General features: G+C 40.8%; 2 protein-coding genes across 3 annotated transcripts in view; one reads left to right on the forward strand and one right to left on the reverse strand.

The window, feature by feature from the left end:
* rbis (ribosomal biogenesis factor) overlaps positions 1-1,296 on the reverse strand; it is a 5,988-nt gene extending 4,692 nt beyond the window's left edge. Inside the window, exon 1 of one of the 2 annotated variants that reach the window (XM_080418128.1) lies at positions 1,233-1,296. The gene's annotated coding sequence lies outside the window, so the exon portion shown is untranslated. Of the gene's footprint in view, positions 1-1,228 lie in introns of both variants that reach the window. The other variant, XM_080418129.1, reaches the window with a different exon arrangement.
* A 5,563-nt stretch (positions 1,297-6,859) lies between these two features.
* On the forward strand, positions 6,860-24,152 carry LOC308077431 (carbonic anhydrase 1-like). Its single transcript, XM_080418118.1, has 7 exons — positions 6,860-7,020; positions 7,801-7,998; positions 13,527-13,645; positions 15,183-15,275; positions 16,329-16,391; positions 16,834-16,989; positions 21,995-24,152. Exons 1-7 carry the CDS (start codon positions 6,987-6,989, stop codon positions 22,112-22,114), a joined length of 783 nt encoding a protein of 260 aa, XP_080274244.1. The 5' UTR covers positions 6,860-6,986; the 3' UTR covers positions 22,115-24,152.
* The last annotated feature ends 47,937 nt before the right edge of the window (positions 24,153-72,089 follow it).

Here is a 72,089-nt window from a genome sequence, read left to right on the forward strand (position 1 = left end):
AAACCTTCTAGTTTGTCTCAAACTACAAGTGTTGTTTGTTATTGTTACATGGCTACAAACACACTAGACCAGGGGTCTTCAACCAGGGGTCTGAGACTCTGTGGTCCCCAGGGTGCCCCCCGGGGGCCGAAGGCACACAGGGCTCCATGACAATAGTAGTTTTGGGTTTCTTAACATGCAATTCTTGTTTCTTAACCAGCTAAATGATTGATAGTTTAGACACCAAATGGACCCGTTAAATTAACGCTAGAGCAGGGGTCTTCAGCAGGGGGTCCGTATATGTGACCCCTAGGGGGTCCTCGGAGTTACTACAGAAGGGGGGGCCATCAAATCTTTGTGTGATAGGATCATGTTTTTTTACATTAACCACTTGAACCCAAGCATCACTATTCTGAGGAGAACATTAGCCCAAAAAAAGCAGATCTACAAGCTTACAAAGTTACAAGGCTGTAGATATGCTATAGGGGGGGGGGGAATAGGAAAAAAGAGCAGCTCAAGTACAGAGTGAAAGGTCTTAGATCAAGTGGTTAAATGTCTGAAAATACATTAACATGAATTGTAGTGGGGGTCCCTGCTTCATCTCTCTCTCAGCTATAGGGGGTCCTCGGCCTCAAACACGTTGAAGACCCTTGAACTAGAGTGTGCATTGGAGGTCTCAGACATTACAGAGATTACAACAGTGGTTCTCAACCAGTGGTCCGGGGACCACCAGTGGTCCTTGAGGGGGTTCCAGGGGGTCCCCAGCAAAATTAATTGTTAAGAACCAAATTGACCCTTATGTGTCTGTAACTCTGAGAGTGTACAAATGGAACCAAATGGACCCTAACGGGGTACACTCTCAGAGTTAAATGAACACTAATGATGATGATACAGTGTAGATTGGGGACCCCCAACTTGGGGCCCCAAGAAATCAAAATGGTTGAGTCCCTGGCATATCTTTTCAGATGGGGGTCCCTGGGCTAATATGTGTCAATTTGGGGGTCCTTGACACAAGAAAAAAGGTTGAAAACCACTGGATTACTACATCAAAAAGTATACATATGTGGTGGTCATAGAAATGTAAAAGTTTGAGAAACACTGGCCTATGTTCAAACTAAATCAATGTACTGTTATTATGTGTATGAGTGTGTAATTGTATACTGACTAAACATTATTAACACACCTCACACATAATAAGCAGAATAAAACCCCTAAAAGGTTCTGTGTTTTAAGTATTAAAATATTAGACAAACCTAGAGAAGCTGTTGTTGATAAATCCTCCTCATGTGCTGAGAGCGTGTCCACTCCGGATGACGCGCATTGTGTGCGACGCAGCGAGGAAGCAACCATGGCAACCAGAGTTGTTGACGTAGGAGATGACACGCCCCGCCCACTCTGATGGAGGGGTGTGTTTGATCATGGTTGTAAGACGTACCGGGAGGGCGGAGTTACACTGTATCAGTGGTGGATAAAGTAGCTACTCCTGGTCAAATAAATACTCAATTACAAGTATTACTCAGTCAAATGTGTCAAACCATGAGTTAAAGGAGGAGTTCACCCATAAAAATACTTATTTTCTATCAATTACACACCCCATGAAGCCTTGATTTCATGGATTTATTTTTGTTTTTGTGGCATTCCTAAGACAATAATTTGATGACCGTGTGTATTTCCGGTAGGAGACACATTTGTGTCTCCTACCGGATATATTAGCCGGTAGGAGACGGGAATCAAATTATTAGCTTAAGAATGCGACAAAAACAAAAAAAAATCCATGGATTCAAGGCTTCATAGGGTGTGCAATTGATAAAAAATAAGTAATTTTTGGGGTGAACTCCTCCTTTAATGGTAGGCTGCTGGAGAAGGATACCTCCTTTTAAAATAGCCAAAATATTCAAAAGTTGACATAATACTCCAAAACTATCTACACATTACAAAGTAGTCTACGTTTTATTTTTAATATCAATGCTGCTGTATTGAATTTCCAAAAATAAATTATTTTCCAGAAATCTACAACCTCACAACTATCATGGCATCGCTGCTTTTTTCCCAGGGACTAACTGAGAATATTTAAATGCAATGTTTAGGTACTTTTACTTTACTTTAGTATTAAACTTTTGTACAGCCTACTTTAAACTTCTTAGCCTACTTCACTACATCTCAGAGGCATATATTGAACTTTTTACTTCACTACAATTATTTGAGAGCTTGACTTACTAGTTAGTTACAGATTTTGATAATGAATCAGAATAGGCCTACAAATGTTTGCCTATAATGTATCAATTGTGATGCATTATTATAGATCAAAATCAACCCCAGCTGCAACATAGTGATGAACACGTGACTGTATAATTACAATACAATAATAATATCTAATCCACCAACTGACTGAAAATCCAATTCAAATCCACCAAGAACTCAGTTGGACTAAACGCGCTGTAGCCATATTTCTTTCATCCAGCAGGTGGCATCCTAACACCACCGTAGACCATATCGGTCTCCCTATTAGACTTTCTTGGGTTTGAGGTGATCAACAAAGTTTACTTCTCTCTTCATAAAGATAGATTTGAGTAGTTAATGTGCAGTTAGTTGACCAATAATAGCAGCAGTGTGTGGTAATCCATGAAACATGGACATTTTAAAGACATCTGGATGATCTGGACATCCCAAGCCAAGAGACCAGAATCAGGCCCCTGTTTCCCAAACTGGATGGGCCTAAGCTCTAATTGATTAATTGAATAGCCTACTTTATTAGCAGTTTGCAAAAAAATTAAAAGCAAGGTCTGCTAGGATTTTAAACCCAAGAAAGCCTATGGCTTGTTTCCATTGGGGTCATTTGTACTCAATTCATAAATATATTCCTCACTGTTCCTGATGTGTGGCTCAGGTAGAGTGAACTGGCCGGGTAGAGTGAACTGGAAACCGCAAGGTTCCCAGTTCGATCCCGGGCTGGGGGGCTTCCCCTGAGTTAGTGTTGAAGTGTCCTTGAGCAAGACACTGAACCCCTAATTGCTCCCAATGAGCAGGTTTGTGCCTTGCATGGTTTCCTCCGCCATCGGTGTATGTATGTGTGTGTGAATGGGTGAATGTAATGCACAATCTATGTAAAGCGCTTTGGATAAAAGCGCTATAAATGCACCATTTAGCATCAGTCGATGTTTTGTTGACTGAAAACTCTGGGAGTGGCAGTACCAGTGACAACCAGGAACAGACTGGGTGACGACGAAGAGTGTGGTGACATCTGGAAAGACAGAGGATGGCCGGAGAGACGTCGACCCGAGGTGAAGAAGGTTGGCAGCTCAAACCTGAATGATGCATTAATAATTACAATCTATGTATAGCCAATATCCACCAAGAACTCAGTTGGACTAAAGGCGATGTAGCCATATTTATTTTATCCAGCAGGTGGCATCCTAACACCACCGTAGAGACTTTAAGGTCTCCCTATATCAGCCTTTCTTGGGTTTGAGTTGATCAACAACATTTACTTCTCTCTTCATTCCGATAGATTGAGTAGTTAATGTGCAGTTAGTTAAGTTGACCAAATAACAGAATGCAGTGTGTGGTAATCCATGAAACATGACCATGTTAAAGACATCCGGATGATCCGGACATACCAAGCCGAGAGACAGTGACTGAACAAAAACTGCAGAATCAGGCCCTCATTTCCCAAATTGGATGGGACTGAGCTCCTAATTGATTGATTGAATACTTTATTAGCAGTTTGGCAAAAAAAAAAAAAAAAAAGCACAGGAAAGTAGGCCTAGAGTTCAATACAAGGTCTGCTAAGAGGATTTTAAACCCAAGAAAGCCTATGGCTTGATTCCATTGGGGTCCTTTGTACTCAATTCATCAAAATATTAGTGACAGAAAAATATACACTACTATGCAAAACGTCATATAAACAGTTTGAAAACAAAAATATGTACAGTAAGCATTTCGAAGGGGGGAGGGGGGGGGGGGCTACCCGGGGGGGGGTTGGGGCCACCCGGTCTAGGCTTTGACTTAGGCTACATACCATACCATAACATACTTTTAAAGAGCTGGTGCAGTGTTTTTGCACTTTTTTTGTTTTTCATGTGTCTATGAGGTTGATAGAACTTCATTAAGCCCCCTGGTGGTGTTTTTATGGTGTTTTATGTCTTCTCTGACTATTTGGAGTTTCTTCCTGGAGGCTGAAACCTTGAGGGTCAAACGTGCCAATAGAGAAACAGCGCTTTAGTGACATCACAAAGCCATTATGATCAGGTTTTAGGGTTGAAAAATATCATGGCACCCCATCTTTAACAACAAAACAAAACAAACAATAAAAGCAAAAAAATAGGGGTGAGGTGGGGGGGGGGGTGCCTCCAGTTCATCAACACCATCACTATAGTTCAATACAATAACAAAAACTAAAAACATAGCCAGTCACATGACACATGCCACCACACTCCATAACCCATCTCTTTAAAAAAAAAAGAAGAAATAATCTAGACTCCTATACTGTCTGTACAAAACATATTAACCTCTTCAGCCCAATATATATATACTTTAGCAATTTCAAAATAGCAGATACAAGCTCACAACATGTTGCACAGCGACGCGTTGGAGCTTGTAGATCTGCTATTTTCAAAAGACATTTATATGTGAAAACTTGTGAAATGGGACATTTCATGCATAATGAGAAGGCCTACTTTCACTTTTGGTAGCCAACTTTACGTATAGCCTACTTTAAGTAGGCTATATTACTCAAGTAAATTTGGAATTCTGGACTTTTACTTGTAACCCTAACCCTATAACCCTATCTCTACATTGTGGCATTGATACTTTTACTTAAGTAAATAATGTGAGTAGGCTACTGGTGACCACATGCATAATGCATGGTCCTCTGTCCATAGACTCTTCTCATGCATGTCTTTAAGTGGATCACACTCAGCAAAACAGCATGATTAATGTTTGATGCTGTCTGATTAAAGGTCATGGGATATGATTAAAGGTCATGGGATATGTCTGTGAAGAAGCTAATTCACATGTAATCCTAATGCTGCCACTCTTGTCCTATATAGCCTCTAACTACCAAGTAATCCAAGTAATGATTACTAATCCAACCAGTAAACTGTGGACCGTGGACAGTGGTGGAAAGTAACTAAGTACATTTACTCAAGTACTGTACTTAAGCACAATTTTGAGGTATTTGTACTTTAATTGAGTATTTCCAATTTCGAATACTTTTTACTTCTACTCCACTACATCTCGGATCCAAATATTGTACTTTTACTCCACTACAATTATTTGAAAACTTTAGTTACTAATACTTTGCAGATATATATTAAGTTATAAAACATACATTAACCACTTTAGTCCTATTTTATACCTAGGCTAAATAGCCGAAATAGCCGATCTACAAGCTCACAACACGTCGCGATGCGACGCGTTGTGAGCTTGTAGATCTGCTATTTTCAAACATTTTAGGACTTTTACTTTTGGTAGCCTACTTTAAGTACATTTTGATACCAATACTTTTGTACTTTTACTCAAGTAAATTTTGAATTCCGGACTTTTACTTGTAACAGAGTAGCCTACACTGCAGTATTGATACTTTTACTTAAGTAAAACAGTTGAGTACTTTTTCCACCACTGACCGTGGACCCCCATTAGAAAACATGTTGTGCTTTAGGGCCCCCAATAATGGAACATATTTGTGTTAAAATATATTTCAAAATTATTCCAAAATGTCCAACATTTTTCAATTTAAAATGTTAAAAATGAGTCCATTTCATTCTATTCTATTTTTTCAAAATAAAATTGCAAATCTACAAGCTCACAACTTGTTGCCGTCACCCATTATGAGCTTGAATCGGTTATTTTTGAATAGCTGTGTGAAGATGTGTGTGAAACCCTACTTATGAGAACCACTACTGGGTAATCCATCGAAGTATTTAATCCCCGACCGTTATTTTTCAATCCATCTGCCAATAGACGAGAAACGCGCAGCTCCGTCTGAAAAGACGCTCCTCTCACCATTCTGATAGAGAGAGAGAGAGAGAGAGAGAGAGAGAGAGAGAGAGAGAGAGAGAGAGAGAGAGAGAGAGAGAGAGAGAGAGGGGGAGAGAGAGAGCGAGGGGGAGGGAGACTAGACTCTAGAGAGGGTGCCTGTGTGTGTGCGAGGGTGCCCGTGCGAGAGAGAGAGAGAGAGAGAGAGAGAGAGAGAGAGAGAGAGAGAGAGAGAGAGAGAGAGAGAGAGAGAGAGAGAGAGAGAGAGAGAGAGAGGGGAGAGAGAGAGAGAGAGAGAGAGAGAGAGAAGAGAGAGAGAGAGAGAGAGAGGGAGGGAGAGAGAGGGAGACTAGACTCTAGAGGGTGCGCAAGCGCGCGCGTGTGTGTGTGTGTGTGTGTGTGTGTGTGTGGGTGCGTGTGCGCGCGAGAGAGAGAGAGAGAGAGAGAGAGAGAGAGAGAGAGAGAGAGAGAGAGAGAGGGGGGAGAAAGAGAGAGGGGGGAGAGAGAGAGAAAGAGAGGGGGGAGAGAGAGAGAGAGAGAAAGAAAGACAGAGAGAGAGAGACAGACAGAGACAGAGAGATAGAGAGAGAGAGGGGGAGAGAGAGAGAGAGAGAGAGAGAGAGAGAGAGAGAGAGAGAGAGAGAGAGAGAGAGAGAGAGAGAGAGAGGGGGGAGAGAGAAAAGAGGGGGGAGAGAGAGAGAGAGAGAGAAAGAAAGAAAGACAGAGAGAGAGAGAGAGACAGACAGAGACAGAGAGAGAGAGAGAGAGAGAGAGAGAGAGAGAGAGAGAGAGAGAGAGAGAGAGAGAGAGAGAGAGAGAGATAGGCAGAAAGAGAGAGAGATCCTCCTCATCGATATCACCGTATTGCGCGCAACACCATAAACTCCTCCTGCTCTGTTGCGTCGTTAGAGCCAGAGGTTCCACCATAGAGCATATATAAGGCTGTCAGCTGTCTGTCAGCACAAGGACACTGTCTGCCTGACCTGGGAAAAGCACGCACTGAGCACAGGATTACACTCACCTACATTACAATGTCTCACGCATGGGGATACGCAGCGAGCAACGGTGAGGACCTGTTAATGTGCATTACATATACCTCTATATGTACAATTACAATGTCTCACTTTACACCATGTCTCTGTAATAACCAGGACCTGTTCATGTACATTTACATACCTCTATGTACAATTACAATGTCTCACTTTACACCATGTCTCTCTATAATAACCTGTTAATGATGCATAAATACCTTTGCACCATGCACCATGGTGCTTATTACTGCTCTATAACCAGGACCTGTTAATCATACATAACGACCTGCACACTGGAACAATGCATTGCACACATAACAGTCCATGCATTTCATTTATGTTAACACTGACTGCACAGTGCATTTTTATTTCAGTCATTCATTCATTCATCATACTCCCTCTTCGCAGATTTTCTTTGCATGTCACCTCATCTCATTTAATCCATGCTGCTTTCATTCATTCTGTATGAAACCGTTTTTTTTCTTTTTCTTTTATTATGGGATTGATTCAAATCCATAATAACACAAAAAGAAAAACGGTTTCATACAGATCATTTGAACAAAGCAACAGTGTCAGTTAGTGTGTATATATAGCCTGTTGTCTTCAAACACATTGTTTTCGATGAATTGAATACACAGACCCCAATGGAAACAAGCCATAGCGCTTTCTTAGGATTTAATCCTTATAGCATCCTTTTGTATTGAACTGTACATTCAGTGCTTTTTTTTGTGTGCAAACTGTTAATAAAATATTCAATCAATCAGAATCAATCAATCAATCATCATCACTTATATATTTTCAATGTCATTTTTAGGACCTGATAAGTGGGTCACTAACTTCCCCATCGCCGATGGGGTCCGCCAGTCTCCCATCGACATCGTCCCCGGTCAGTGCGACTTCGACGGCGGTCTGAAGCCGCTGTGTCTGAAGTATGACCCCTCCACCTCACTGGATATTCTCAACAACGGACATTCCTTCCAAGTGACCTTCCTCGATGACAACGACAAGTCAAGTTAGTTGGGAAATTAATATTAATGTTATTAATATCAATGCATGAGAGAGGTTATGTATGTGCCCCCCCCCCCCCCCCCCCCCCCCAGGCCCAGAATGACCTGCTGACTGGCGTCTCATATAGGGAATGTTTAACAAAAGAAAATAGGCAACTGGTGCAGAGCCCTGTGAGATCTAGTGAACAAAGCCATGCATGTGGACATTTTTAGACTGTGACCCCCCTCCCAAAATAATCACATTTGAACTGCCCCCCCAATAATCCTATTTGAACTGGGGACCCCCAAAATAATCATATTTGAACTAGGGCCCCCCAAAAAAAAAAACATATTTGAACTGGGGACCCCCCCCCCCCTCAAAATAATCATATCTGAACTGGGGACCCCCCAAAAATAATCATATTTGAACTGGGGATCCCTCCACCCTGACAAGCACTTGGACTTGTAGGAGTTGAGGCGTTACCTTTTGTTTGACTGGGCTCCACAGATAAATATCGTGAAAATAGCAGATCTACAAGCTCACACTCACGTTGCGAGGTGTTGTTGTGAGCTTGTAGATATTTGCAAGATTACTTTTGATGCAATTATGTTTGTTTTTTATTTTTATTTTTGAGGTATTTATAGCCCTTAAATTGTCACTTCAACGTCATATCGGGGGACCCCGACCCCCCAAAAATCATTTGTGGGGACCCCCCTGGGGGATCCCGACCCACAGGTTGAGAACCACTGTTATAATAGGGAATATTTAACAAAAGAAAATAGGCAAACTGCATGGTGCAGAGCTTTGGGAATTGGCCATGATGACATGCAGGGAGATCCACTGAAAAAAACTAAACATGTGCCATGTAGACAATAGTGATTGAATTGGTAATGAAACCCTGTGTTGAAGCTGTTCCCACGGACAGGCCTTTTTCATATTCCAAGTGAGGTCAATGAGCACAAACAGAGGGTTCTTACAAACAGGGACCGGTTCTCTAGACTTAGTTAACCATTACGTGGTTCAAGTGCAACTGGAATGTGTTTTTTAGTCACCAAATAAAACCAAGCCTTGCATGCAGTTCTTCTCACTATAATAATGTGCAGGGAAATTATTATAATGTCCCCTCTTTGTCATTGTTGGTTGTTTGAGCTTCATCTAAAAGGTTTCTAATGCATTAGACCAGTGGTTCCAAAAACCTTTGTCTTTGTCTGCCCGGCACCCAAACTGTAGTGAAAATAGCCGATCTACAAGCTCACAAACGCGTTGCGAGCTTGTAGATCGTAAAAGTATGTTTTTTCCCCAAAAAATGTATGACATTTCTTCGATTTTTGTATTCATTCATGAAATTCTTTTGAATAATTTTCCAAATTTTCCAAATGTAATAATGTTTGAATTCATTTTTATTTTTTTACATTTTTGAAAATCTTTTGAAATAATAAAAATTAAAAACAAAATGTAGTAAATTATAGGATATTTAGTCACGGCTCGCGACCCATAAAAATTTGAATGACAAAAAAATGGGTCCCGGACCACTGTTTGGGAAACTGATTAGATCATGAGGCAATGCACAAACAAAGACACCAATGGCAAAGTCAGGCAAGGTGACGGATTGCTTCAGCCTTTTTTTGGCAAATGAAAGAAACAAGGATAGCAGGATAAGTTTCATTCTTTTCTACTAAACATTCGGGCTATTGTGTCAGCCTGTTGTAACTGGAGATTATCTTCTCTTTTTTTTAAGCATGCATGTCCTTGAACTGCTCTCGTTTAGAAGAGGTCCTTGAATACTGTGACTTAATCAGTACTCATTACTTAAGTAAAAGTACTGCAATGTAGACACACTCTGTTACAAGTAAAAGGCCTGTGTTCAAAATGTTACTTGAGTAAAAGTACAAAAGTATTGGCATCAACATATACAACATTTACAAAAGTAAAAGTGCTAAAAATGTTTTTAAAAAAAGAGCAGATCTACAAGCTCACAACGCGTCGCGAGCTTGTAGATCTGCTATTTTCAAATTGACTAGGTATAAAATAGGGCTAAAGTGGTTCATGTATGTTTTATAATATAGTATATTTATATCTGCAAAGTAACTAAAGTATTCAAATAATGGTAGTGGAGTAAAAGCACAATATTTGCCTCTGAGATGACGGAGTAGAAGTAAAAGTACTGAAAATTGTAAATGCTCCAGTAAAGTAAAAAAAATACCTCTAAATTGTACTTAAGTAGAGCACTTGAGTAAACGTGCTGAGTTACTTAACACCACTGTTTATAACAGGCCCTTGAATGCTGTGACTCAGTCAGTGAAATGTGTGCAAAAACCTTTTAAGAAATTGGATTGAGAATGGTTGCTTGTGGTAGAAACAATGAGAGAAATAATTGCATCAGTGTGGATTAACAGCACTGGCCAGCACTAAGAACAGATAAGCTGGTTGAACTGTGACTATAGTATAGTATGCTTATTTCAAACCCTTGACTTCCCCTTAACATATAGGGACTAAACGTACTCGTCATAGTCACGCGTTTGTGTGTGTGTGTGTGTGTGTGTGTGTGTGTGTGTGTGTGTGTGTGTGTGTGCGTGTGTGCGTGTGTGTGTGTGTCATGCACGTGCACGTGCACAAGTAGTGGAAAGTAGACGGCCATTGTTTCTTTGTGTGCTCACTGTTCGAGCTCTATTTATTTCAGCTGGGTTGTACAACGGTAACACGACTGGGCACCTCCATGTAAAATTTATTATTATGTCCAAAATGTTGCAAAATGTAATATTTGGAAAATGGTTATGAAGTATACATGATTAGAACATGCTTGAACATTTGACAATTAAGGTCTAATATGTCTACAATTGCTACATATATTGCTAAAAAACCTGTTTATCCAATCATTTTGGGGCATAAACAAGACGTTGAAGGGTAAATGTAGATCTCATAATGATGTACCGTGCATGTTCACATCATTGCGAACGCGGAAGGAGGCGCGGCGAAGCCGCGCCTCCGACCAAGTGGAGCTTACTATGTAACTCTGCTTGGGTTGTGTCTCTGTCTGTCTGTATCTCTGTGTGCACTGCCTGTGTGCAGCTCCTCTGAGATAAGTAAATGTCCAATTTAGACGTACCATACATCAAATGAAAGGTCTTTGAAAACTGAACACACCTGTCAAGGTTGCGTTTAAGCCCGCCCCTTCCCCCGGAAGCCACGCCCCGGAGAAGGCTCCTAAAAACTCCCCATTGAAACCCCATGTTAAATGAAAAGTGCCCGAATCGCTCCGAAACTTTTTCTACCCCCCCTAAGTGGGGGTCTACGAACAAATACTTCGGGCTCGGATTTTGGCTCCGCCCCCCGGAAGTGGGTGAAACAGGCACTTCAAACACTTTGTTGAATTGTTCAAAAACATTAAAAGTTTTTTTTTTGGGAATTTGTATTTTTCTAAGATGCTCCTTTTAACGCAGATTTTTTTTTGATTATTATTTTTTTTTTTTATTGGTTACTTTTTTTTAAAATATTTTATTTCATTTTTTTTTAAAATTTTTTGGCGTTCGCTTACCGCGTTCGCGCGTCTTACTTGTGTATACATTACATTACTTAAGACCATTTTTTATGTTTAATGTTGTAACATTTTGGACAAAAACGAAAAAAAACTACTTTCCCATAGAGAAAATATACCATAGTTTGTCTGGCATATCAGCGTCAGCCTAGGCTGCCCTAGCGCGACTGATATCTGGTCTAGAGGGGCGGGTTCAAAATCTCCAGAGAGAGAATCCATGGGCTCCCATTGGTCAGCCTGGCATGGCCAGACTAATATCACTGCGTAGATAGGGCTCTTTTTATTTGTTGTTGCACTGACAGATTCGTCTGGTTTCCAGGCTATATCAGAGCAATCAGCATCTAGACCTATAAATATCAGCTACTGTACATATTTTTGTAAAATAATGAATGAATACAAAATGTCCTGCAGTGAAGAGGAGGGGGGGGGGGGGGGGGGTAGGGTCTTAAAATACCTCAGTAGCAACATCATCATCCTGGGCTAAATATGATCGCTTCTCAGTCTGATCACGACAGGAACTCTCAGACCACGTCCAACAAACAAATAGGAAGAGTCTGTCTGCTCCTGTGGCGTTCAGACAGACTGTGTGTGTGTGTGTGTGTGTGTGTGTGTGTGTGTGTGTGTGTGTGTGTGTGTGTGCGTGTGCGTGCCTATACGTAACTAAGTACATTTACTCAAGTGCTGTACTTAAGTACAATTTTGAGGTATTTTTACTTTATTGGAGTATTTCCAATTTTCTGTACTTTTACTTCTACTCCACTACATCTCAGAGGCAAATATTGTACTTTTTACTCCACTACAATTATTGGAAAACTTTAGTTACTAGTTACTTTGCAGATATAAATGATTATATTATAAAACATACATCAACTACTTAAAAAAAATAGCCGATCTACAAGCTCACAACGTGTTGCATGGCGACGCGTTGTGAGCTTGTAGATCTTCTATTTTCAAACATTTTAGTACTTTTACTTTTGGTACTTTAAGTACATTTTGATACCAATGCTTTTGTACTTTTACTCAAGCACATTTTTTATTCTGGACTTTTACTTGCAACAGAGTATTTCTACAATGCAGTATTGATACTTTTACTTAAATAAGAAATGTGACTACTTCTTCCACCACTGGTGCCTACAACATGTGTGTTTGTGTGTGCCTACAGTGTGTGTGTGTGTGTGTGTGTGTGTGTGTGTGTGTGTGTGTGTGTGTGTGTGTGTGTGTGTGTGTGTGTGTGTGTGTGTTTGTGTGTGTGATGACGAGGTTGTGTGTACTGTAAGTACAAAGGCAGATGTTGGCGTTGCATCAGTCAAAACACAATCTTTTTTATGTCCTGTTTGTGAAAGAATTGAAATGACGTCTAACATATTTCCCACAAATCATGCTGCTTCCTTTTCGTTTAGATTTTCTTTGAATTATGACCCAATTACTGTGTTCATAATATTGCATAATATTTTTTATTTTTTTTGGTCTGTCAAAGAGGTCATCCAAGTATCACTATTTGATCTGAAATACACACAGGGGAAGTTATGCATTTTAAAATGATCTTTGACCAGTGGTGGAAAGTACTTTTACTCAAGTACTGTACTTTACTTTACTGGAGCATTTCCAATTTTCACTTCTACTCCACTACATCTCAGAGGCAAATATGATACTTTTTACTCCTTGTTCGAAAACTTTAGTTACTAGTTACTTTGTATATTTTGATTATTATTACAAAACATACATTAACCACTTCATCTTTATACACACCCTATATATACTTTGGCTATCTGAAAATAGCCGATCTACAAGCTCACAGCGCGTCACGGCGCGGCGTGTCGTGAGCTTGTAGATCTGCTATTCTCGAAATATTTTTATACATTTTAGACATTTGAACACCTGTGAAATGGATCGTTCGTGCATAATATGTACTTTTATACTTTTGGTCCTTTAAGTACATTTTGATGCGAATACTTTTGAACTTTTACTCAAGTACATTTTGAATGACAGACTCCCCTCTTGCTTCACTTGTGTTCCAGCTCTGACAAACGGACCCATCTCAGGGACCTACAGGCTGAAGCAGTTCCACTTCCATTGGGGTGCGTCTGACATCAAGGGCTCTGAGCACACCGTGGCTGGAACCATGTATCCTGCCGAGGTAAGGAAGGACCCTAGTGGAGCCACAAAGCTCACATATCGTTGCTGTCTAACTAGTCTCGCATGGCCAGACTGCAGTGGTGTAAAGTAACTAAGTACATTTACTTAAGTACTGTACTTACGTAAAATTTTGAGGTATTTGTACTCTACTTGAGTATTTCCAATTTCCAATACTTTTACTTCTACTCCACTAGATCTCAGAGGCAAATATTGTACTTTTACTCGACTACAATTATTTGAAAACTTTAGTTACTAGTACTTTTCATATATAAATTATTACATTATAAAACACACATTAACCACTTTAGCCCTATTTCATACATAGGCTATTTGAAAATAGCAGATCTACAAGCTCACAACGCGTCGCATCGCGACGCGTTGTGAGCTTGTAGATCGGCTATTTTCAAATATTTAGTACTTTTACTTTTGGTACTTTAAGTACATTTTGATGCCAATACTTTTGTACTTTTACTCAAGTAAATTTTTTATTCTGGACTTTTACTTGTAACAGAGTATTTTTATATTGCAGTATTGGTACTTTTACTTAAGTAAAGAATTTGAGTACCTTTTCCACCACTGCTAGACTGTTACCTCCCACATTGTTCAAATGCTTCCGGTCATCATACAGTCTGGAGCGACGGAAGCTCTGAAAACGATGTCCCCCGCTTCTGTTTCGTCTTTACAGTCGCTCGAATTTATCTGAATATAAATCAAAATCATCTAAGCATAATAGCTTGCTGCTTAGCAGAAATGGAAATAAAAATGTAAAGATATTTTAAGATATTTTTTGCGAACGGAAAGGACTTGAACAGATGACAGCATCCTGCCTCGGATTTCGGGAGGTGTAGTTCCAGACGCTACAGTATATAGCATTCTGAGATTGTGGAATAGCTATCTGGCTACACGAGACTACTGTCAGAAACCTCTTATTTCCATATTCTAACTTTTTGTGTTTTTTCATAAAATAATGTATTTTTTCACAAAAAAACGGCCCTCTGTGCTTGATCACACTACAGTGTCACACAAAAGCATCAAATAGCAGATCTGCAAGCTCGAAACGTGGCGCGAAGCGACACTTTTCGAGCTTGTGGATCTGCTACTTTTGATGCTTTTGAATTTGAATGATCTGTTACTTTTTTGAATTTGATTCCTGAAAAATAACAGCGACGATATGTTTTCTCTTTTTATCCCTTATTTTGTGCAAGTGCTCAATTCATCCTTTGTTTCTACTATCTAGAACGTTTTTTTTCTTCCGTTTTTGTATCAACTGAACCATCTGGTTGAAAAAATGTCCAACCGTTTTCTTTTTATTGAATAGCAGCTAAACCTTTCATTTCATCGACCGCCACTGAATGAAGTGTCCCCGGGCGTTTAAAACTCACCCAGATTCACTCTGAACAACAATACAAAAGGGCCCTGCGGCCCCCAGACAGAAATGAAAGGATTCCCAGGGTTTTCAGAAAAAAAAGGAGCAAATCTCTGAATAATCTATTTACCAATGGCCTTTGTGTCTCTCTCTCTCTCTCTGTCTCTCTCAGCTCCATCTGGTGCACTGGAACACCAAATACCCCAGCTTTGGTGATGCTGCTAGCAAGCCTGATGGGCTCGCCGTGGTGGGAGTGTTCCTGAAGGTCAGTAGTGATGCTTTTAAATCATATTAGTACAGTCGCTATCATAGTGCTTTCTTTGCTGTGATATTATGTTGTTAAAGGGATAGGTCACGCAAAAAAAAATCTTCTTTTCTATCGATTGGTCACCCCATGGAGACGTGAATTCATGGATATTTTTTTGTTTTTGTCGCATTCCTAAGGCAATCATTTGATGACCAGCGGACCGGTAGGCAGCGGTTCCGGTAGGAGACACAAAGGAGACTCTTTGTTTCTCCTACCGGAGCCGCTGCCGGTCATCAAATTACTGTCTTAGGAATGAGACAAAAACAAAAAAAATATCCATGAATTCAAGTCTCCATGGGGTGACTAATCGATAGGAAAAAAAACATTTTGGGGTGAACTATCCCTTTAAGATGTAATTGGACACTGATAAGTGATGCCCTTTGCTGTGGATCACAGTAGAATTCAATCTACTATTATGCCACCGTTTGAAGAAATGTCCTTTTGCACACCCTACGGACGAACGGAGTGCGTCGGAGTAACGAATTCGGAATATAGAAGAAATAGGGAGGAGGGAGAGGGAGTTCCGCAAACACTATCTTCACTCACAAAGAAACGTATTTAAAGATGCAACGTTTCGGTCGCTCGGAGACCTTCACCAGGCATAATTAAAGAAGCAGCTCGCACACAGCCAGTATATATGACAACTCTCAGAGAGGCCGGGGGCCAATCAAAGCCCAACGCTAATCCGTTACCATGGAGAGGGGGGGGGGGGGGGGGTGGCCCATACAGATGAGTGAAGGTGGTATTTCTTTCCACTATTATGCCACCAAAATGTGGAATACCCTACCACCAGCCATCAAAAAGTGTGACTCCCTAATACTCTCCTTCAGCCTTAAAAGAGCACCTAATATTGATGATTTCTTGTACATTATTGTATGTCTTTATATGTCTTGATGGATTGAATACATAGGGCCACCTTTTGTGTTATCCTTTTAGCTTTGTTGTATAACTGTACCTTTTTGCAAACTGTTAATAAAGTATTCAAACAATCAAACATTTTTTTTCCCCCAGATTGGTGATGCCAGTAAGCCACTTCAGAAGCTGCTAGATGCTTTTGATGACATTAAAGCCAAGGTAAGTCTATTTTAAAGACTTTGGTTGTATACATACAGTTCATGTTTAATAGTGCAGGAACCAAAACCCCCAAAAGTTGACTATACCCCTACCCGGGGTAGAACAAAATGTGACATAGTTTTTGTATGTCTTTAAGATGTCCCCTTCATGAAATGTTTTACTTTTACTGCAAAAGTCATTAAATTGATAAGTGACTCACCACATTGGCAACAACAAAAAAAAGCCTGCCCTGAAAGAGGGAGTTCCAAGTCAATCCTTTTTCATTTTCGACCGGCTGTTTGTTTTTACATCATACTTGCACAGATGGTCTACAGGTAGTGTCCCTAAGCAACCAGGATGCCAATATTTGGTTCTATTGTGAAGCAGCAGCCTTTTATATAAGGCCTTGTTATAGGCGGTTGTTGTTGTTTCTTAACCCCACTTGACTGTTTTTCTGTTCCAGGGCAAACAGACCACCTTCGCCAACTTCGACCCCGCCACCCTGCTGCCCGGTTCCCTAGACTACTGGACGTACGACGGCTCCCTGACCACGCCCCCTCTGCTGGAGAGCGTCACCTGGATCGTCTGCAAGGAGCCAATCAGCGTCAGCACTGAGCAGGTATGTCTGGTCACCCAATCATTCATGCTGTAGTTAGAGAAGGGGGGGAGGGGGGGTTGACTTTGGACACATTCCAAGGGTCTGGGAAATGGCTTCATTGGCTTCAGATTCTCTCTCCTTCGTTTGCTGTGGAGAATCAAGGACTTGATTGTTGAGATTAGCAGCATAGGCTGACACATGAGAAACCTCTTGTAGCTGATGAAACACTATACTTCAACCCAGAGGAGAGAGAGAGACACACACACACAGTCACAGAGAGAGAGAGAGAGAGAGAGAGAGAGAGAGAGAGAGAGAGAGAGAGAGAGAGAGAGAGAGAGAGAGAGAGAGAGAGAGAGAGAGAGTGGTGTAAAGTAACTAAGTACATTTACTCAAGTACTTTTACTTGGGAGTATTTCCAATGTTCTATAATAATCTAATACTTTTACTCCACTACAATTATTTGAAAACTTTAGTTACTAGTTACTTTGTAGATTTTGATTATTATTACAAAACATTGCCCACTTCAGCCCTATATACATTTCGTCCGTTTGAAAATAGCCAATCTACAAGCTCACAATGCGACGCATTATGGGCTTATAGATCAGATATTTTCAAAAGATTTGTATTTGAAAACTTGTGAAACAGGACATTCTGCACAATGAGTACTTTTACTTTGGTACCTTAAGTACATTTTGATACCAATACTTTTGTACTTTTACTTAAGTAAATTTGAGAGAGAGAGAGAGAGAGAGAGAGAGAGAGAGAGAGAGAGAGAGAGAGAGAGAGAGAGAGAGAGAGAGAGAGAGAGAGAGAGAGAGAGAGAGAGAGAGAGAGAGAGAGAGAGAGTATCCACTGTCCCAACAGTATTCAGTACAGTAAATGCTTCTTCTTGTTCTGTATAATCAGCTGTTGGCAGCCAGAGAGGTGAATGAAACACACACCACACAGTTAATCTTATCACAACAAATGGTTTAATTGAATTTTGCACTTTCTTACGTGACCAAATAAACACAGTGCACACACACAGTACTGTTCATCTGTACTGTCTGTATACTGTACTCTACATTATGTGTAAACAACACATGCTGTACATCATCATGGCCGTAATTACAAAGTGAGTACGTTACCTCTGCCCTTATCTCAGTAATATCTTAACAATCACCCCTACAGTATATCTACCCCCCCCCCCCCTCTCTCTCTCTCTGCCCTTGTAGCAGGAGTCTTTAAGTCAATGTGAAAATGAACAGTGCACGGCGTGTATTTTATAACAGTGTTTCAAGGGTAAACATGGGCAGTGTGTACATAACCTTTAAACATGTTGCCATACAGACCAGGTAACAGCTGATAAAGTCCTTATTCAGGCACAGAAAAACCAATGTTGGTAACAATATGCTGTTGCTATTTTTAGCGTGAACGTCTGATAACCTGGAGCGACACCAGTGTTGAACAAATTGAAAAATTCTCCTATATATTTTGTTTCCAACACCGTCAGGGTAGAAATGTTGTCCTATAGATCAATTTTGACCTGTTATTATATCGATACAGTTATTAACCCTTTAAGACCTGAGGCGATTCTTTAAAAAATATATGTTTTTTGAAAAAAATCAACAACAAAAAAGCACCGAGTGCCGCGCTATGAGCTTGTATATCTGCTATTTTTGAATAGCCAAAGACATCTAAAGTGACACAGATGCGTTCCAGGTATCAATGGCTTAAGTCAATTACAGTCTTGAAGAATCAATGATTGATTCAGTGAAATCCTCAGTTAATGTTCTATCCACTTGTACACTCTGAGACCAAAGCCATGTTTCCTCCCCTTTATTTCTATCTCACATACAAAGATGCGCATGAGCAGTTGCCCGCAGGTTCGATTCCAGGCCTGGCCAGCAATGTGTCGAATATGACCGGTCCAAACTGTAGAATAGTGACACACCCACTTTGGTTCCCAGTTCAGGGCAAGAAAAAAACTAATATTTTTTGGTTCCAGTTTCCGAACCATCTTTCAGGGTTCTGAACCAATAAATTTTCAGTGGAAACACTCTGAACTGGTTCAAAATTAGACGAGGAAAAAAAGAGAACGAAACCGGTTAAACCCCCGTGGGAAAGAGGTCATAGTGAGAAAGACAGTGAGTGTGTGTGTGCACTCACGCTTGAATTCAGTCAAACGTACATCACGGCCTCAATCGTCTTTCCTGTCACAGGAAACAGGGCGGGTTCAGGACGTTGTAAAGGTGCTGCACGTGTCACTTCCTCCTTATCTCTATTAGCTGAAGCTGTGGGTGCCACGGTTCAGAGTCCCAGAGGTCACCGACCTCATCCCTCATGAGAGATGAGCAGAATGGCAGCACACATTGTCATATATGGAAGATCAAATATTTTCATGTCCAGGACCTCCAAATTGATATCATTGCTGTCGGGCAGAAACCTTGTATCTCCATTATTCAACTTTTTATATATTTTCATTTTAAAAAATCATGCAAGTGTCGAGTAGTGAAAATAGCAGTTAATTCAGACACTTCAGCTCAGGATTAACCATTTATTGCAATGATATTGCATTCAGTCTGGCGGTGTGACTCTGCTCATGTGATATTACAGATTTCCTGCGCAAGCATGACAGCAGAATCTGCAATCACAAACCCCCCCAGAACAGAGCATGAAATACAGTTATTACATGAACATAATATTGAGCCTTCAATGCATAATTAAACTACCACATAGTACAATCCACAGAATCATCCCATTATAAACATATGAACTAAATGCCACAGGGAGGAGGCCGGGGAGGTGGAGGGAATTTGAAAACCGACAGCTGTACGACCAGCTGAGACAACGAAGCACGTAGAATGAACAGAGAACAGAGAGGACTGCTTAATTGACCGCCTGAATTGCACTGAGGGAATGAGGGCGGGTGCGAGTTAGCTTGTGGCGAATGAGAATGAAGTGAGGTTGAGGTTGAACGTGGAGAGACAGACTGATTTGTAGGTGTTTGTATTAATGAACTTGTTAGTGAATGAATGGGGGGTGGGGGGGGAGGTCCGGGGAGAGTGAGTGAGATGTAAACCTCCTTCCTTCCGTGCCTACATGAACTATCGCTACGCTGAATAACTCGCAAGCTTGACCATAGTCCTCCATTTGAAAATATTCTGTACCCCCAAAAGAGAGGATTTTTTATTTACTTTTGGAATTTCATAGAAGATCTACAAGCTCACAATGTGACACATTGTGAGCTTGTAGATCTGCTATTTTGTCAAGGTTTTTATCTTTTTTTAAAAATGTTTGCCTATAACGACCCATGATAAGGACGCCAAGGTTAAAGTGGTTAAACCATAAGCACGAGAAGAACTGCAATTAATTTATGTTACCCAAGCTGATTGCTTGATCCGCCGCATTATAAATACAGCTGTGAGTCTCTGAGTTAAGCACCGACTAGAGAGCCACTAAGCCTGTGAATTAACGTTGAGGATAGAAATGTGCCAGACAGACAGACAGAGAGAGAGACAGCCGAGCCCCTGAACTGCAGCTTTCCATCAGCGCGGAGCGGTGACGTGTGTTCTGTGTTTGAGTGACACTCACAGGAGGTCAGCAGCAATACTATTCTAGGCATTCGGTCATTACTCTATCCCAGAGGGGACACTTACAACAAAAATGCCAAAACTAAATTAAGCTTCTACTTCCCAAATCACCCAAGTTACAATCAAACCATGCACCAGTGGTGGAAAAAGTACTCAAATGTTTCAAGTATCAAAACTGCAGAAATACTCCGTTAGTAAAAGTCCGGTATTCAAAATGTACTCGAGTAAAAGCACAAAAGTATCTGCATCAAAATGTACTTAAGTACCAAAATTAAATCATTTTCTAAATTTGTTTGGACATTCTACATTTTCAACGTATAAAGATCTTTTGAAAATAGCAGATCTACAAGCTTGCGACTTAATGTGAGCTTGTAGATCGACTATTTTCAAATAGCCAAAGTATATGGCTCGAGTGGTTCATTTATGTTTTGTAGTAATAATACAAATCTACAAAGTAATTAGTAACTAAAGGTTTCATAATAACTGTAGTGGAGTAAAGGTACAATATTTGCCTCTGAGACGTAGTGGAGTAGAAGTAAAAGTACAGAAATTTGGAAATACTCCAGTAAAGTAAAAAATACCTCAACATTGTACTTACAGTAAATGAGTAAATATACTTAGTTACTTTCCACCACTGCCATCCACACAACAAGGGCCACAGCAAAAGTCAGAGCTATACTGCTGCATATACCGTGACAGTATATTCCTGTGATCCTATAGCCTAGAAGATTCATTGAAGTTCCAGGACAAGGAACATGTCTAAGTTGCCATGTTAGCAGATGAGCACGTTCATCATGTAAGTGAGTAGGCTAAGCCTGGCCGAAACCATGTGTCCCATGGGGGGCAGGAGCCTATCTCCTGTTTCTGTATAGCGTGAGGCAGCTTGGTGTACAAGGACACCCCTTGGACATGATACTATGTCAAAGGGACTTACTCCCCCCCCCCCCCCCCCCAAATCCAACCCCTTGATGCTGAGTGCCAGACAGTCTTTGGTATGACCCGGCCAGGGATCGAGGTCTGACCTTCCCAGTCTCAGGGCGCTGGGACACTGGAACCACAAGGCCGTTGAGCTAGGTTTAAAAGTGTTTCAAAGTCAGGTCGTAAATGACTGGGGTTGTAAGACACAGCCAGGAGGATCAAGTTTGGTGATGAGTTTGTTGGGAAGGGAGTGGGTTTGGATGACAGTTTTCTAACTTGATTTGGTCGGCCTAAAAAAGTGACATTGATGAACTGTGCTCCCCTACAAAAGATGCACCCTGGGTGCTCCGCCGAAAAAACGCGGGACGCCAAGAGTGCTGAAACACGATGTGCTGCTCTGGGTAGAGGATCGCTCCAGCTCATCTTTATCTTAGAAATGCATATGGCAGAAAAGGCACTGCATGGCAGCTCTATAAAGTATTTCTGTGGCCTCTCTCTAACTCAAGGTCTCTCTCTCTCTCTCTCTCTCTCCTCAGATGGCCAAATTCCGTTGCCTGCTCTTCTCCGGCGAGGGTGAGGCCGACTGCTGCATGATGGACAACTACCGCCCCCCGCAACCCCTCAAGGGTCGCAAAGTTCGTGCTTCCTTCAAATGAGAACAAACCTCAACCCTGCCCTACTTTCGTAGAACCCCCCCTTCCCCCCCCCATTTAGACTGCAGTGAAGCACAAGTATCGACATCATTCACTTTTTGTTTTTATGTTTTTTTGAAGAAAGTTTAATTTGCCAATATCCGTCCCTGAAATGTAACGTAGCCTACACACACTGGGCTGTCTTACTGTGCGAAGGGGAAACTTGAAGGGTCCAGCAGTTTTTTTTGTTGTTGTTATTTTTTTCTATCACCCCCGAGTGTGATAAAGGTGCCCTTAGCTCTGCCCAGACTCAGAAATACTCCAAACGGTGTTCTCTACGACACGTTGACCAGAATTTCGCACACTGGTTCCAATGTTATCAGAGAGCAGCCATGAACAAGTAGGTGACAAAACTCACACACTGCAAAAGTCCAGTGGCTGAAGGGTTCATTTGCAAAAAAATAGATTGTTGTGTCCGTTTCTATGTATTATGAAGGAAATGTAGTTTTTTTTGCAAATGAACGATTTTTTGGTGTGTGAGATATGATTTGTCAAGCAGCTACAGTAGCCAGAAGGGAAAGTTGATGCTTGAAATAATGCAGAAATATTAGTTTGGCCCAAGAAGTGATGCTTATGAGCCAGGAGGCAGCAGAAAACACAAACACTCCACGACAGGCAGTAGGAGCGTATACATCGTCGAATACATCACACACACACACACACACACACACACACACACACACACACACACACACACACACACACACACACACACACACACACACACACACACACACACACACACACACACACACACACACACACACACACACACACACACACACACACACACACACACACATACACACACACACACACACACACACATGCACGCATTCTGCCAGTTTGGCTGTAATCTCTGGCTGACTGTCTGCCTCAGGATCACGGCAGCTTAATGAAACAAACCATCACACTCGATTGAACTAGAAAATCCCCCCCTCCTCTCTGCCACACACACACATATACACACACACACACACACACACACACACACACACACACACACACACACACACACACACACATGCAAATACACATGCAACACAATCTGGTGCAGACACAACGCGCTGGCTCTGCCTGTAGGCATTGACCTGGTTATGGATTTCCATTGCTGTATATGGCGCATGCATCACCGCATGCATCGCTGCGTAGCATGCACTGAACGGACATGCAGGACATATCATCATGCTTAGAGAGCTAATAACTTCTGTGTTTTGACAGCATAATGTTCAAACCCCCATAATGTAGTTGTCATCTCCTGTTTTGTATAATTTTTTTATTAGCCACTTGAACCCTAAGGTGCCTTTAGCGTCCCTATTCTGGGGTGAACTTTCAGTGAAAATAGAAGTTCAATGTGACGTGTTTGTGAGCTTGTAGATTTGATGGAGTAGACTAGAGGGAAATGGATGGTAGACACTAGAGGATCTAGTACAGAGCCCTGGGGGATCCCGGGTTTAAGTGGTTAATGATGATATTTCTGATAACTGGGTCTTTCCTTTTGTTTGAGAGCATAAAACGCAAAATAGAAGCTTTTTTTTTACGTGATTCATGTACTGTGTTTTGTGTACAAGAGCTCTGCATTTGTCGTGTTGTCTTGAATAATGGCAAAGATGAGGGATTGCTCCATCTTTAAAAAGAAAATGTGTAAGACGACTAGGATGTTTTGTTTTATATTCCCATTATGTAATATGATAATGCTAATACTATAAGAACGATATGCCAACATGCCAGCTGATAAGTTTGTAGAGAAACCATAATCTGATTGATTAAAGAAATAAATCCTGCCCTTTAGCGCAAAAAAATATATAAAAAGAATTGTAAAAGCACAATGAAAGTTCAACCAAATTATGTTATTTCCTCAAAGGAATGATTGTAAAATTTCTAAAAGAAAATCTTATTTATTCCAGTCATTGTTATAGGACCCTCCTGTGAGTATGTCTTGGTGTTGTGCTGTTTTTGCAAAGTGGATGTTACTGGTTAAATAAATATATTTTATGACTAATCTATGCCTGATGTGATTCATCTGTCCTCGGGGTTTGCCTTTTTCTCATCTCTATTCAGTGCTTTCTGTTTTTTGTTCTTCACATCAAGTAGACTAAATCCTTTTTTTTCCTCTTTATTTTATATAACTTTATTTATCGTTTTTTCAGAATTATCATGTGGGCAGCAATCGTGTTGGGCAATATTACTCAGGAGAGTAATATGTTACTTATTATCTTGGTTCTCAAAGTGGGGTCCGGGGACCCCCAGGGGTCCTTGAGGGAGTTCCAGGGGGTCCCCAGCTAAATGATAGATAGTTAGGAACCAAATGGACCCTTATGGGTCTGTAACTCAGAGAGTGTACAAATGGAACCAAATGGACCCTGACGGGTCCATTTGGTTCCATTTGTACACCATTTGTATATCCCTGGCATATCTTTTCAAATGGGGGTCCGCGGGCTAACAAGTGTCAATTTGGGGGTCCTTGACATGAAAAGGTTTGAGAACCACTGACTTATTACATAGTACTCCTTAAAAAGTAATACTATTATATGACTTAGTACTTGGAATCAAGATATATATTATATTACATATTATATTATACATTACTCCACCCCCCCCCCCCCCCCCACCAGCTGCCAAAAAAAACAAAAAAAAAACAGATGTACAACAACACAATCTGTTCATCCAGCTCCTTTTAGAGCTGAATCCAATTTTCTGGAATAATAATAATTCCACCAATCAGGCAGAAAGGATTTAAATAAAACAGTAATCTCTCTTGACCTTTTGAACTAAATGTTTTCAAACGGCAGCCTAACAAAACCTGAGTAATATGTAGGGGGAAAAAAGACAGTAATATGGTATAATATTACTGTTATGGCAGAGATCAGGGGTGGAAGAAGTACTCAGATATTTTACTTAAGTAAAAGTAGCAATACCACAATATAAAAATACTCTGTTACAACAAAAAGGCCTGTGTACAAAATGTTACTTGAGTAAAAGCACAAAAGTATTGGCATCAAAATATACTTAAAGTACCAAAAGTAAAAGTACTAACATGTTTGAAAATAGCAGATCTAGATCGGCTATTTTCAAATAGCCTATGTATAAAATAGTGCTAAAGTGTATGTTTTATAATATAATGATTTATATCTGCAAAGTAACTAGTAACTCAAGTTTTCACATAATTGTAGTGGAGTAAAACAATATTTGCCTCTGAGATGTAGTGGAGTAGAAGTAAAAGTACAGAAATTTGGAAACACTCCAGTAAAGTAAAAGTACCTCAACATCTTACTTAAGTACACTACTAGAGTACATGTACTTAGTTACTTTCCACCACTGTATATAAAGTACATTATTGCGTGACAAACCCAACCTCCTAGGCACTGCCACTGACCCGAGGTCCAACCATAGACAACCTAGACCTGTTCATGTCAAGTGAACATCACGTTCTTGACATGTGATTTATTTAGGTCTTTATTTAAGACCATGTGAGATTAAATGTAGTTAGTGTCCCAGATGTAATATACTGTATCTAATCTAAGTAAAGTTGATGAACCCATTAAGACCTGAATGGGCCGATTTAGAAGGAAAAACAAGCCTTCTATAACGAAAAAACATCACATGGATGCACCTGGGACGTATCATCAGTGTTGTAGCCTGGGGTCATATGATGTTTCGGGTCTTGCAACATACACCCTCGCCCAGGTGACCCAGCCAGGGTTGATCAAGCCCCGACTTACGTCCCAGGTAGCTACCCACGGTCAGTCCTAAATAGGGAAAGACAGGGCCACTCAATACGCTTGTCCGAAACTACTCTGCCAGGAATGGGGGAGAGCGGAGGCTCTGGCACGTGGAGGGGCTAGGCTCTGTGGATGGTCTCCTGGCCGGGCTCCTCCTCCGTCTCACCAGGTCCAGGACCTGAGCGTTGCACCAGACTCCCCCGCTCCAAACATTTCATTCTGGTGTGATGGTGTCTTGGCCCGTGGTGGTACTGCAGGCTCCCTTTGCGTCTTGCTTGAATGGTCCTCCTAAAGGCCTCTAAATCAGTAGTTCTCAAACTTTTTTTGTGCCAAGGACCTAGCCTGGCATTGGCCAGACTGATAACGTGGATTCACTCACTCAAGCCACGTTATCAGTCTGGCCAATGCCAGGCTACCAAGGACCCCCAAATTGATATGTGTTTGGCCGTGAGCCCACATCTGAAAATGTTTTGTGCAAGTGACCCCCAGAAGAGAAGATGTGTTAAAATATATATATATATATATATATATATATATATATTACAAGTTTTCAAACACTTTCAAGATTTTTCAAAAAAACTTTCAAAAATAGCATACAGTATGTACAAGCTCGAGCTTGTATATTTTGAGAACCACTGTTCTGAACCACTTTTCTATCCTAAAGAGTTTTCTGAAAAAACGTATGTCACTACTGTAGGTAGATAAAATCTAAAAAGACACAGATGCTTTCCTGGTTTTAATGGCATAAACAAGTACACTGTCGTTGATTTTTTCTGTAAACAACTAAAATGTTACAGCTCTGATATAAGACCTGTACGGAGCCCCTAAAGGGTCATATATAGTGCAACTTAAGGATCTCGTGCGCACAAAGACGTGGCCACACCATATATGACGTTACTGTTAATTCTGCATGTCCCTCTATAGGGGCTCCGTAGATCTGATTGATTGATTGATTGAATACTTTATTAGTAGTTTGCAAAAAAAAAGCACAGGAAAGTACAGTTCAATACAAGGTCTGCTAAGATTATTTTAAACCCAAGAAAGCCATTAACCATCATTCTACAGTATTCATTCAAAAGAAGAAAATGACATATTAATCTGGGGGTTACCTTCACATGAAAACATTTAAGAACCCCTGGTTTAAACAACATCACACACAGCAAGCCCAAAATAAGCACCTACACTTTAGAAACCAGCCCAAATAAAAGCACTCCAAACCAATAATAACAAAATAACTACCAATATTTACAATCGACTTTACAGAAAAACAAGCCCAAAGTCGCTTATAATAAGCAGACATGGCAGACATGGCAACACTGCCACATGATGACCTAGTAACCCCGGTCACGACCCCGCGACCCCCACATGACCAGCGGTAGCGTCACATGTCTGACTAATTAAGACCCTAAAATCTGACCCCCGGGTCTCCTATGAAATGACCCCTAGATCACATGATCGATGATCAGGATGTGTTGTGATCTATGGTTGTGAAGGTCAACATTAGGGGACAGGAAGATGGATATTTTTTTTTGCTGGTTTCACCAATGACATTTTAAGACTTTAACCACTTTTAACCACTTTATTTTAGGCAGGTTATTATGAGTGAAGATTTGCTAAAAGTTCATAGTAGTCAGGATGAAAGAACAATATTTAGGTTTGTGTTGGTAACACAATGGGTTTGTGTTATGGCAAGGAAGCTGTTGAGAAGGGCCCCCTTATACAGGAGCCTTCCCTAATATCAATATATGGATGATAAATGAAACGGCTATGCTCTAGGGTGGTCCTTATATAGTGAGTACATCCTACCTGCTATATAAAGCTGAGTCAACGCCGGATAAGCCAGATCAGAGATATTTCAGTTCAGTAACTAATAAGTATAACTAACTAAGAAAGAGTGAGGGTCTTACGAACCATTTACTCTACCTTCTGATCAACTTACCAGCTTTGATTACAGGAGCTCCCACGAGAGGTACCGTTCTGATAGACGCCGCTCAGGGCAACCTGCTACCAGCTATCCACCCATACGAGTATAACTAGTTCATCTCAACAGAAGCAATGGTTAAAAACCATTCCAAAAGTAATGATAATAAACTTGATTTATATAGCACCTTTCATGACATTAATGCAGCTCAGAGTGCTTTATAGAGCAAAAAAATATATAATAAGAAAATAAATAAAGCAAAGGTGCTTTACAGAGGAAAAGCAATAATAATGTAACAATAAAGCAAAATGAAGAGCAAAGTGTGACTCCTATACCCTCCTTCAGAACCGTCATAAAAGAGCACCTGTCTGTAATTTTGCAACGAGTCCTAGACGTGTCTTCTATAGCGTGACAGCAGAAATGCAACAGGAAAACACAGATCTTTATCTCTATCAAACTGTGGTCACAGCTTCACACCTCTTTGATAAAAAAAAGAAAAAGAAAAAAGAAAGAAAACTTCACAGGGAGATGAAACGTGTTTTAACCCATTCAATCCAGGAAGGCATCGGTGTCATTTTAGATGTCTTTGGCTATTGAAAAATAGCAGATCTACAAGCTCAGAGCTTGTAGATCTGCAATATTTTGAAAATCTTTGAATATATATATATTTTTTAAAGCGAACATTTTTAACTCAAATCTTTGTTTTCTGGGGGATTCACCAATCTAAATCCTAACAGTTAAAAAATAAAATAAAAACGTATGTTGCTATAATATCGGTGGTTCTCAAACTTTTTTCATCTCAAGGACCCCCAAAATGATATGTATTTGTCCGCGGACCCCCATATTTTTGTTCCAGGGACCCCCATAAGCCAAGATTTGAGTTAAAAATGTTCGCTTTAAAAAATATATATATATTCATAGATTTGCACACATTTTCAAGATTTTACAAAAAATAGCAGATCTACAAGCTCATAGCGCGGCACTCGGTGCCGCGCTATGAGCTTGTAGATCTGCTATTTTTGAATAGCCCAAAGAAATCTAAAAAATGACCCAGATGCGTTCCCAGTCTCAATGGATTAATCAAAGTGGTGTGAAGGGATTGGGAACATTTTCACCTCCTCATTGAAGGTATAAGCGCGTTTCCTGTGTTTCTCGGCCAGGCTGGAGGTTGCGTTCAGGAATGTTTCTCAAAGTGAAACACAGACCTTGGCTGCTGGACCACACAGAGCTGTGAATAGAGAGCTGGCCTTGTCCCTGGACTGGACTGACTGGCCTGTCCCCATGGGCAGTAACAGAGCTGGCCCTGGCCCTGTCCCCATGGGTGAACTCTCTAATCTTTATACCACCAGTACACCAAACTTGAACTACATGACTACATAACTACATTACAGTAATTACATTACTGTAATCTCTGCAATCTCGATCAGTGCCTGAATAAACTGTTAGACATAACATCTGTCTAACGTGTATCCAGTGGTGTAAAGTAGTGCATTTACTCAAGTACTGTACTTAAGTACAATTTTGAGGTACTTTTACTTTACTGGAGTATTTCCAATTGTCTATACTTTTACTTCTACTCCATTACATCTCAGAGGCAAATATTGTACTTTTACTCCACTACAATTATTTGAAAACTTTAGTTACTAGTTATTTTGCATATATAAATTATTACATTATCAAACATACATTAACCACTTTAGCCCTATTCTATATAGGCTATTTGAAAATAGCCGATCTACAAGCTCACAACGCGTCACATCGCAACGCGTTGTGAGCTTGTAGATCTGTTATTTTCAAATATTTTAGTACTTTTACTTTTGGTACTTTAAGTACATTTTGATACCAATACTTTTGTACTTTTACTCAAGTACATTTTTAATTCCGGGCTTTTACTTGTAACAGAGTACTTCTACAATGCAGTATTGATACTTTTACTCAAGTAAAACATTCGAGTACTTTTTCCACCACTGCTCCAAACTTGTAGCCTGGTAAACCCTCCCTCCGGAAATCTCATTTCCATTTGATTTCAGGAAGGAGTCTGGCCTGATCGCCCATTCTGCAATATTGGCTGTGGGCTGGAATTGGGCGGGAGTAATACCGTTGACTGACAACCCCTTCAGCCAATGATCGTTGTTCCCCTTCAGCCAATCAGCAGACCTCCAGACTAATGTGAAGCAAAGGGACTTTTGAGACGGCCATGCCCAAAATAGGTTGCCTTATTCGGATACATGCGTGTCACTGCCCGCCCCTGCCGGTTCTCTGAATTTTCTTTTTTAAATAGGCTCTGTCATGATTAATTGACCACATATATGAAGTTAAACAACTCAATTCTATCCAAACGATATCTTAAAAGTAAATTCCGTGCCTCAAAAAATAAGTTTGAGAGCGTTTTATAACCGAAAGTAACAAACAACATGGCTGCCGTTCGTCTTTTGTCGGCTGCACTCAGGCTGCACTCAGGCTCGACTTCATTCTGGCTCACTCGAACTCGCCACCTGATTGGCCAACTGTCGCTGTCAATCACAGAACGATGAGCGACGACGCTGATAGGCTCGTCCATTTGGTGTACGGGCTAGAAACGCCCAGACAAGCCTTCAGGCCAGACTCACTCCTGAAATCAAATGGAAATGAGATTTCCGGAGGGAGGGTTTACCAGGCTACCAAACTTGAACTACATGAACTAAATTATGTTTTACTGTAATCTCTGCAATCTCGATCAGTGCCCGAATAAACTGATACATAACATCTGTCTAACGTGTATCTGTCTTAGTGGCTATGTCACAAAAAAAGCTAACTTTCATTCATCAGTGATAGTGTGGACTTTATGTGCAAATGTGTATTTGGATGCAAGAAAAGTGGAAACATTATTATAGAAATAATTAGGCCTGTTCTCAACTAAGACTTTATGTAGTCGAATCTGATCTGCCAAATGTTGCCTAAAGTCGACTGGCAGTCGAATCATGCAAAAAAATAAAGGAAAGGTTATGCAACACAGGATCATTCCATTTGGGCTGTGGGGGGTGCTTAATGTCTGATTTAACATAATTATACTTGCTTGGTTTCTCCCAATAAATCATGATATATATCCTATTTTTGGCAAACTATTAGTTAATTAATACAGCAAATTAGGCCAATCTCTCAGTCGAATCATCACATATTATTTGTTGCATGATTCAACTGAGAGATTGGCAGTCGAATCAGACTCCCTCGATGGATTAGTTGAATCATCGACTAATCGAGGGTCAGGCCTAGAAATAATAATAAAACCCTCGCACACGCTGTAGGGCTCCAAAGATAAAGTGCTTTATAATGCACACATTTTGGACGCACACATCCTGTGCAGTGTTGCCAGATTCTGTGAGAGAAACAAGCAACCAGGTGTAGGAAAACCAGCCCAAAAGAAGCGACATGGGCCACTTTAACATATACATCAGCTATTTGAAAATAGCAGATCTACAAGCTCACAACGCGTCGCATCGCGACGCGTTGTGAGCTTGTAGATCGGCTATTTTCAAATAAAATATTGCTGGGAAATTATAATAAGCAGATATTGGCAACCCTGATCCTGTGTGTACATAATATGCATGTTCTGATGGCCCCTAGATATTCAAGACCAAGACGGAGCGAAGGCAGTAACAGTGTGTTTGTTATCATCTCTGCTGGATAACATAAAACGGCATTGATCTCCTCTCCTCCCCCCCCCTCCTACCCGGCTCTTTCATAATCTGTCTTCCTCTTCCTCAGACCTGCATGGTCTGAGGCCCTGGCTTGTGTTCCGGTTGCCTGGTGTTGTGACAGCTGGGGAGGGACAGAGGAAGGACAGGACCCCGCAGGCCGGCCATACACCACCATGCATGCAGCACACAGCTGCACCCATTCATCCATCCATTTCATGCTGGTGGGTGAACAGTGGTGGAAGAAGTACTCAGATATTTGACTTAAGTAAAAGTATCAATAACGCGATATAGAAATACTCTGTTACAATTAAAAGGCCTGTGCTCAAAATGTTACGTGAGTAAAAGTACAAAAGTATTTTGGCATCAAAATACACTTAAGGTACCAAACGTAAAAGTACTAAAGTACTAGCCGATCTACAAGCTCACAACGCGTCGCGATGCGAAGCGTTGTGAGCTTGTAGATCGGCTATTTTCAAGTTTTCAATTGTAGTTAAGGTAGGGTAAGTGATATTTTTGGTATTTTTATTTTTTTTGTTAAAAAGGTTAAAGTACTATATTCTGATAGTAATCATTGCTACAGAGCGTTTGTTCGGTCACAGGGGTCTCTCCAGCTCTTTAGTAAACAGAATATAGTACATTTTCAGGTAGGTGACAACATTTAAGCCAATCAGGAGAGAGCACTGAAAATGCATTTTCTGTTTAATAAAGAGCTGGAGACAGACATGGGAGACTCCTGATACTGAACAAACACTCTATAGCAATGAGTTCTATCAGAATATAGAGATATTTAACACTTATTTTAACCAAAGTAAATCACTTACCCTACCTTTAAGTACAGTACAGTACAGTTTCCACCGCTGGTGAAGCTGTGTGCTGCAAGGTGCTGCAGTGAGTGTCTTTATTGGGATCTTATTGAGTTTGAATTCATGTTTTATTATTGAGCTTTAAAACACATAAGCAGAGAGAAACTGATTTAGGGTTCAGTTATACGGCAGAGGCGCATCGGCCACGTTGACTCACTCCCTGCTTGTCAGCGAGTCATACTCTATAATACTCTCCCAAGCCTCTTCTTCCCTCTGTGCTGCTGTTTGTTACATAACCCATGCAGCGTAGAGGCTGACATATATTAAACAGACAGGAACTACGCATAACACACACACAGCTCTTTGCCTCAAGTGTCCCCCAGACACCCAGAGAAAGAGAGAAGAGAGAGACACAGAGAGACACATAGAAGGAGAGAGAGAGAGAGAGAGAGAGAGAGAGAGAGAGAGAGAGAGAGAGAGAGAGAGAGAGAGAGAGAGAGAGAGAGAGAGAGACAAAGGCATAGAGACAGACAGAGAGAGACATAGGCATAGGCAGAGACAGAGAGACAGAGAGACACGCACGCACGCACACACACACACACACACACACACACACACACACACACACACACACACACACACACACACACACACACACACACACACACACACACACACACACACACACACACACACACACACACACACAGTAAAACAGTGTTCATTTAACTACAAGTGTTAATGTGTAGTTAAAACACAGGACGTGACCGTGTAGGAATAACTACTCTCTCTAGTCTTATTGAGAGGAATAGAAAGCTGTCCAGAGGTAGAATGTGGGAGACCCGGTGCTAATGGATTCCACTGCAGTGCATGTGATCGATGGGGCCTGACGGTGCACTTCTGTGTGTGTGTGTGTGTGTGTGTGTGTGTGTGTGTGTGTGTGTGTGTGTGTGTGTGTGTGTGTGTGTGTGTGTGTGTGTGTGTGTGTGTGTGTGTGTGTGTGTGTATGTGTGTGTGTGTGTGTGTGTGTGTGTGTGTGTGTGTGTGTGTGTGTGTGTGTGTGTGTGTGTGTGTGTGTGTGTGTGTGTGTGTGTGTGTGATGTTATAACCAGTGTGAAACCCAAGCTACTTGACAAGGACAGTGGATGTGACCGTTTCCCCCCGGGGCAGGGCAGACACTGAGGAGCAGAGGCACACAGCACTGCAACTCTCTGTCTCTCGTCATCACAGTGCAGAGACACGTCCTCCTCTACCACAGGGTTTCTCAAAGTGGGTGTCACAGCACCCTAGGGTGCCGTGACACCAGTCCAGGGGTGCCTCAGAATGCTTTGATAATATTTGGAATTGATCCATATCACTTTTGGACCTACGCCAAATCTCTTTGTCAAAAATAGCCGATCTAAAAGCTCACAACGCATCGCGTTGCGATGCGTTGTGAGCTTGTAGATCTGCTATTTTTGACGAATGTTCCACCCAGAGTGGTTAAACGTCAAAGTATAGAATTATTTTCAACCTGCCCTAATGGAAATTGATACGCTCTCAACTTTTCCTCATGACATACTGTATCTTAGGCGGAAATATTTACATTTTTAAGTACCGTAATATGACATAAATGGAGGGTCCTGTAAGTGAGTAACAGTGTAATTCAGGGGTGCTGTGGATGAAAAAGTTATTTACAGGGGTGACCTGAGCCAAAAAGGTTTGAGAACCACTGCTCTACCAGCACCCTATATTCTCTATGTCAGTGGTTCTCAACCAATGGGTCAGGACTCCCAGGGGGGTCCCTACGTGATTTTTGGGGGTCCCCCGATGACAGTGAAGTGATGATTAAGGACTTTTAAGACCTTTGAAGGTGTTGCAAGGCGTTGTGAGCTTGTAGATCGGCTATTTTCACAATATTTATCTGTGGAACCGAGTCAAACTCAATGTAAGGCGATCAACTCCTACAATTCCAAGTGCTTATCAGGGTGGGGGGTCCCCAGTTCAAATATTATTATTTTGAATACCTCTAAAGACCTTTTCAATACCTAAAAAAAACAGATGAAGTCATCGACAAACTATACTATGAAAACAATGGTCAAATAATATAAGAAAGAGCTCGTGTAGCAGAGTGGTTCATAACCTCACAGCCTGATGAACTAAAACTCTAATATCTCCCCCAGGTAATAAAGAATGCCTTTTGGCCTAGCGGTTAACATGTTGGCTTTCCCCGCAGGAGACCGGGGTTCAAGTCCCGGGCATTACACTCTCGCTATTTTCACAATATGTATCTGTGGAAACAGAGTCAAACTAAATGTAATGTCTCAACTCCAGGGGCGGACTTAAGGATCTGGAGGCCCCAGGCGAACGGTAGTATGAGGCCCCTGGCCCCCCTCCCCAGATTTTTTTTAACAGAATAGATGTAATTTCCAGTATTCTGGTGCATTTTGGGAGTTTGATACTTCTATCAGGCTTTACTAACATGGGATCCATTAAAAAGCTAAAGGTAGGCCTACAGAAATTGATTCGATTTTTTTTTCATGAGGCCCCCTAACTTTTGAGACCCCAGGCGGTCGGTCGCCTAACCTTTCCTACAGCCAAGTCCGCTACTGCTCAACTCCGCTACTGCTCAACTCTTACAATTCCTAAGTGCTTTTTCAGGGTGGGGGATCCCTAACCGTCTGGAAGAAACTTGCTTCACACATTTGTTTCACAAACCTACTTCCATCTGAGACAAAGGTCGCCGAACGGCTGCAAGACGGCGGTCCCTTTTTTTCAAACTACTTGGCAGGTGATTGGCTGGGTCTGTCTATCGCCGTCTGGGCGTGCTAACTCCAAACAATCATATTGGTGTAAAGTAACTAAGTACATTTACTTAAGTACTGTACTTAAGTACAATTTTGAGGTATTTGTACTTTACTTGAGTATTTCCAATTTCCAATACTTTTACTTCTACTCCACTACATCTCAGAGGCAAATATTGTACTTTTACTCCACTACAATTACTTGAAAACTTCAGTTACTAGTTACTTTTCAGATATAAATTATGATATTATGAAACATTAACCACTTTAGCCCTATTTTATACCTAGGCTATTTGAAAATAGCAGATCTACAAGCTCACAACGCGTCGCTTTGCGATGCGTTGTGAGCTTGTAGATCGGCTATTTTCAAACATTTTTGTACTTTTACTTTTGGTACTTTAAGTACACTTTGATGCCAATACTTCTGTACTTTTACCCAATTAAATTTAGAATTCCAGACTATGACTTGTAACAGAGTACTTCTGCAGTGCAGTATTGATACTTTTACTCAAGTAAAACATTTGAGTACTTTTTCCACCACTGCATATTGTAGCTGCGCCAGTCGTAGTTCTTTTGTATGCTATTCAACCATAATGAATCGTGAAAGAACTACAAATGCAACAGGCGCTTCTCGATGGCGTCACATCCGGTCTCGCCACGATCCCGCCCTCGTAGCTGTTACTGATTGGTTCGACAGGCCGCGGGTCGGTGTAAAAGTGGGGTCCGGGGACCCCCAGGGGTACTTGAGGGGGTTCCAGGGGGTCCCCAGCTAAACGATGGATAGGAACAAATGGATCCTTATGGGTCTGTAACTCTGAGAGTGTACAAATGGAACCAAATGGACCCGTTCCATTTGTACGCTGTCAGAGTTAAATTAACATTGATTTTACAATATAAATTGGGGTCCCAGAGATACAAATGCCATTACATGGGGGTCCGCAGCCTAATGCATGTCAAACTGGGGGGTCCTTGAAATTAAAATGGTTGAGAATCACTGCTAGAGCCGTAAAAAATAATCTTCTCTTATGGGGGTCCCTGGCATATCTTTTCAAAAGGGGCTCCGCGGGCTAGTAAGTGTCAATTTTGGGGTCCTTGACATGAAAACGTTTGAGAACCACTGGGTTAGGGGGTCCCCAGTTCAAATATGATAATTTAGGGGGGGTAATGGCCTCCCACCTTCACACCGTAGTACAAGTACTGATGCGTGTCTCTATACCACAATTGTGGTGGGTGTGTAGAAGAGATTTTCCGCTGATTGTCACATTTTAATCTAAATGTCGTTCTTCAACCTGTCAGTATTCTGAACTAGAAATGTCAATCACCACTTGAACCCTATAGCGTCCCCATTCTGGGTGATCATATCTGATTCATAGCTGATCTAGATTGTAGATAATTGCTGTAGCTATTTTCTCCCCCGGGGCTAATAAGTGGAAATTCACCTGTAGGCTATAGTAGTGGATAAGATAAGATGTTTGGCTTTGCACGCAGGAGACCAGGGTTCGAATGCCGGGGCGTTACACAACGTCACCTTCTTAAACTCATGGCCTACGTCATCTTTTGAGGAAATTTATAGTCAGCTCCTCATGACACCGGCCACCTCTGGTAAATTCGCATATCTCCTAATTGAATCTCCTAATTGAAGAGGATCATGCTGTTCCCTCCCCTTTTAGTATAATGGCCTATATCTCCCTAGAGTGACTTGGGCCAAAATAGGCATTTTTTTGGCCTAAGTCACATGTTTTTGTGACTTAGGCTCAAAAGATGGCCTAAGCCTGGATCAGTAAATCATTTGGCCTAAATCAGGTTTAATCCTATTTAAACCTATTTAAATCTCTTATGTTGCATAAATAACAGACAGTGTTATTTTTATTTTAATAGTCATTAGTGATGTGCGGGTCGGGTTTTTTCATGACCCGCCCCGCCCCAACCCGCGACGGAACGCGACCCGCCTCAACCCGCCCCGCGAACCCATATATAAATCTATGGCTCAACCCGCCCCGCGACCCGCGGTGGGAATATATATATATATTATATAGCGCTCTTTTAAGTACCCAAAGTCCCTTTAAATGTCTACAGTAGCACAACATTGTCATGGGCTGAATAAACAAGCATGTTGGTCAAAATAGGGTTTTTTTTTTTTTTTTTCGTGGAGAGCGGCTGACCCGCTCACCCTCAGCCCGCATAACTTTCTCTGAAATCCTGACTCGACCTACCCGCGCCGCGGGTTGACCCGCGGGTCCCGCGGGTTACGGGTCGACCCGCTCATCACTAATAGTCATAATTTGTTATACACGTTTTGGGGGAAATGATTAAGAAATATCATATAGTTTTGTTTTGGATCAGTTTTTAATTTTTTTCTGAAAAACTTAGGCCAGGGGTCTTCAACAGGGGGTCCGTGACCCCTAGGGGGTCCTCAGAGTTACTACAGGGGGGCCGCAAAATCTTTGTGTGATATGATTTTTATGTTCTACATTAACCACTTGAACCTGATATTAACCACTTGAACCCGAGCATCCCTATTCTGAGGAGAACTTTAGCCCAAAAAATAGCAGATCTACAAGCTCACAACGCCTCGCGCTGCGAGGCGTTGTGAGCTTGTAGATCTGCTATTTTTGGCAAAGAGGTTTGGTGTAGAGGGGGAAAAAAGAGCAGACGAACTAATTTCTTTTTCAATCTGAAACACAATTGTATACAATATAGAGGGGGTCCCTGCTTCATCTCTCTCCCAGCTAGGGGGTCCTTAGCCTGAAAATGTTGAAGACCCCTGGTTTAGAGAGTTCAAGTGGTTAATATGATACCCCATCATACAGTTACACCCACTCCCAACACACTACTTTCACCTCCCTTCAGCACAGGGCTGCTAACACTGGACTGTGAGAATCCAGGAGGGGGGGGGGGGGGGGTGTCTCCCCAAGCGAGGGTCTCGGGGTCCTTTCCCCCTAAAGCGTTTTAACAGAGTAGATATAAAAAAAAATCCTGTGTTCTGGTGAATTTTGTGAGTTTGATACTTTTATCAGGTTTGCTTTACGGGTACAATTTCATCCATTAAAAAGCTAAAAGTAGGCCTATACAGAAATTGATTTGATGACTGAAGCAATGTAAGACCCATCTTTAATAATTTAACCATTCATTACTTAAAAGTTAATATCTCTGTACGACTGCATGCACTTTGACAAACTTACTTTCTGTTGGTGTGCGTGTGTGTATCGTTTTAGTTAGAAAATGTACATTCATGTCTTGGACATTGTAATTTAGATTCATTTGTAGACCTGGCATCCTATAGTTTGTATAGTTTCAATGTACATATCTATTTTTTGATATTATTACGGTATGATGTTTAGACTGATAGGTTTTGGTTTACCTACGATTACCTGGAGTTTACCTTGCTTACTGTAAATCGCTCTGGATCATGGGTGGGCAACTTTGATGACGGAGAGGGCCACTATATTTCCACACTCACTCCAGATTGCATATACTGTCGGGCAGACACCTCTTATCTCCATATTTTTTTTTTAAATTAATGCCATACTTCGCCATTCTATGTCACACAAAAGTAGCAAGAATAGCAGATCTACAAGCTCAAAACGCGTCACAGTGCGACGCGTTTTGAGCTTGTAGATCTGCTATTTTTGCTATTTTTGAATTGGAATTCAGATTTTTTTTGTGCTATTTTTTAATTGGAATCCTGAGAAATAACATTTTTATTTAATTTCAAATGCATTTAGTTATACTTATGCTAACTTTATGAACTTAAATACAAATACATTGGACATAAAAAAAGACAATAGAATTTTAATACTAGTCATTAAGCTACTAATATAGACTGAAGTAATTAAAGCGGGTCATGTTTGCAATTGTAACAGCTGAAATCAATAATATATCAGTATTCCGATATTAACCTGTGGGCCGCATTAAGTGAAGGTGGGGGCCGCATGTGGTCCCCGGGCCGTCAGTTGCCCATGTATGCTCTGGATTAAGAGTGTCTGCTAAATGCCTACATTGTAAATTGCACATGTTAGAATGGAATGGATGGATCGATGATGACAATAAACATGTTATAAGCTATATCATGGCATTCACCGGTCCAGCAGTATCACCAGCAGTATACGCTCTAACACCTCGTCCACTGAATGTTCATAATGAATGCTGGATACTGTCACATGCTGTCTCCCCCCAACCCCCCATGATGCAGCGCTGCTCCTTCCCTGCGGTCTTCTAGGATGAAGGTCACAGTGACAGTAATATGGTGGATGGGGGTTTATAGAGGACACAGGCACTGCCTGCAGATTATTCTGGGAACAGTGATTTTATGTCCCGAGAAGACAGTATTTATTTTACCACTGTGGATGAATATTAAGAATGGCTTCCAGTGGCATATTAATTTAATTTCAAGAGGATGGCTCATTTCTCTACACAATGCTTTCTTTATTAATTTATTAATTCATTCATGTATGTATTTATTTATGCATTTATTTAGGTTTGTGTGTGTGTGTGTGTGTGTGTGTGTGTGTGTGTGTGTGTGTGTGTGTGTGTGTGTGTGTGTGTGTGTGTGTGTGTGTGTGTGTGTGTGTGTGTGTGTGTGTGTGTGTGTGTCTGTGTCTGTGTCTGTGTATAATCTTATTAAGTTCTCTCTTCATATATAAATAAGGTACAGTCGGAGAAGGTTTTATTTTTTGTGAACTTGGAACTAAAGCCTCCTTTATACTTTCCTCATTCATTATTTTGTGCCAGCGATCAAATGCCGGATATTTATTTCACAGTGAAACGTATAGCTCTCCATGTTCTCAGGTCACAGAGAGTGAAGCGAGTTGTCCTCCCAAAGACCCAATTCACCAAGGCGTGCACTAAACTTGGCGCATATTATTTAAAAAATAAAAATACACAAAGGGATCTTTGAAATTGTAATCCTGAAGGATACTTTGAGTTTCAGGCCTTATCCATCTGGGGATCTAGTGTGGGTCTGGATGATCCCACTAGTACATAGAAAAAGAAACTGGATCCTAACAGGATTGGAACCATACTAGGTTCTCTCTTTAGATGAGAGGGGGGTCATATACAAGCTGCTGGACTTAAAGGGATATTTCACCAAAAATAAAAAGTCACATTCCTAAGCCAATAATTTGATGACCAGCGGACCGCAGCGGTTCCAGTAGGAGACACAAAGGAGACTATTTGTGTCTCCTACCGGAACCGCTGCTGGTCAATACAGAAAATTGGAAATACTCCATGAAGCAAAAGTACCTCAAAATTGTACTTGAGTAAATTACTTAGTTACTTTCCACCAATGGTAGGTAGGTGTCAGTCATTCAGCCCACTGGCTCTAAAATGTGTCTATCAAAATACAGAAACCTTGAGAATGGCCCCCTGTCTAAATATTATGAGAACTTGAGTCCTCTGTAATTTCCTGTGCTCGGCCCGTGTGCCCGTGTCACTGTTTTATGTAAACTTCATTCTCACGTCTTTTCATACGGAAACATCTGTAAGCCCTATATGATTAATGAACCATTGATTTCATTTTTATGAGTTTGCTGTGGTGATTAATGTTGACATGATGTATGAGATGTTGACCGTTCTAATAACTGCTGAAGACAAAGGTTTGCTCACACTATTAAAGGCCTAATCCTTCTTACAGAGATAAGAAAGTCCAGTTCATACAGCACTACACAAATAATGCGATGCATTAAATCCCACAAACAAACATTAGTAGTAATCTTTTCTATTGAAAGATCAATGTACAGTATGGGCTGCTAGGCTTAACAATGGTTAAAGTTAGAGTTTGATGGGTTATTTTTTTTTATCTGGGAAAAAGATTTGAGAATACATGGAATAATTATAAATTACATTTATAATAAATAATACAATATGTATGTTATATATTAAATGTACAATTGAGTAGATGTTCTTCTCATCCAAGGTGAATGACATGCACCCTGATCAAGCAACAACATGGGCAAGGTGTCAAGAAAATAGGTAACAAATAGTGATACAAGGAAATAAGGAAATAAGAGGTGATCAGGTAGAGTCTGAAATTTGGGAGAGAGTTTGTAGTTATGACTGAGGGAGGGGTAACCGGAACACTCGCCCCCAAAACGCACTCGCCCCCATTTTTTCCGCAGACCGCTCGCCCCCAGTGGTTCTTGTATCTTGTATTAGTTTTACTGAGGTAAAACGAGGGAGGTCATTCCACAGCTTGGAAGCGAGGAGGGAGAAGGAGGGACAGACGTCTTGTGTTTGCTGCAGTGAGCAGAAAGGGGTGCTCTGTATGTCTGGAACATATCCTGCATGTACAGTATTACATAAGATCTGATGTGTTTATGTCTGTTATATGTGTGTGGAGCACACAACGTTAACAGCAGAGTAGCTAAGCCGCTATGAAGGCATGCCCAATGCCACTCACTGTGTACTAGACAGAGATAGGCCTACTCTACTATATTGCAGTACTGATACTATTATTTAAGTAAAACATTGAGTACTTTTTCCTCCACCATAGGCGGCGGGTGAGCTTGACAATTGGGAAAGCTGGGGGTCGCCCGCACGCGAAGCGCGCGGGTGCCAAAATCCCCAAAAAAATCGGTTTCTGGGCGGTTCGTTTCTTTTTGGTTTCTGGTTACTTTATTTCGGTTATAGGGTTAGCTTAGGTTTAGGGTTAGGGTTAGGGTTAGGTTATTTAATTCTTATTTTTGCCTGATTTTACTGATTTATTATCAAAAAAATTACTAAATAATGCTGCACATATATATTATAATTTGCACAATTCCCAGAATTTCCCAGCATAACATTTGGGAAGGCTTAGCCTACCCTAGCCTTCATTACCCGCCGCCTACACTGGTCACAACACACACAGCTCGCATCATCATGCATAAACCTCCAGAATCCAATTACCCATACCCATCCAGTGACCCATGATGCAAGCCAAGACTAAGTACAATGTCTACTTTTACAGAGTAGCTGGAATTGAAGTTCATCTTGTTCCAGAACATCAGTAATTTGTAGCTTCCCCTACACTGGAAGGGAACAACTCTTGGACAGGATATTAGACTCAAACATCAACAGCGATGTTATATGTTAATCCGTGGGGGAAGGATGCTGTTGATAACAAATCATATTCTCTGTCAACAAATGAGGAGGAAAAATGCAAACATTAGTGCAGTGAAATTCAAGGATAATCCAGTCTTTTAAATATCAGGATTAAAGCTTTCAAAATGTTTTTGTTTTTATTTTGTCCATTAATCATATGCATTTTGTCCATGAACCCAGAGGTTTGAGGCTATTTTTTAATTAGGAAACAAGCAAAAAAGCGCGCACATCCACTGTCTAAAGAGCCAGGTGCAGAGCAGACGTCAAAATTTAATGAAAAAATAATCTACACACTGAACCAGTGGCCTTGTGGTTAAAGTGTCTGCCCTGAGACTGCGGGGGGTCGAGGGTTCAATCCCCCTTCTGGGTCATACCAACTCTAAAAATGGGAGCCAATGCCAAGCAGGGAGGCTTGGCACTCAGTATCAAGGGTTGGATTGGGGGGCAAGTTCCTGTGTGACATGCTAGTGTCATGTGCAGGGGCTGTACTTGATCATGCTGCCTCACGCTACAGAAACAGGAGATAGGCTCCTGCCCCCTTTGGGCCCAGGACCGGATTAACCCTTCATGGTGCCCCGTGCTACGACCCATTTCGGTGCCCCCCGGGACTGTTTTGTCAGCGGCAGTGGTGTAAAGTAAATAAGTACATTTACTTAAGTACTGTACTTAAGTACAATTCTTAGGTATTTGTACTTTACTTGAGTATGTCCAATTTCCAATACTTTTACTTCTACTCCACTACATCTCAGAGGCAAATATTGTACTTTTACTCCACTACAATTATTTGAAAACTTTAGTTACTGGGTACTTTTCAGATATAAATGATGATATTATGAAACATACATTAACCACTTTAGCTCTATTTTATACGTAGTCTATTTGAAAATAGCCGATCTACAAGCTCACAACGCGTCGCGATGCGACGCGTTGTGAGCTTGCAGATCTGCTATTTTCAAACATTTTAGTACTTTTACTTTTGGTACTTTAAGTACATTTTGATACCAATACTTTTGTACTTTTACTCAAGTACATTTTGAATTCTGGACTTTTACTTGTAACAGAGTATTTCTATATTGCAGTATTGGTACTTTTACTTAAGTAAAGAAGTTGAGTACTTTTTCCACCACTGGTCAGCGGGGGTGGGGGGATGCGCTTGTCACCGTTGCAGCCGCTGCTTCTAAATGTTGGCGCTTTTCGGCGATAGTTCTTTCACTTTCTCCCCGCCGTTTGGTGCCCCCCCAAGGTTGGTGCCCCCCCCAAGGTTGGTGCCCCCCCCCAAGGTTGGTGCCCCCACAAGGTTGGTGCCCTGTGCTTCAGCACCTAAAGCCCTTCCGTTAATCCTGCCCTGTATGGGCCTCATGGCTAGACAAGGCTTACTTACACTGATCCAGTGTGTGGACTCTATTTTTATAAACATTTTTAATTAGGCTCAAAATAAATGGCATTCCACTGTGAAGTCCTCTGTGCTCAGCTCATAGTAGTAATGTCTGGTACAGTAGAGTAAATTAAACTCTGTGTTGATTTCTCAATAAGCATGTCGCCTACTGCAACAATGAGAAGGCATGCATGGCATGTGAAACAAAGCACGAGGGGTTAAGTTACAATATGTGAACATTTCTGACCACATGCAACCAGTGGGCATATATACAGTATTATGTCCTTACAATGGCCCTATAGCCAAGTGTTCTATGTGTATTAATTAACCAATGGAAAAGTATTATTAATATAAACACATGGATTCAAGCATCCAAACAGGAGTGGCAGGCATGTTTGTGGCAAGCAAGCAACATATAGGTGCTTAGATAAGTATTGTACACAATGCTTACAGTACATACCTCTCCAATAGCTAAAGGACACAGCTTGTGTGTAACAACCACAGAGTTAAAAAATAATAGAGAGGGGCACCAATTTGCACAATTTAATTGTTGAAAAACAAATTAAAACAATATGTGTTGTTACACACTTTATTAGTAGGGGTCATTATCTTTTGGAAGTGTGGGGTTTCAGTTGGCACTTTCACAGTATAATGTGCAAACAGTACTTTCTCATGGGTGAGTACACAAAAAATCACACCAAAATCAACAGTTACCTCTATTATTCAGCATTATTTCCTATATTTACTCCAACACAAATGGCCAGTCCACATGCTGTAGCTTTAACTGGAGTGTGATCAGACTGTGGGTCATCATCAAATACCATTGTAACATATTATTGACTTTGCACTTGGCAATCAACGCTTGTCACGTTTGCTAATTTCACTATACTGATTTAACCGCTCGTTGCGTATTGACGGGCCCTTACACTGGGCTCTCTAACACAGTGTTGATTTTGACAGCAAATTTTGATTTAGTTTTTTTTTGTCATAGTCTTTTGAATAAAATTCCATTTAGTTTTAGTCATATTTTAGTCATCTGAAATGTTTTAGTTTTTGTCTAGTTTTAGTCGACTAAATATCATAAGATTATAGTCGACTAAATCTACAGTTGATTTAGTCGACTAAAATGTATCTTGGCGGGCCACGATGGCGTCGTAATGGCTGATTTTACACTTGGTTGCATGCTGAAAATAGCCGATTTACAAGCTCACAACGCGTCGCAGCGCGACGCGTTGTGAGCTTGTAGATCTGCTATTTTCAACACCCGAGTGCAACCAAACATAAAACGACTTGTCTTTTAGTTCTACTGGATCTCTTATCCACTCCCTAACATTTTTGTCCAGTTTTTATTCGTTGACGAAATTTGTCAGTGAAAAAAGGTAGTCGACAAACATTTCTCGTCATAGTTTTAGTCGACGATATCAACACTGCTCTAACAGCCACATGGTTTTTGGTGCTCTTTCTTTTGCAGCTGTGCATTTGGCGGTTTCTCCCAGCCTGCAGCGCTACACTATCTCAGTATTACCTGAGTATTTTCTAGTGAGATAAGAAAGGGAGGGGATGGGGGCCTTGAACAGAGGGGTGTGTGACCTTGGGGGGCCATTCCTGTCCCAGCTGGCTGACGTACGTACGTACAGTATACACCACGCCACCAGTATAAGCCTATCTAGGTCACCTACATTCGACTTCTACCTCCATCACTGAATTCCTTTTCCTCTCTCCCAGCAGTCACACTGATAAGAAGGGTTCTTTTCAATGGCACGGCTATATCAGGCCACCGTGTGGGTTTGTTTGACTGAGCGTTTTTGGTACCTGTACCACACACACACCAGTGGTGGAAGAAATACTCAGATATTTTACTTAAGCAAAAGTAGCAATACCACAATATAAAAATACCCTGTTACAAGTAAAAGGCCTGTGTTCAAAATGTTACTTGAGTAAAAGTACAAAAGTATTGGTATCAAAATATACTTCAAGTACCAAAAGTAAAAGTACTAAAATGTTTGAAAATCGCTGATCTACAAGCTCACAACGCGTACGCAAGTACAGTACTTGAGTAAATATATTTAGTTACTTTACACCATTGCTACACACAGTACAACGCATTTCTTTCTTCTTATTATTATTATTATTATCCTATTGTTTGTTTTTTAGGGGGGATTCTGAGAGCTCCACTTCTCACACTTTCTCTCACTCTTGCTCTCACACTCCCTCCCTCCTCCCTCCCTCCCTCACTCTCTCTCTCTCCCTCCCTCGCTCTCTCTCTTTTTGTCTGGTGTTCTCAGGAGGCTTTTTGAACAGAGGAGACGTTTTGTCTGAATAGATAAGAACAAGTAGGTTATTCTCTGTCAAATCCCCTCCCTTTGCTATCAGCCGTTGTGCTGCCGCTTTACCTGTAAACCTGGCACAAGATTCCCTTATTCACTCTCTCTCCCCACAGTGCTGTTATCACATTAAAACCAGGAAAGCATCTGTGTCATTTTTTGATTTTTGCGTTGACTATTCAAAAATAGCAGATATACAAGCTCACAGCGCGTCACTTCGTGCCGCGTTGTGAGCTTGCTTGTGCATCTGCTATTTTTGAACATTTTTGATATAGTAAAATGTTGATTTGTACTTTACTTGACTATTTCCAATTTCCAATACTTTTACTTCTACTCCACTACATAGTGGAGGTGTTAAGGCCCAAAAATCATAACAATCAAATAACATCTCAGTGGCAAATATTGTACTTTTACTCCACTACTACACTTTAGTTACTAGTTACTTAGTAGATTTTGATTATTATTACAAAACACACATTAACCACTTCAGCCCGATATACATTTCGTCCATTTGAAAATAGCACTATTTTCAAAAGCTTTTCATACATTTTATACATATGAAAACTTGTGAAATGGGACATTCTCCATGAGTACTTTCTACTTTTGGTACTTTAAGTATATTTTGATGCCAATACCTTTGTACTTTAAATTTTTTTTTGAGTGCCGGACTTTTACTTGTAACAGAGTATTTTTGCATCGCAGAATTGATACTTTTACTTAAGTTGATAGTGTGAGAACTATAATGATTTTAGAAGGCATTTGTAGAATTGGACACTGATGTCCATGCTGACAGTTGCAGGTGTACAGTAGTCTGGTGGAATCAGCCTATCAGAACCCCCCCCCCCCCCCTCCTGCACCCCCTCTCTGCCCCTGTTCCCCATCAGTCTCCTGGTTGGTATGCCACTTTAGAGGAGGTAGGATTACCCAGACGAGTAGGGTTTCCTACGGGGCCCGCCGGAGGTCACTTCTCTCACGTTACCACCTGTTGGTCTAACTGACTGACTGACTGGCTGGCCTGCAGGTCCCCGTAGAATTCAGACTTACATCACATGCAGAGCATGACGGGGAGGAGAACCATGCAGGATGAGATTGAAGAGAGGTTCACTTCTTTTGCATCTGTTTTCGTTATATCAGTGCGTTGCCAGATTTTGCAAGAAAAACAAGCGGCCAGGTCTACGAAAACAAGCCCCCAAAAAAGCGACTATAGGCTAAGTTTTACCACTTTACATCAGCTATTTGAAAATAGCAGATCTACAAGCGCACAACACATCACATCGCGACATGTTGTGTGCTTGTAGATCTGCTATTTTAAACACATATTTTCAGATCGGGGTCCGCGGACAAATACATATTAATCTGGGGGTCCTTGACATGAAAACAAGGGAACCACTGGTTTAAAAGACATTAGGAAGCAAGCCAAAATAAGCAACAACACTTAAGAATCAAGACCAAAGTCGCTTATTATAAGCAGACATGGCAACACTGATAAACAGGAAACTCCTTGATGTGGGGCTGCCCCCCCCCACCCCCCCTACTCCCCTACCCTCCTACCTACTTCCTGGGCGTGGCCAGGAATAAGGTGAATACTAACAACAACACTACATGTTTAGGGCAGTGGTGCTGATTCTGTCTTGAGAGATTAACTTGATCGGCAAAGTTATTTTTTTCTTTGTCTTTAACTTTCACTATGGTTGGGCATCACTTCAACAGAAGACGGATTGTGATTTCTGTGGGTTAATAGTAATGAATTAATTAAAAAGTAAATAACTAACTGATTGTGTCATGAATGCTATCGGGCCCAGGGGGGGTGTAGCTGTTTGCTTATGGTTGAATATTAAAGATAATTTGTTTGCCGTAGCTCTATCACCTATTGCATTAGCTATCGTTTGATCTCTGTAATCTATACGTTTACTTTATTTGGTCGTACGTAGGTTAAGGTTTACACTATTTAACTGTCTATTGCTGGACATTCTATGTCCAGCAATAGACATAGAATGAATAATAAACCACACACAAGAACAATTTGGAGGTATTTTTTTACTTTACTGGAGTACTTACAATTTTCAAAATCTTTACTTCTACTCCACCACATCTCAAAGGCAAATATTATAGTTTTACTCCACTATAGGTATTTGAAAATTTACTCTGTAGATTTTGATTATTACCGGTCTTACAAAACCCCTTCAGACATATATATATATTATGTTAATTTGAAAATAGCTGATCTACAAGCTCACAGCGTGTCGCATTGTGAGCTTGTAAATCTGCTATTTTCAAAGGATTTTTATACATTTGACCACTTGTGAAGTGGGACCTTCTGCATAATGAGCAGTTTTACTTTTGGTACTTTAATTATATTTTGAAATGTTTCTACAATATTGAAACATTTACTTGAGTAAAAAAATTAGAGTACTTCTTCCACCACTGCACACTTTGACCTTCCTCTGTAGCTCTTGCGTACACAAGAAAGCCTCTTATAAAGATAAGAGATTACATCAAAGTAAGACGCCTAAAATATGTATGGGAGTATAATCCTCACAAGGAAAGAGGTTTAACATGATGTACTAGATAAGATGGCTGCACTGATGTTTCATATATTTTCATTGTAGTGGCTATACTTGCATGATAGGTTGCTTAACCCATTAAGACCGGGAACGCATCTGTGTGTCATTTTAAGATTTCTTTGGCTATTGGCTTGAGCTTGTAGATCTGCTATTTTTTTAAATTTCTGAAAATGTGTGCACATCTTGAAATATATATATATTTTTAACTCTTCTGGGGGTCCATGGAACAAAATATTTTGAGATGGGGTCCACATACATATAATCCAAATACATATAATTTACAGTGCAGGATTAACTTCCATTAATCCTGCACTGTACAGGGGGCTGCAATTCGAAACTGGCCCCTGTAAAAGTCAAAGCCTAGCCCCCCCCCCACTGATATTATAGCAACATATTTTTATTGTTTAAAAATAAGCTGTTAGGATTTAGAAGACATTGGTATAGAATCCCCAGAAGCAAAGATTAGAGTTACAAATGTTCGCTTTAAAAATATGTATATTCAAAGACCCACGATTTTCTGAGATTTTCCCCAAAAAATAGAAGATCTACAAGCTCATAGCGCGGCACTCGGTGTCGCGCTATGAGCTTGTATATTGCTATTTTGTTCCAGGGACCCCCCAGAAGAAAATATTTGAGTTAAAAATGTAAAAAATATTTGAGTTAAAAATAATATTTATATTCAAAGATTTGCACATATTTTCACAATTTTTCAAAAATAGCAGATCTACAAGCACATAGCGCGGCACTCGGTGTCGCGCTATGAGCTTGTATATCTGCTATTTTTGAATAGCCCAAAGAAATCTAAAAATGACAATGATGTGTTCCCGGTCTTAAAGGCTTAAGAGGTACAAAATACAAAATAGTTCCCTTTTCAAGTTATTCACATGAAATTATGAAACACAGTCACATTTCAATTCCACCAAAAATGTCTGAAGGATTAGAAATTTGAATTTTTAATATATGTTTCTGTACATCTCATACATCTCAGTTTGATGCCGTTATTTTTTTACCCTTAAAAGGATCAAATAAAATCAGTCTCAGGACTTCTTAGTGTCTCTCAAACTTTTCAGGCCACGACACCTTAAAATAATCATTCCACCCTGACAAGCACTTGGAATTATAGGCATTACATTCATTTTGACTCGGTTCCACAGATAAATAATAATACTCACAAGGTCGGCTATTTTCAATTCTTTATAGTATATAGTTGATAATTTTTGATGCAATAATGGTCTTATTATTATTATTTTGAAACGTATGTTTATTTTAGAGGTATTAAAAGGGTCTTAAAATTCCTTAAATTGCAACTTTAGAAATGTGCACATACCCTGTATACACTTATACTGTATATGTTGGTTTGTTCCCAACCCACAACCAATGTGTTACACAACACTGTGATGTCTGCCACGATTGAACTCTATGGAAGCAGCACCCCATCACACAATACATCACAAGATGCCTTTCATTTCAAAGGAATACGCGCTTGGCGCCATGGATAAGAGGATGGACATTCTTTGAGGAAGATCACCACATTGATAGCTCCAACCTTAACGTCAATAAGTGGGTGCTTATGATAAAGAAATGACTGTTGTGACAAGGCCAAGGGTGATAACGTAGGATGACAAATTGCCCCACGAGTTCACACCGTGGGCGATCAGGATCGCTCACATGATTTCAGGTAGACACCTCAAGACATACAGTATCTAGCATCTCATGTCATAAGTTGTGTAACATCTGCTTTCGTCTACTTACGTCAGCAACCACATTCCCTGATTATGGGGAAACACATACAGTAGGTAATTACTATATTACAATGTAGGCATTTAGCACACACTCTTAACCAGAGTGACTTACAATAAGCAAGGCAATCACATACATAGGTATCAGGAAGAGTGGGCACTAAGGACTAGTGGGCACCTCGATGTAAAATTGGCTATTTGGTCCAAAATGTGAACATGTTAACATTTGATCATTAAAGTCTAATATTTCTACGATTGCTACAAATTACAAAACCTGTTTATCCAATCATTTTGGGCAAAAACAATAAGTTGAAGAGTAACATTTTGAATCTGATAATGATGTACCGTGCATGTTTAAATCATGTATACCTTATATTATTTACACACTACTAGACCATTTTTCAAATATATATTTTTTTACATTTTGGACAAAATAGCAAATTTTACATGGAGGTGCCCAGTCTTCCTTAGTGTCCACTCTTCTTCTATCCTATACAGGGAGAATGTGTAGTACCTCAAGGAACTAGGATCCCTAGCATCAATCAACAATATACTATCAAAATAACAATCTGGGAGGGGGATATATTGGGCGTTTTGGTCTTCAGGCAGAGGCTCTGATACACTAACCTCCCTTTCACCTCCCTTTCACCCCTCAGGAAACCCAATCTGGGTCACGCACCAATGTAACGCCCGGGATTTGAACCATGGTCTCACGCATGGGGAGAAGGCACTCTAAAGTCAGACATCTTATCTAGTAGCCTAAAGGAAATGTGCATGTTCCTGTCAAAAGTAAGATGACAAATGATCACAATATGATGAGATTTGATAAGCGCTAAACTTGAATAACTTGAATTATGACGATTATGCAAGAACCTGTCAATGATGGAGAAAACAGTCTATATAGGCTACCAGATATTTGGTTACACAGTATATCGTCGTGTCGGGTGGAAACCTCATATGTCCAAAACTGTTAATATTCAGCATTCAAATTCAAAAGCAGCAAAAAGTAGCAGATCTACAAGCTTGAAACGCGGCGCGAAAGCGCCGCGTTTCAAGCTTGTAGATCTGCTACTTTTGATTATTTTGTGTGACGCTGTAGTATGATCAAGTAGGGCATTAATTTATGAAAAAACTAAAAGTTAGAATTTAGAGATAAGAGGTTTCTGCCCGACAGCAACGATATACAAACACATGAGGCAGAGTTTTGTTCTGCCTATACAGTATCTGCCTGTCAATGCAGCTGCTCTCACCCATACAGATGTGAGATTATATCACACTGTACATCAACCAAAGAGAGCACTGACAGAGTACCTACAGGTGCAGGGCCGGATTAACCCTTCATGGTGCCTGGTGCTACGACCCGTTTCAGTGCCCCCCGGGACCGATTTGTCAGCACGTGCGCGTGGGGGGGGGGGGGGGGGTCGGCGGTGCGGAAAATTGGCGCTTCACCGGGGCGTTTCAACGTTTGAGTGGAAACACTTCTAAATTTCGGCGCTTTTCGCCGATAGTTCAGTCTTCTGTCACTTTCTCCCCGCCGTTTGGTGCCCCCCCCAAGGTTGGTGCAGACCTTGTATTGAACTGTACTTTCCTGTGCTTTTTTTGCAAACTGCTAATAAAGTATTCAATCGATCAATCAAACAATCAATCAACCTATGGCAACCGAGCGCTACTGGGGAAGTTGGATTCTGCGCAGTGTTGCCATGTCCGCTTATTAGAAGCGACTTTGGGCTTGTTTTTCTGTTAAGTCGTTTATAAATATTGGTAGTTGCGGGTTGCATTTTTTTGGGCCTATTTCTAAAGTGTAGTTGCTTATTTGGGCTTGTTTCCTAATGTTGTTTAAACCAGTGGTTCTCAAACATTTACATGTCATCATGGACCCCCAACTTCATCTAAAAGTATTTTGTGACCCCTGTACCAGATTTGTGTTGTTAAAATGTTTTTTTTTAAATATTCAAAATGTTAATCTTTTCAAGATACTTTTGAAAATAGCAGATCTACAAGCTCACAATGCGTCGCATTGCGACGCGTTGTGAGCGTTGTGAGCAACTATCCAATGCATATACCTGTAGGTTTAAAGTGCTCATGTGGCTTAGTCGCTTGTTTTCATAGACCTGGTTGCTTATTTCTCTCGCAGAAATCTGGCAACACCGATGCTGGGCTGTGTTTCTCATAGGAATGGACATGCAGTGGGTTTCACATGAAACAAAGCATTCATACTGCGGGGATAACTTCCTCTTAAGAGCTCTGAGAAGATGACATAAGTTCAAGGAATCCATAAGTTAACTCAATCACTCGTCAAATATTATGATGAGCCAGTTTGACATGTCATATACATAGGTGGACATGTTTGCATTAGGATAAGGACTCCTGGCTTAAGGCGTACATTGTGCCGAGATGACAAACAACATGATTCATGGGGAGGAACAAAAAGATGAAATATTGTGGGGATGACATGGCATCGTTTGTCTTTGAAAGCTAATCAATAACATTAGCTTGTAAAATGCTTATTGCACTGGTAATAAATCACTTCTTATTATCACTCCCAGCTTTAGGCGTGTTTACTCCATGTCCCACCTCACTACAACAAGTTAATGGTCAGCTCAGACAGGAGAGCATGTGTGCATTCATGGTTGCATGTTGACTCGTATGTAGTTATGTAAACGTATACTATACACACAGAGCGAGTAGTGTGTTGTTGGTGAGGGCATAACAAGGTTTATTAATGAATGCAATTATTCAAATGATGGTCATGAGTTTTCAAATTGAACCAAATGGACCCGTAAAGGTCCATTTGTACACTCTTCGGAGTTACATTAACACTTGGATTGTATGTGTCATGCATGGGCTTACGGCCTATACATAATATTTAGCTATGTTGTTGGTGAGGGCATGACAAGGTTTATTAATTGATACAATTATTCAAATGATGGTCATATTCTACTGTACTCCAAAGAGAACCAAATGGACTCTTTGGGAGTTACATTGCCACTAGGATTTTACTGTGATTGATTGATTGATTGAAGTACTTTATTTAGAAAGACATGGAAAACGTACATGGGAGTACAGTTAACAATACAAGGTCTAAACTGGATCACACATAAAAGCAAAATGGCTTATTGTCTCCGCCAGGCCGAAAGGCATGGCGAGAGAGTATGTTTTCGCCCCTGTCCGTCCGTGTGTGTGTGTGTGTGTCCGTCCTGTCTGTGTGTTAGCAGCTAATCTCTGGCACCGTTGGCCCGGTCGCTCCGAAACTGTGCACACACACTCCCTGGATGCCAATTCAGAACCTCTGCCCCAATTTTTTCACATGGGCCTGTTATAGCGCCACCAGGAGGCCGATTTGTGTAAAACCAATTTTTTACATTACTCCTACCGATTTTATCCAAACGTCATGCAAATCGGTACACAGTATCTCTATAGTCATGTGATCAACACAAATTTGTCAGATTTCCCATATTCCATCTTCATTGCCTATGGTTTCACGGCGATTTCCGTGAATTTTCACACGCACATTCCCACTAGGCCGAGGAAGAAATGCCACCCTTTTCACATTGGCCTGTTATAGCGCCGCTGTCTAATTTAGCAAAACACATTTTTGGAACAAAATGCCTCAAATCATGAATGCAGTGTCTGATTGCCGTGAAAGACCTAAGAATAAATGGCACCCTTTTCACATTGGCCTATTATAGCGCCACCAGGAGGCCAGAATAACGTACCTGACCTGGCGGAGACCTGTGCTCCGAGGAGCACTTTTTCTAGTTTAAAATGAGATCCCCACACACTCAAATCATGATGACATTTAAGAAAACAGACAGATATACACTACTATGCAGAACGTCATGCAATCATCTTACAGGTTACTGGTGTGAAAAACAGGAAATATGTACAATAAACATTTCGAGGGGGGGGGGTGTGAGGGGAGGGGGGTAGGTTAAGACTTTGACAGGGGCCAGTTTGGAATTGCAGCCTCCTAAAGGTATTTCTTTAGGGCAGTGTACACTATGTGTACACTATGTGTACACTATGTGTGTACACTATGTGTCACGGCCTAAACAGTACATTCATTGACCAGACGACCACTCACTCCCCAAATGACCTTTGACTTTTCAGTTTCAGGTTTCAAAAAAGACCATCATTCAAAATGTTTGTTATTGTTGCCGTTTATGCCTCCCACATCATTACCTTCACAGGGTGGTGTGGTCGTCGTGTTACATGGTGGTTTGTTTGGACCCCTCCCCCTCTACTCCTTGACTACTTGTACTGTATGTTGTCTCTACGATAACATTAAGTACTATCCCTCCCTTTATCAGATACAGTAGGCTATCTAAACCGCCAACAGCAAATGGGTGGAGTGTGAAAAACTGCAAAAATGAATGAATAAAGCAGCCTACAGTGAAAGAACCTGATTATTGCTGGGCAGCTATTTTGCTCTTATGTAATACTCAGGGGGCGGGGGGGGGGGGGGGAAACACCACCCCTTTTACAGCACATCATCAGCTCTTGTTAAAACAAAACAAAAAAATGTGTTAAAATGTTAAAGTGCTATATTCTGATCGTAATCATTGCTATAGAGCAGTGGTTTAACCTTTTTCATGCCAAGGACCCCTAAATGTATATGCATTTGGCCGCGGACCCCCATCTGAAAATGTTGTGCCAGGGACCCCCAGAAGCAAAGATTTGAGTTAAAATGTTTGCTTTAAAAAAAAATATATATATATTCAAAGATATGCACACATATTCAAGCTTTTTCAAAAATAGCAGCTCTACAAGCTCATAGCGCGGCACTCGGTGCCGCGCTATGAGCTTGTAGATCTGCTATTTTTGAATAGCCAAAGCTAAGTGGTTAAAATGATTGTGACGCTATGTTAACTACTTTTGCTGGGGACCCCCTGGTACCCCCTCAAGGACCACTGGTGGTCCCCGGACCACTGGTTGAGAACCACTGTTATAGAGAGTGTTTGTTCAGTCACAGTCTCCCTGTCTCTCCAGCTCTTTAACAAAAAGGAGAAAAAAAAGAAGATTTCAGCCAATCAGGACAGAGCACCCATTTATCAGCTTCATTTTTTATAGTGTTCCAGTTTCATTTTGTTCTGCTCATTTCTTTATGGCGTCACTTCCAATTTCACTCGTTTAATCTGTATCCTGACTTCTCTGTCCTGATAAAAATTGGTATCTCGACCTGGAAATGCATTTTCTGTTCAATAAAGAGCTGCAGAGACAACCCTCTATAGTACTGCTATCAGTATATAGAGCTATTTAACACTTATCTTAGCCTACCTTTAAATGCTATGCCATTGCAAATGATGTAATTTATCGTATCAGTTTGTAAAACTGTGTCTAGAGTTTGCCGAGTCTGAAAGAGACAACATAATCTGTGCGGTCTATATACAAAACCTTAACCCATTAAAGACCGAAGAACGCATTCGTGTCATTTTCGATTTGAACCACTTTAACCATTATTTTAAACTTTGGCTATTCAAAAATAGCAGATATACAAGCTCATAGCGCGGCACCGAGTGCCGCGCTTTGAGCTTGTAGATCTGCTATTTTTGAAACCTTTTGAAAATGTGTGCAAATCTTTGAATATATATTTTTAAGGCAAAAAAAATTACTCAAATTCTGGGGGTCCCTGGAACAAAATATTTTGTGGCTCCTTGATATAAAAAAGTTTGAGAACCACTGACATTAATATAGCAACATAAGTGTTTCAGAAAACTGTTCGGATTTAGAAGACATTTGTAGAATTCCCCCCAGAAGCAAAGATTTGAGTTACAAATGTTCGCTTTAAAAATATATTCAAATATTTTTACACACAGTTTTTTCAAAAAATAGCAGATCAACCAGCGCATAGCGGTGCCACGCTATGCGCTTGTAGATCTGCTTTTTTTTTTATAGCCAAAGATTTTTTTTTTTTTTTAAATGACAGATTATTTCCCGGTATAAATGGGTTAAAATATACCAGCCTATATTATTTTCCTCTGCAGCCCCGAGCCCAGCAGGCTCAGTGGGTTGCGTGAGGGAATGAGAAATGACAGATTCACAGCATGTCTGACAAATGGGTAGAGAAGACCCTCCAGGGTCAACAGGCATGGCACAGTCTGTGAGATGTGTGATGTGTGTGTGTGTGTGTGTGTGTGTGTGTGTGTGTGTGTGTGTGTGTGTGTGTGTGTGTGTGTGTGTGTGTGTGTGTGTGTGTGTGTGTGTGTGTGTGTGTGTGTGTGTGTGTTATGCCAGATTTATTACTTTAGCTTAGTTGCATGACCGTGTCCAAATATAGCAGATCTATAAGCTCACACAATGCGTGCATTGTGTGAGCTTTAGGGTTTTGGGTTATAGGGGTAGAAATCGCAAAGACATTGAAAGATGTAATTCAGAAAATTGCCATCCTAAAATGTTTATGTCCTCACATGTAGGCCAATACAAAGGTGTGTGTGTGTGTGTGTGTGTGTGTGTGTGTGTGTGTGTGTGTGTGTGTGTGTGTGTGTGTGTGTGTGTGTGTGTGTGTGTGTGTGTGTGTGTGTGTGTGTGTGACAGAGAGAGAGAGATTGACCATGATGTACACTGGCATGCCTGTGTAGTGCGTTGTTTATATTTGAGTGTCTGTGACAAATGGCAAATACTGCACACATGTACAATACGTAGTACACGTGTACATGCACATGTGCACGCAAGGTGAAAAGGCAAGTATGGTCTGCCAGACCAGTCACATAACTGTTTCTGCAGATTATAACAGAACCTCACTGGCTCTCCTGGTACACAGTAAAATCCTCTGAGTTTTTACAGCCTTGCAGTCACATTAACAATGTATATTTAAACTACATATTTTACAAATGTTCGCTTAAAAAAAATATATAATCCAAGATTTTGCCACGAATTTTCACAATTTTTCAAAAATAGCAGATATACAAGCTCATAGCGCGGCACCAGCCAAAGACATCTAAAAACAAGCCCAAAAGAAGCCACAAGACTCAGGCCCATGATAACGTCTGCAAATGGTTTACAAACTCTTTACGAATGTCTTACAAATCATTTATTAAACATGAAATAATAATGCATGGTCTTCACTTTACAACAGGGCACACAATAACGTTTGCAAATGGTTTACATACTCTTTACGAATGTCTTACGCATCATTTGTTAAACATGAACAATAATTCTAGTAATTGTTTGGTGTCTACTGTCTACACTCATGAAAGCCAGGTAGTTTGCAACAGGTAAGTAGAATGTCCACATTAACAGACAGTCATAAATCTTCTACAATGTTATTATTTATTTTCTTATTTTTATTATTGTGTATGTACATGTATGTCTATAGTTTGTCTATGATTAGTTCTTTATCTACAAATGGCTTGTATATATGATATAACATCAGTAACAAATTATTTAACAATCATTTACAGATGTATATAAATGGCTTATTCATGAATAGTTTACTATCTACTAATACTTTATAAATGAATTGTAACCATAATTATAAAAGTTTTAGTAATCATTGACGAATGTTGTTAATAGTCTACAAACTGCTTATAAACGTTTATAAATGCTTTATAACGGGTCATTATTGTAAAGTGCTATCGAAAAGTGAGTACTTTTTCCACCACTGGACGACAGGCATTTGGAGTAACGTCACTGGGTAATCTACATGATGACGACAACATCACAACGTCATCATCCCAACCATGGCCTTTAAAATGAACCGTCAAACAAAACAAAACCTCATTTAGAAACTTTTACCATCAAATCCAGCTGTCTGGAGTGACTTCCCCTGAAAACCATTCATCAATACTGATGAACCGATTCAAATTGCCATATTAGGAGATCAACAGTCACCGGCTTCCTTGATTGGCCAACACGACTGATTTGCCTTTACCGTTTTGCGTGACATTTGTGCCACTGAAACAATATAAGTGATAAGACACAGTCGCTCACATTAGGACTTCATTGTTTTACAGAGGAAAGGTTTAGAGGTCCAAATTAACTTACAGTGTGAGAAATGTTCTGCTGGACGGTATATCTGAACGGAGGAGCAAGAGGATGCAATTATGCTACTGTTGAAGTGGAGCACAAGGTGTACGCCTTTGGAGAGCTGAATTATGGCAACACGGCTCAGATGGATGTCCATGTTTTCAACACAGTGTCTTTAAGCTGGAGTACGTTGACCCTATGCAGCCTATTGAAATGTCGGTTCCAAATTACGGTTCCAAGAACACGTGAGGGCCACACAGCTGTGCTGATAGAGGATACCATCTACATCTGGGGAGGGTTTCCTTACCACAACATTCTTTATGCATTTGATGTCGACACCCACAGAATCTTCGAACCCCAGGTTTCTGGGACTGTTCCAGCGGCGAGGTACGAGCACTCAGCCTGTGTTTTGGGGAAGGTCATGTTTATCTATGGAGGAAACACCCACCTGACTAATCACAGTATTGATATCTACAAGTTGGACACCACCACAATGGTCTGGTCTTTGATTAACACCAGAGGCATTCAACCACCTGCTTCATACCGTCACTCTGCCACCATCATCGGGACAAAGATGTTTCTAATTGGGGGTCAAGAAGGGTACTGGGGGGACCACTACAACAGCGTGAGAGTGTTTGACATAGACACCAACTGCTGGCTGAACACACAGCCTCTTCCAGAAAAACGCAGTAGTCATTCATCCTTTTCCTATAATGGAGAGCTGTATATATTTGTTGACTACACCTTCCAATATCTTTGGAAATTCAACCCGGACACTTTCTCCTGGAAGAAGGTTGAGACCAAGGGAGAAGGCCCGAGGGCACGTGGTATGTGCTGTTGCATGGTGGGAGATCGTATCATCCTCTTTGGGGGCTACAACAACCAAACCAATAACCTGTTTGTCTTAGACCTCAGTCCTGGTCTCAAGACATTATGCAAGATAGCAGTTATTCAGTACGGTCTGGAGCAGTCAGAACTACCACACAACATCAGGTGGGAACTGGCAGCCATGAAAAACATCAAATACAATTAAACGACTCGCTGGCACTGATTCATAAACCAGAGACCACTTGAGCACAGTCCATAATGCTCTTCTGTATTTTACAACCATTCATAACCCAGTCCGAGTTTGATGTTCCAATATATAACTCTAACTCTACCAAATAATAATAAAATAGCATCCCTTTCTTCCCTGGGAAGTATAGGCTAATAATTGCAATAATCCTATTAGGGCTAATAAGAGGATGACAAAAAAAAGTGAGGAGAGAGAGAAGGAGAGAAACGGAGATAACTAGAAAATGTGCTCCTCGGAGCACAGGTCTCCGCCAGGCCAGGTGGTAAAAGAAAGTACTGTTCCTGATTAATCCTGTCTTACCTGTTTATATTACATATTGTGATGTCACGTGAAGCTTGACCATTGTTAGGTCAAAATAAGTACTTTAGGCCAGAATAAGTATTTTATAAGATCACTACGTCACGGCTAAGCCGGACTTCACATGACGTGTCAGCCTGTGTATGCCCATGTATGGACGGAAGGGGGACAGACTTTTATGGCTGGGGCCTAAGGGCAAAGGGGGCATGCCCATGTATGGAGAAAACAGTTACAAAGCCTCATGTAGGCCGATCCCTTGGGTCTGGCAAACATACTCTCCGCCATGCCTTCGCCCTGGCGGAGACAATGACACAAAGATGCGTTCCCGGTCTGAATGGGTTAAAACAGTGCTCACAGGAAAGTCACTAGTGTTAATTTAACCCTTTAAGACCGGGAATGTCATTTTTAGATTTCGTTGGGCTATTCAAAAATCAATAAAAGTTGTGCAAATATTATTATTATTATTTATTTTTTTGCGGACATTTGTAAATCTAATCTTTGCTTCTGGGGGTTTTCCTGGAACTAAATATTATACAAATGTTCGCTTTAAAAATATATATAATCCAAGATTGTGCCACGAACTTTCAAAAAAATTCAAAAATTGCAGATCTACAAGCTCATAGCGCGGCACTCGGTGCCGCGCTATGAGCTTGTATATCTGCTATTTTTTAATAGCCAAAGACATCTAAAAACAAGCCCAAAAGAAGCAACAAGACTCAGGCCCATGATAACGTCTGCAAATGGTTTACATACTCTTTACGAATGTCTTACGAATCATGTATTAAACATGAAATAATAATGCATGGTCTTCACTTTACAACAGGGCACACAATAACGTTTGCAAATGGTTTACATACTCTTTACGAATGTCTTACGCATCATTTGTTAAACATGAACAATAATTCTAGTAATTGTTTGGTGTCTACACTCATGAAAGCCAGGTAGTTTGCAACAGGTAAGTAGAATGTCTAATTAACAGACCGTCATAAATCTTCTACAATGTTATTATTTATTTTCTTATTTTTATTGGTGTGTATAATATACATGTATGTCTATAGTTTGTCTATGATTAGTTCTTTATCTACAAATGGCTTGTATATATGATATAACATCAGTAACAAATTATTTAACAATCATTTACAGATGTATATAAATGGCTTATTCATGAGTAGTTTACTATCTACTAATACTTTATACATGAATTGTAACCATAATTATAAAGGTTTTAGTAATCATTGACGAATGTCAACAAACAGGTTGTTAATGATTTGTTAATAGTCTACAAACTGCTTATAAACGTTTATAAATGCTTTATAACGGGTCATTATTGTAAAGTGCTACCGAAATGGGAGTACTTTTTCCACCACTGGACGACAGGCATTTGGAGTAACGTCACTGGGTAATCTACATGATGACGTCATCATCACACGACAACATCACAACGTCATCATCCCAACCATGGCCTTTAAAATGAACCGTCAAACAAAACAAAACAAAACCTAATTTAGAAACTTTTACAATCAAATCAGCCGTCTGGAGTGACTTCCCCTGAAAACCGTTCATCAATACTGATGAACCGATTCAAATTGCCATATTAGGAGATCAACAGTCACCGGCTACCTTGATTGGCCAACACGACTGATTTGCCTTTACCGTTTGCGTGACATTTGTGCCACTGAAACAATATAAGTGATAAGACACAGTCAATCACATTAGGACTTCATTGTTTTACAGAGGGAAGGTTTAGAGGTCCAAATTAACTTACAGTGTGAGAAATGTTCTGCTGGACGGTATATCTGAACGGAGGAGCAAGAGGATGCAATTATGCTACTGTTGAAGTGGAGCACAAGGTGTACGCCTTTGGAGAGCTGAATTATGGCAACACGGCTCAGATGGATGTCCATGTTTTCAACACAGTGTCTTTAAGCTGGAGTACGTTGACCCTATGCAGCCTATTGAAATGTCGGTTCCAAATTACGGTTCCAAGAACACGTGAGGGCCACACAGCTGTGCTGATAGAGGATACCATCTACATCTGGGGAGGGTTTCCTTACCACAACATTCTTTATGCATTTGATGTCGACACCCACAGAATCTTCGAACCCCAGGTTTCTGGGACTGTTCCAGCGGCGAGGTACGAGCACTCAGCCTGTGTTTTGGGGAAGGTCATGTTTATCTATGGAGGAAACACCCACCTGACTATACACAGTATTGATATCTACAAGTTGGACACCACCACAATGGTCTGGTCTTTGATTAACACCAGAGGCATTCAACCACCTGCTTCATACCGTCACTCTGCCACCATCATCGGGACAAAGATGTTTCTAATTGGGGGTCAAGAAGGGTACTGGGGGGACCACTACAACAACATGAGAGTGTTTGACATAGACACCAACTGCTGGCTGAACACACAGCCTCTTCCAGAAAAACGCAGTAGTCATTCATCCTTTACCTATAATGGAGAGCTGTATATATTTGTTGACTACACCTTCCAATATCTTTGGAAATTCAACCCGGACACTTTCTCCTGGAAGAAGGTTGAGACCAAGGGAGAAGGCCCGAGGGCACGTGGTATGTGCTGTTGCATGGTGGGAGATCGTATCATCCTCTTTGGGGGCTACAACAACCAAACCAATAACCTGTTTGTCTTAGACCTCAGTCCTGGTCTCAAGACATTATGCAAGATAGCAGTTATTCAGTACGGTCTGGAGCAGTCAGAACTACCACACAACATCAGGTGGGAACTGGCAGCCATGAAAAACATCAAATACAATTAAACGACTCGCTGGCACTGATTCATAAACCAGAGACCACTTGAGCACAGTCCATAATGCTCTTCTGTATTTTACAACCATTCATAACCCAGTCCGAGTTTGATGTTCCAATATATAACTCTAACTCTACCAAATAATAATAAAATAGCATCCCTTTCTTCCCTGGGAAGTATAGGCTAATAATTGCAATAATCCTATTAGGCCTAATAAGAGGATGACAAAAAAAAAGTGAGGAGAGAGAGAAGGAGAGAAACAGAGAGAACTAGAAAATGTGCTCCTCGGAGCACAGGTCTCCCTCCGCCAGGCGAGGTGGTAAAAGAAAGTACTGTTCCTGATTAATCCTGTCTTACCTATTTATATTACATATTGTGATGTCACGTGAAGCTTGACCATTGTTAGGTAAAAATAAGTACTTTAGGCCAGAATAAGTACTTTATAAGATCACTACGTCACGGCTAAGCCGGACTTCACATGACGTTTCAGCCTGTGTCTATGCCCATGTATGGACGAAAGGGGGACAGACTTTTATAAGCCGGACTTCACAAGACGTGTCAGCCTGCGTATGCCCATGTTTGGACGAAAGGGGGACAGACTTTTATGGCTGGGGCCTAAGGGCAAAGGGGGCATGCCCATGTATGGAGAAAACAGGTACAAAACATGCCCATGTATGGAGAAAACAGGTACAAAACATGCCCATGTATGGACGGAAGGGGGACAGACTTTTATGGCTGGGGCCTAAGGGCAAAGGGGGCATGCCCATGTATGGAGAAAACAGTTACAAAGCCTCATGTAGGCCGACCCCACGGGTCTGGCAAACATACTCTCCGCCATGCCTTCGGCCTGGTGGAGCGTTCCCGGTCTTAATGGGTTAAAACTGTGCTCACAGGAAAGTCACTAGTGTTAATTTAACCCTTTAAGACCGGGAACGTCATTTTTAGATTTCGTTGGGCTATTCAAAAATCAATAGAAGTTGTGCAAAATATTTGATTTGTTTTTCTTTTTTTTGCGGACATTTGTAAATCTAATCTTTGCTTCTGGGGTTTTTCCTGGAACTAAATATTTTACAAATGTTCGCTTTAAAAATATATATAATCCCAAGATTTTGCCACGAATTTTAAATTTTTTTCAAAAATAGCAGATCTACAAGCTCATAGCGCGGCACTTGGTGCCGCGCTATGAGCTTGTATATCTGCTATTTTTGAATAGCCAAAGACATCTAAAAACAAGCCCAAAAGAAGCAACAAGACTCAGGCCCATGATTACGTCTGCAAATGGTTTACATACTCTTTACGAATGTCTTACGAATCATTTATTAAACATGAAATAATAATGCATGGTCTTCACGTTACAACAGGGCACACAATAACGTTTGCAAATGGTTTACATACTCTTTACGAATGTCTTACGCATCATTTGTTAAACATGAACAATAATTCTAGTAATTGTTTGGTGTCTACACTCATGAAAGCCAGGTAGTTTGCAACAGGTAAGTAGAATGTCCACATTAACAGACAGTCATAAATCTTCTACAATGTTATTATTTATTTTCTTATTTTTATTATTGTGTATATACATGTATGTCTATAGTTTGTCTATGATTAGTTATTTATCTACAAATGGCTTGTATATATGATATAACATCAGTAGAAAATTATTTAACAATCATTTACAGATGTATATAAATGGCTTATTCATGAGTAGTTTACTATCTACTAATACTTTATAAATGAATTGTAACCATAATTATAAAGGTTTTAGTAATCATTGACGAATGTCAACAAACAGGTTGTTAATGATCTGTTAATAGTCTACAAACTGCTTATAAACGTTTATAAATGCTTTATAACGGGTCATTATTGTAAAGTGCTACCGAAATGGGAGTACTTTTTCCACCACTGGACGACAGGCATTTGGAGTAACGTCACTGGGTAATCTACACGATGACGTCATCATCACACGACAACATCACAACGTCATCATCCCAACCATGGCCTTTAAAATGAACCGTCAAACAAAACAAAACCTCATTTAGAAACTTTTACCATCAAATCCAGCCGTCTGGAGTGACTTCCCCTGAAAACCGTTCATCAATACTGATGAACCGATTCAAATTGCCATATTAGGAGATCAACAGTCACCGGCTTCCTTGATTGGCCAACACGACTGATTTGCCTTTACCGTTTGCGTGACATTTGTGCCACTGAAACAATATAAGTGATAAGACACAGTCGCTCACATTAGGACTTCATTGTTTTACAGAGGAAAGGTTTATAAGTCCAAATTAACTTTCAGTGTGAGAAATGTTCTGCTGGACGGTACATCTGAACGGAGGAGCAAAAGGATGCAATTATGCTACTGTTGAAGTGGAGCCCAAGGTGTACGCCTTTGGAGAGGTGTATTATGGCAACACGGCTCAGATGGATGTCCATGTGTTCAACACATTGACTTTAAGCTGGAGTACGTTGACCCTATGCGGACTATTGAAATGTCACCTTAAGGTTCCAATAACACGTGAGGGCCACACAGCTGTGCTGATAGAGGATACCATCTACATCTGGGGAGGGTTTCCTTACCGCAACGTTCTTTATGCATTTGATGTCAACACCCACAGAATCTTCGAACCCCAGGTTTCTGGGACTGTTCCAGAGGCGAGGTACGAGCACTCAGCCTGTGTTTTGGGGAAGGTCATGTTTATCTATGGAGGAACGACCCAACTGACTGACTATATTGATATCTACAAGTTGGACACCACCACAATGGTCTGGTCTTTGATTAACACCAGAGGCACTCAACCACCTGCTTCATACCGTCACTCTGCCACCATCATCGGGACAAAGATGTTTCTAATTGGGGGTCAAGGAGGGGACTGGGGGGACCAGTACAACAACATGAGAGTGTTTGACATAGACACCAACTGCTGGCTGAGCACACAGCCTCTTCCAGAAAAACGCAGTAGTCATTCATCCTTTACCTATAATGGAGAGCTGTATATATTTGTTGACTACACCTTCCAATATCTTTGGAAATTCAACCCGGACACTTTCTCCTGGAAGAAGATTGAGACCAAGGGAGAAGGCCCGAGGGCACGTGGTATGTGCTGTTGCATGGTGGGAGATCGTATCATCCTCTTTGGGGGCTACAACAACGCAACCAATAACCTGTTTGTCTTAGACCTCAGTCCTGGTCTCAAGACATTATGCAAGATAGCAGTTATTCAGTACGGTCTGGAGCAGTCAGAACTACCACACAACATCAGGTGGGAACTGGCAGCCATGAAAAACATCAAATACAATTAAACGACTCGCTGGCACTGATTCATAAACCAGAGACCACTTGAGCACAGTCCATAAGGCTCTTCTGTATTTTACAACCGTTAATAACAATGCTACTTGCACCAAATTATTGCTTTTTTGTTGTTTTTGGGGACCCAGTCCGAGTTTGATGTTCCAATATATAACTCTAACTCTACCAAATAATAATAAAATAGCATCCCTTTCTTCCCTGGGAAGTAGGCTAATAATTGCAATAATCCTATTGGGCCTAATAAGAGGATGACAAAAAAAAGTGAGGAGAGAGAGAAGGAGAGAAACAGAGAGAACTAGAAAATGTGCTCCTCGGAGCACAGGTCTCCCTCCGCCAGGCGAGGTCGTAAAAGAAAGTACTGTTCCTGTCTTACCTATTTATATTACATATTGTGATGTCACGTGAAGCTTGACCATTGTTAGGTCAAAATAAGTACTTTAGGCCAGAATAAGTACTTTATAAGATCACTACGTCACGGCTAAGCCGGACTTCACATGACGTGTCAGCCTGCGTATGCCCATGTATGGACGAAAGGGGGACAGACTTTTATGGCTGGGGCCTAAGGGCAAAGGGGGCATGCCCATGTATGGAGAAAACAGTTACAAAGCCTCATGTAGGCCGTCCCCTTGGGTCTGGCAAACATACTCTCCACCATGCCGGAGACAATGACACAAACATGCGTTCCCGGTCTTAATGGGTTAACACTGTGCTCACAGGAAAGTCACTAGTGTTCATTTAACCCTTTAAGACCGGGAACGTCATTTTTAGATTTTGTTGGGCTATTCAAAAATCAATAAAAGTTGTGCAAATATTTGATTTTTTTTTCTTTTTTTTTGGCGGACATTTGTAAATCTAATCTTTGTTTCTGGGGGTTTTCCTGGAACTAAATATTTTACAAATGTTCGCTTTAAAAATATAATATAATCCAAGATTTTGCCACGAATTTTCACAATTTTTCAAAAATAGCAGATCTACAAGCTCATAGCGCGGCACTTGGTGCCGCGCTATGAGCTTGTAGATCTGCTATTTTTGAATAGCCAAAGACATCTAAAAACAAGCCCAAAAGAAGCAACAAGACTCAGGCCCATGATAACGTCTGCAAATGGTTTACATACTCTTTACGAATGTCTTACGAATCATTTATTAAACATGAAATAATAATGCATGGCCTTCACTTTACAACAGGGCACACAATAACGTTTGCAAATGGTTTACATACTCTTTACGAATGTCTTACGCGTCATTTGTTAGACATGAACAATAATTCTAGTAATTGTTTGGTGTCTACACTCATGAAAGCCAGGTAGTTTGCAACAGGTAAGTAAAATGTCCACATTAACAGACAGTCATAAATCTTCTACAATGTTATTATTTATTTTCTTATTTTTATTATTGTGTATATACATGTATGTCTATAGTTTGTCTATGATTAGTTCTTTATCTACAATGGCTTGTATATATGATATAATATCAGTAACACATTATTTAACAATCATTTACAGATGTATATAAATGGCTTATTCATGAAGTTTACTATCTACTAATACTTTATAAATGAATTGTAACCATAATTATAAAGGTTTTAGTAATCATTGACGAATGTTGTTAATAGTCTACAAACTGCTTATAAACGTTTATAAATGCTTTATAACGGGTCATTATTGTAAAGTGCTATCGAAAAGTGAGTACTTTTTCCACCACTGGACGACAGGCATTTGGAGTAACGTCACTGGGTAATCTACATGATGACGTCATCATCACGCGACAACATCACAACGTCATCATCCCAACCATGGCCTTTAAAATGAACCGTCAAACAAAACAAAACCTCATTTAGAAACTTTTACCATCAAATCCAGCTGTCTGGAGTGACTTCCCCCGAAAACCATTCATCAACACTGATGAACCGATTCAAATTGCCATATTAGGAGATCAACAGTCACCGGCTTCCTTGATTGGCCAACACGACTGATTTGCCTTTACCGTTTGCGTGACATTTGTGCCACTGAAACAATATAAGTGATAAGACACAGTCGCTCACATTAGGACTTCATTGTTTTGCAGAGGAAAGGTTTAGAAGTCCAAATTAACTTACAGTGTGAGAAATGTTCTGCTGGACGGTATATCTGAACGGAGGAGCAAAAGGACGCAATTATGCTACTGTTGAAGTGGAGCACAAGGTGTACGCCTTTGGAGAGCTGTATTATGGCAACACGGCTCAGATGGATGTCCATGTGTTCAACACATTGTCTTTAAGCTGGAGTACGTTGACCCTATGCGGACTATTGAAATGTCACCATAAGGTTCCAATAACACGTGAGGGCCACACAGCTGTGCTGATAGAGGATACCATCTACCTCTGGGGAGGGGTTCCTTACCACAACGTTCTTTATGCATTTGATGTCGACACCCACAGAATCTTCGAACCCCAGGTTTCTGGGACTGTTCCAGAGGCGAGGTACGAGCACTCAGCCTGTGTTTTGGGGAAGGTCATGTTTATCTATGGAGGAACGACCCAACTGACTAATCACAGTATTGATATCTACAAGTTGGACACCACCACAATGGTCTGGTCTTTAATTAACACCAGAGGCATTCAACCACCTGCTTCATACCGTCACTCTGCCACCATCATCGGGACAAAGATGTTTATAATTGGGGGTCAAGAAGGGTACTTGGGGGACCACTACACCAACATGAGAGTGTTTGACATAGACACCAACTGCTGGCTGAACACACAGCCTCTTCCAGAAGAACGCCGTAGTTATTCATCCTTTACCTATAATGGAGAGCTGTACATATGTGTTGACTACACCTTCCAATATCTTTGGAAATTCAACCCGGACACTTTCTCCTGGAAGAAGGTTGAGACCAAGGGAGAAGGCCCGAGGGCATGTGGTACTGTATGTGCTGTTGCATGGTGGGAGATCGTATCATCCTCTTTGGGGGCTACAACAATAACCTGTATATCTTACACCTCAATCCTAGTCTCAAGACATTATGCAAGCTAGCAGTTATTCAGTACGGTCTGGAGCAGTCAGAACTACCACACAACATCAGGTGGGAACTGGCAGCCATGAACAAGACCAGGAGACCTGGTTCTGCCAGACCCAGAATAAGTACTTTATAAGATCAGAGCACTACGTCACCGGACTTCACATGACGTGTCAGCCTGTGTCTATGCCCATGTATGGACGAAAGGGGGACAGACTTTTTTGGCTGGGGCCGGAGGACAAAGTGACCATGCCCATGTATGGACGAAATAGGTACAAAGCCTCATGTAAGCCCGACCCCTTGGGTCTGGCAAAAACATCAAATAAAATTAAACGACTCGCTGGCACTGATTCATAAACCAGAGACCACTTGAGCACAGTCCATAATTCTCTTCTGTATTTTACAACCGTTAATAACAATGCTACTTGCACCAAATTATTGCCTTTTTGTTGTTTTTGGGGACCCAGTCCGAGTTTGATGTTCCAATATATAACTCTAACTCTACCAAATAATAATAAAATAGCATCCCTTTCTTCCCTGGGAAGTATAGGCTAATAATTGCAATAATCCTATTAGGCCTAATAAGAGGATGACAAAAAAAAGTGAGGAGAGAGAGGAGAGAAACGGAGAAAACTAGAAAATGTGCTCCTCGGATCACAGGTCTCCCTCCGCCAGGCGAGGTGGTAAAAGAAAGTACTGTTCCTGATTAATCCTGTCTTACCTATTTATATTACATATTGTGATGTCACGTGAAGCTTGACCATTGTTAGGTCAAAATAAGTACTTTAGGCCAGAATAAGTACTTTATAAGATCACTACGTCACGGCTAAGCCGGACTTCACATGACGTGTCAGCCTGTGTCTATGCCCATGTATGGACGAAAGGGGGACAGACTTTTATAAGCCGGACTTCACATGACGTGTCAGCCTGTGTCTATGCCCATGTATGGACGAAAGGGGGACAGACTTTTATGGCTGGGGCCTAAGGGCAAAGGGGGCATGCCCATGTATGGAGAAAACAGTTACAAAGCCTCATGTAGGCTGACCCCTTGGGTCTGGCAAACATACTCTCCGCCATGCCTTCGCCCTGGCGGAGACAATGACACAAAGATGCGTTCCCGGTCTGAATGGGTTAAAACAGTGCTCACAGGAAAGTCACTAGTGTTAATTTAACCCTTTAAGACCGGGAATGTCATTTTTAGATTTCGTTGGGCTATTCAAAAATCAATAAAAGTTGTGCAAATATTATTATTATTATTTATTTTTTTGCGGACATTTGTAAATCTAATCTTTGCTTCTGGGGGTTTTCCTGGAACTAAATATTATACAAATGTTCGCTTTAAAAATATATATAATCCAAGATTGTGCCACGAACTTTCAAAAAAATTCAAAAATAGCACATCTACAAGCTCATAGCGCGGCACTTGGTGCCGCGCTATGAGCTTGTATATCTGCTATTTTTTAATAGCCAAAGACATCTAAAAACAAGCCCAAAAGAAGCAACAAGACTCAGGCCCATGATAACGTCTGCAAATGGTTTACATACTCTTTACGAATGTCTTACGAATCATTTATTAAACATGAAATAATAATGCATGGTCTTCACGTTACAACAGGGCACACAATAACGTTTGCAAATGGTTTACATACTCTTTACGAATGTCTTACGCGTCATTTGTTAAACATGAACAATCATTCTAGTAATTGTTTGGTGTCTACACTCATGAAAGCCAGGTAGTTTGCAACAGGTAAGTAGAATGTCCACATTAACAGACAGTCATAAATCTTCTACAATGTTATTATTTATTTTCTTATTTGTATTATTGTGTATATACATGTATGTCTATAGTTTGTCTATGATTAGTTCTTTATCTACAAATGGCTTGTATATAATAACATCAGTAACAAATTATTTAACAATCATTTACAGATGTATATAAATGGCTTATTCATGAGTAGTTTACTATCTACTAATACTTTATAAATGAATTGTAACCATAATTATAAAGGTTTTAGTAATCATTGACGAATGCCAACAAACAGGTTGTTAATGATCTGTTAATAGTCTACAAACTGCTTATGAACGTTTATAAATGCTTTATAACGGGTCATTATTGTAAAGTGCTACCGAAATGTGAGTACTTTTTCCACCACTGGACGACAGGCATTTGGAGTAACGTCACTGGGTAATCTACATGATGACGTCATCATCACGCGACAACATCACAACGTCATCATCCCAACCATGGCCTTTAAAATGAACCGTCAAACAAAACAAAACCTCATTTAGAAACTTTTACAATCAAATCCAGCTGTCTGGAGTGACTTCCCCTGAAAACCGCTCATCAATACTGTTGAACCGATTCAAATTGCCATATTAGGAGATCAACAGTCACCGGCTTCCTTGATTGGCCAACACGACTGATTTGCCTTTACCGTTTGCGTGACATTTGTGCCACTGAAACAATATAACTGATAAGACACAGTCGCTCACATTAGGACTTCATTGTTTCACAGAGGAAAGGTTTAGAAGTCCAAAAACTTACAGTGTGAGAAATGTTCTGCTGGACGGTATATCTGAACGGAGGAGCAAAAGGATGCAATTATGCTACTGTTGAAGTGGAGCACAAGGTGTACGCCTTTGGAGAGCTGTATTATGGCAACACGGCTCAGATGGATGTCCATGTTTTCAACACAGTGTCTTTCAGCTGGAGTACGTTGACCCTATGCAGACTATTGAAATGTCACCTTACGGTTCCAAGAACACGTGAGGGCCACACAGCTGTGCTGATAGAGGATACCATCTACATCTGTGGAGGGTTTCCTTACCACAGCGTTCTTTATGCATTTGATGTCGACACCCGCAGATTCTTCGAACCACAGGTTTCTGGGACTGTTCCAGAGGCGAGGTACGGGCACTCAGCCTGTGTTTTGGGGAAGGTCATGTTTATCTATGGAGGAACGACCCAACTGACTATAGAAAGTATTGATATCTACAAGTTGGACACCACCACAATGGTCTGGTCTTTAATTAACACCGGAGGCATTCAACCACCTGCTTCATACCGTCACTCTGCCACCATCATCGGGACAAAGATGTTTCTAATTGGGGGTCAAGGAGGGTACCTGGCCGACCACTACAACAACATGAGAGTGTTTGACATAGACACCAACTGCTGGCTGAACACACAGCCTCTTCCAGAAGAACGCCGTGGTCATTCATCCTTTACCTATAATGGAGAGCTGTACATATGTGTTGACTACACCTTCCAATATCTTTGGAAATTCAACCCGGACACTTTCTCCTGGAAGAAGGTTGAGACCAAGGGAGAAGGCCCGAGGGCATGTGGTACGTGCCGTTGCATGGTGGGAGATCGTATCATCCTCTTTGGGGGCTACAACAACGCAACCAATAACCTGTTTGTCTTAGACCTCAGTCCTGGTCTCAAGACATTATGCAAGATAGCAGTTATTCAGTACGGTCTGGAGCAGTCAGAACTACCACACAACATCAGGTGGGAACTGGCAGCCATGAAAAACATCA

The sequence above is a fragment of the Gymnoscopelus braueri genome (genome assembly GCF_963280865.1).
Source record: "Gymnoscopelus braueri genome assembly, chromosome: 21".
Classification (NCBI taxonomy): domain Eukaryota; kingdom Metazoa; phylum Chordata; class Actinopteri; order Myctophiformes; family Myctophidae; genus Gymnoscopelus; species Gymnoscopelus braueri.

What these genes read in the sequence shown, in the direction of transcription:
- LOC308077431 (XM_080418118.1), top strand. Translation starts at nt 6,987, where the DNA reads ATGTCTCACGCATGGGGATACGCAGCGAGCAACG. An exon ending in CGATGACAACGACAAGTCAA is followed by an intron (nt 7,999 to 13,526) that starts GTTAGTTGGGAA and finishes CTTGTGTTCCAG; the next exon opens with CTCTGACAAACGGACCCATC. An exon ending in TGGTGGGAGTGTTCCTGAAG is followed by an intron (nt 15,276 to 16,328) that starts GTCAGTAGTGAT and finishes TTTTTCCCCCAG; the next exon opens with ATTGGTGATGCCAGTAAGCC.